Here is a 71,821-nt window from a genome sequence, read left to right as displayed (position 1 = left end):
CTGGAGCAGCACGCGTCTGAAGCTGGCTTCCCACGAGCTGCTGAGGACGGAAGGAGCTCAGCCGGGTCTGCACCAGCCAGCAGAAGCGGCAGTGGAACCATGTGCCGCTAGGGACAGGATGAGCTCAGCCGGAGCGGCAGGGGCTCAGTTGCATTTTCCCCCTGCCTGCACCAGCGAGTCCTGAGTGGCACACGGCTCCGCTGCCGCTTCTGCTGGCCGGTGCCCACCTGGCCGGGCTCCTCCCGGCCCCAGTAGCATGTGGGAATCTGGCTTCAGCCGTGTGCTGCTCCGGGTGGGACAGACCTGTCCAGGTCGGCACCAGCCAGCAGAGGCGGCGGGGGAGCTGTGTGCCGCTCGGGAGTGACTGACACAGGTAGGGGGAAAGTGCAGCTGAGCCCCTGCTGCTCTGGCTGGGCTCATCCTGTCCTGAGAGGCACATGGCTACTCCTCTTCCCACACACCGCGTCAGCAACGTCAAGCTGACGTGGTGGGTGTGGGAACCTTGTCCTTTCCCCAGCCCTTCAGCAACCATTAGGAAGTTACTGAGGGGCTGGGGGAGGGACAAGGGGTGGGAACGAAAGTAAACAGTGTTTACTTTTAGATTCATAGATTCATAGATGTTAGGGTCGGAAGGGACCTCAATAGATCATCGAGTCCAACCCCCTGCATAGGTAGGAAAGAGTGCTGGGTCTAGATGACCCCATCTAGATGCATATCCAACCTCCTCTTGAAGACCCCCATGGTAGGGGAGAGCACCACCTCCCTTGGGAGCCCGTTCCAGACCGTGGCCACTCGAACTGTGAAGAAGTTCTTCCTAATGTCCAATCTAAATCTGCTCTCTGCTAGCTTGTGGCCATTATTTCTTGGAACCCCCGGGGGCGCCTTGGTGAATAAAAACTCACCAATTCCCTTCTGTGCCCCCGTGATGAACTTATAGGCAGCCACGAGGTTGCCTCTCAGCCTTCTCTTGCGGAGGCTGAAAAGTTCCAGTTTCTCTAGTCTCTCCTCGTAGGGCTTGGTCTGTAGGCCCTTAACCATATGAGTGGCCCTTCTCTGGACCCTCTCCAGGTTATCCGCATCCTTCTTGAAGTGTGGCGCCCAGAATTGCATGCAGTACTCCAACTGCGGTCTGACCAGCGCCCGATAGAGGGGAAGTATCACCTCCTTGGACCTATTTGTCATGCATCTGCTGATGCACGATAAAGTGCCATTGGCTTTTTTGATGGCTTCATCACACTGCCAACTCATGTTCATCTTGGAGTCCACTAGGACTCCAAGATCCCTTTCTACTTCCGTGCCACCCAGCAGGTCATTTCCTAGGCTGTAGGTGTGCTGGACATTTTTCCTCCCTAGGTGCAGAACTTTGCATTTCTCCTTGTTGAACTGCATTCTGTTGTTTTCTGCCCACTTGTCCAACCTGTCCAGGTCTGCCTACAGCTGTTCCCTGCCCTCCGGCGTGTCCACATCTCCCCATAGCTTTGTGTCATCTGCAAACTTGGACAGAGTACATTTCACTCCCTCATCCAAGTCACTGATGAAGTCATTAAAGAGTATCGGTCCAAGGACCGAGCCCTGCGGGACCCCACTGTCCACACCCTTCCAGGTCGAAACCGACCCATCTACCATGACTCTCTGGGTGCAACCCTCCAGCCAATTCGCCACCCACCGGACTGTGTAGTCATCCAAGTCACAGCCTCTTAACTTGTTCACCAGTATGGGGTGGGATACCGTATCAAAGGCCTTCCTGAAGTCTAAGTATACGACATCCACCCCTCCTCCTGTGTCCAGGCGTTTTGTAACCTGGTCATAAAAAGAAAATAGATTGGTCAGGCACGATCTGCCTGCCACGAACCCGTGCTGATTTCCCCTCAGCATAATCTGTCCTGCCGGGCTCTCACAAATGTGAGCCTTGATAATTTTTTCAAAGACTTTGCCAAGGATGGAGGTGAGACTGACTGGCCTATAGTTGCCCGGGTCCTCCTTCCTCCCCTTTTTGAAAATGGGGACCACTTTGGCCCTTTTCCAGTCTTCTGGGACTTGGCCCATGCACCACGAGCGTTCAAATATTCCCGCCAGTGGCTCTGCAATGATGTCGGCCAGTGCCTTCAGCACCCTCAGATGGAGCTCATGCGGGCCTGCCGACTTAAAGGCATCCAGTTCTTCCAAGTGACTCTGCACCATCTCAGGCTCTACGCATGGAAGTCTGGTGCCTTGCTGCTGCCTCTCTACAACCCCAGTGAGAGACTTGTCGTGCCCCTCGCTTAGGAACACTGAGGCAAAGAACTTGTTGAGGAGTTCAGCCTTGTCCCCCCTGTCTGTCACCAATTGTTTCTGCCCATTTAGCAGGGGTCCTATTCCTCCCTGGGCCTTCCTTTTACTCCCTATATATCTAAAAAACAATTTCTTGTTGTCTTTTCTTGGGTTGCCATCCTCAGCTCCATGGTAGCTTTGGCCTGTCTAACTGCCTCCCTGCAGGCACGAGCAGAGGAGGTATATTCGTCTTTGGTAATCTCTCCCTGTTTCCACTTTTTATGCGCTCCCCTTTTGGCCCTTAGGCTGCCCTAGATTTCTGTGGTCAGCCAGGGAAGCCTCCTGGCCCCTTTCCCTCTTTTGCCTCGCTCGGGGATCGTCTTGCTTTGTGCCCGAAGGATCATTTCCTTAAGGCACAGCCACCCTTCTTGGGCTTCCATTTCTTCAAATCTCCTACTCTGCAGTGCGTCCTTGACTAATCGCCTGAGTTCATTGAAATCAGCTTTCCTAAAGTCTAGCACTTTCACCCTACCAGTTACCTTACCCACTCGACATCTTATGGTGTATTCTATTATTAGGTGGATTATTCGGATTTGGAGATTCGGCCACCGAATCAGGCTGCATCTCCTCCAAATTGAATTGGGTACCAAAGCTTCGCACAGCTCTATTAGACATATCCCCAAGGCTTATCTATGGCCTCCTGACTGGGTTTGATGCAGCTGGATCAGGAGTAGGCATGTGTGCTTTCCTTCACGGCATGCTCAAGGCGGCCAGGGATGCAGCAAATCCATCCACTCCATTCCCCTATTCCAGTTTCAGGCAAACTACATCTGTTTTTCTGTAAAGTTATGTTTCTGTCTGTCAAGTGTTAGCAGAATTAGGAGTTTGGGGGACACTTTTCCTTTGGCGGAAAAATTAATGACACCAAAATAAATTGTTTTTTAGATTAAAAAAAAATTATTTACATAATGCACACATGGCCTGTTCCCTTCAGAGAAAGAGTCACAGTTTCACAGAGGCCATTCTCACCAACATCTCAGCTGAAGAACCAGTGCTCTTTCACCAAGAAAGAGCCTTCCTGGGACATTGCTTCTTCTTGTACTTCCTTCTTATCTAACTCTGCAAACCCTAAAATCGCTGCTCCTTCATTCATGTGCATTTACACTGCAGACTTTTGAAAATTCTTGCTTGGGTACAAGAGACAGCATAACTGCATTAACAAAAAGCTCTTAAAGGATATATTCCTGTTCAAAGAAGTAGAATGGCATAATAATAATGAGTCCATATATAAAACCTTCATACCATAGTATCCAATGTCTTGTACAAAACAAATAATATTATGAAGAGAATTTGGAAAAAATATTTAATTGCTGAAAATTAAAATATCAAGAAAATGACATGTATATAAATAAAGGGGAACAGTAATGTGTAAGTAGGAGACACACTTATGTGGAAGCAGAGATTCTCTCCCTTCTGAGAACTTTCACCAGGGCACCTTTCACCTGTTTGTTCCTCAGGCTGTATATCACGGGGTTCAGCAAGGGATTAAGGAAGCTGTAGAAAAGGGAAAGAAGTTTCTCTCTAATGGCTAAGTTGCTGCTAGTGGGTCCCATGTACATGATGATGGCCGTTCCATAGAAGAGCCCCACCACAGTCAGGTGAGAGCTACAGGTAGAGAAGGTTTTGCGCCGTCCCTCAGCAGAGTGGATGCACAGGATGGCAACTAGGATATATAGATATGAAATAAGAACTAAGATGAAGGGAAACAGGAGGAAGAACACAGAGATAGCAGATGTGACAATTTTGTTGACAGTGATATCAGCACAGGCCAGCTTTAACATTGCAGAGTTCACAGAAAAAGTGGTCCACTTCACTGGGCCCACAGAAGGGCAATTGCATGGTAAGAATCACTTGTAATGCACCACACAGAAACCCAGAGACCCATGAACATGCCACCAGCACGAGGCACACTCTCCAGTTCATAATGAGATCGTAGCGCAAGGGGTGGCATATTGCCACATAGCAATCATAGGACATCACTGCCAGTAATACACATTCTGTGAGGGCTGAAGCTAAGTAGAGATATATCTGTACCCCACACGCAGCAAATGAGATGGTTTTCCTCTGGAAAAGGAGGTTCTTCAGCATATGGGGGACATTATTGCAAGCATAGCAGATGTCCAGTATGGAGAGGTTACACAAGAAGAAATACATAGGAGTGTGGAGAATGGAATCCAGCTAGATTAACATAAGAATAAGTACATTTCCAATCAGAGAGAAAGTGTAAACTATGGAAAACAATCCAAAGAGGAAGAATTGCACCTTTGGGCTGATGGAGAATCCCAGGATGATGAATTCTGTGACAAAGGTATGGTTTTCCATTTTGAGCAGAAATGTACTAAGCACAAACCAACATCACTGTAATCTGGAAGAATGGAAATTAAATGCATGAAAAACAAACAAAGAACAATCTATATTTTTCCTGTAAACACTGACTCATTTATTTTTCTATGCCAGTCCTATCCTTTCTCCAGTTGCCTTCCTTAAGACTAGGCCATGTCTCCAATATGGGAAATGGTATCAGGTAGAATTAAATGAATTCGTGTACATGAAATCTTAAACTGGCTGTTGTGAACACCTGTAAAACTTTTACTCACAAAATTATCCATGATATATTCCATTCTTGATTTGGGCATAAAACATTAGTTTCTTTTTATTGCATGCATTTTCAAAAGAAATACAGTGTATGTTCAAGAAAATGGTGCAGGTCTGTACTAAATCCCTGTAAAAGTTAAGTACCCAGAAACAGCATGTCAGGTGCATGCCCTCAGTAAGGAGTTAACTTAGCCGGATTATAACAGCCTATATGCTGGATGGTCTGTGTTGCACTACTAATACCAGCAAAATAATTGAGCATGTGAAATTCTTCACAGCTATTAAACAGGTAGCAAACTAAAGTTCTTAAGAGTTGAGTAACATCAGGTAGAACCTTAACTATGCAAACCTAATTGTGTCTCTGCTTGTACATGCATTATGTGGAAGTTTTGATTATATCACAACCTAGTGGAAAATAAACTTCCAGTCAGTGTCTTGAAGCCCATTAATAGAGAGCTAAAACTGTTGGTGATTATCCATGTTAGTCTGAAGTCGGGCAGAAAGCAGGGCAGAGTGGCATCTATTAATATAGAGTCCAGGTGGCTTGCCATTCTTACAGGCTTTGCAAGCTTGTCCAGCAGAGACTCATACCTGGATGAGAGTAGGGATGCAGTCCAGCAGAACATGTAGCATCCCCAGGGAAGGGTAGTTTTCTTGTAGAGTCCAGGAGTTTTGACCTGGTTGTGTTTTCAACTAACAAATGCGTTTTCAGCATCAGCTTCCCATATCAACCTTCCCTGCCTGGGCCTACATGGACCAAACTGTCTGCAAGAACAGACTGAATGTCCTCCTCATGCTTCTGGGGCTTCATCCTCTGAGGTGCAGACTTCCCTGGGAATGGAAGGGACTCAGCCATGGAAGTAGCCAGCATCTTGCAGGATCAGGCAGTTACTGGTAATTCACACATGTGAGCTGTAATTTTCAGCCAGTAGAATAACTAAGGGGGAGCAAGAGGAACACAAGCTCTGAACATCAACTGAGGAGGTGGAGAGAAAGGGAAGGCACAAAAATAGGAGCAGCTGCTGCTGCTGCACTCTTAGCCATGATGTCTGCCACCAGCAATCTGGCTGCAGTCACTGCTCCATGGACTCTACCATCCAGAGTGCACAACTTTCCAGTTACACCTTTGCTTTTAGTGCTGATAATTCAGAAACAAATGAGTCACTCTTGTACATACTTGTACCCTATACTAGTTCTCCATAAGGGTTAGCAAATTAATCATGTGTAGTTTACTTTGTGAAATGTGCAGAGGTGTCAATAGGCATCTTTTCAAAGGTTGTGCACCCATATAAAGCCGCTCAATCTCTGGAATAATTGGGTTCACCTTGCTAGAGCTATGAAAACACATCACTTCTGATGTAGTGAAATGTGGTGATTTCTGATAGGTTTTTAAAATGAAACAGTAGCTAACTGTGTAAATGGAGAACAGAATCACTGCTGCCCACAGAGAACAGTGAAACACAGACGCTGCCATACCCTCTCCTGCCATTAGCCCATTGACATATGTCTGGTCAGTCCTAAATGCCTAGCGGGTCATTTAAAACATCTCAGTGGTGGAGTCACCTGGCCATAGGAAAGCTCTGTTAGTAAATCCTTTCCCAAAGCTTGTGCCCCCTTTATGATTCCCCTTTAAATCAGTCACAGGTTGTCAGGTCCAAGACTGGCTTCATCACTGCCTGGCGTGCCATTGGCAAGAGAAGCTTTTGTCCCTAAGCACACTTGCCTGATGGACCATCCAGCAGATGATCTATTAAACAGCATCTGATGAATCAAAGGTGCTGCAATTTGTGTTTCTATCTATTCCATCTTCAAACTTGCTCATTCTGCTCCTACATCTCTTCTTCGGAGTTCTTATTTCACTGACATATTCTGTTGCATTTGGACCGTGACAAACAGGTTTTTGAAAGGCCCTTACCTTCTGGGTCTCTCTTAATGGGATGCTGCTGGCTGCAGAGGGGTTCAGGCTCTTGTTTCTGGCTTTCATTTGAAGTCACATAGCCACAGTAACAGTTCAGTCACCATAAGAACACATTACAGACTGCTTAAAAGACAGGATTCATTACCTGCAGCATCCTGACGCACACCATTGAGGGATCTGACCTGGCCAGGACCTTGTGTTTAACTTGGGAAATTTTCTCAGCTGATGGATTTATAAAATCTCCTCAATAATTGTCATGAGACAAATGAATTCAAAGGCAGAAAAATCCCAGGTCTGGGGAAGACCTGAAACCTCAACTACTTTTCAAAACAAAGATATTTCTGTCACGTCTCTGAAGAGACACATAAGAAAGCAATGGAAATGAGACAATATCTGTTGTGTGGTTTTAATTCCTGATGAGTCTCATAAAGAATCATCACAAACACAAACATTACTATATCTCCAAGGAGCTTTGGAAAAGTTGTGTTAACGTCATATTGCAATGGGAAATATTAGTGTGTTTATATCTTCTCTACTCCTCTCTCCTGTTCTACCTACCTTACAGGTGTACTAGTAAAATGACAAGAGAAGAAACTGGAAAGTGACAGGCCCGAGTGTCAGCCCTTTATTGTTTCCATGCACCAAACCCCAAACTACACAATTCTACCCATGTCCCCTGGCTACCCTCAACAGCAACAGTACCATTGATGAAAGAAAGCACATAAGCCAGAATCCTGTCATCCTAGGAAGGTGTCTGTGTTTCTCTGGAGAGTGATTCTAGCTTACCTCTGCCCCACCTTGGAGGTAATGGGAGGGCAGTGCCCCCTTTCTGACCACTTCTGAAGCTAGCTGCCTAGGACTTGGGTGGTCTGCTTGGAGTCTGGGACCATTTTTAGCATCTCTAGTATAGAGAAGTCATAGAATCCTATAGAATTAGGGTTGAAAGGGACCTTAGAAATCATCTGGTCCAACCCCCTGCTCAAAGCAGGACCAACCCAACTGGATAATTCCAGCCAGGGCTTTGACAGATTGGGCCTTACTAACCTCCAAGGATGGAGATTTCACCGTCTCTCTAGTTAATTTATTCCAGTGCTTCACCACCCTCCTACTGAGAAAGTTTTTCCTAATATCTAACCTAACTTCCCTTCCTGCAACATGACACCATTGCTCCTGTTCTTTCATCTGTCACCCCTGAGAGCAGTTTAGCTCCTTCGTGTTTAGAACCACCCTTCAGGTAGCTGAAGGTGGCTATTAAATCCTCTCTCAGTCTTCTCTTCTGCAGAGTAACGTAGCCCAGTTCCCTCAGCCTGTCTTCAGAAGTCATGTGCCCCAGCTCCCTCACCATTTTTGTTGCCTCCACTGGAATCACTCCAATTTGTCCACATCCTTCCTGTAGTGGGGGGCCCTGAACTGGACACAGGACTCCAGATTTGGCATCACCAGTGCCTAATAGAGGGAAAGAACCACTTCCCTTGATCTGCTGGCAATTCTTCTACTAGTGTAACCCAGTATACCATTAGCCTTCTTCACAACAAGGGCACACTTTTGGCTTGTGGTCACCTTATTGTGCACTATAACCCCCAGGTCCTTTTCCGGGAGAGCTGATGCTTAGCCAGTCATTCCCCAGCCTTTATTGGTGCATGGGGTTGTTCCAACCTAAATGCAGCACTTCACACTTGTCCTTATTAAACCTCATGAGATTTCTTATGGTCCAACCCTCCAATTTGTTGTAGTCTTTCTGAATCCTAACTCTACCCTTCAGCATACCTACTACTCCCTGCATTTTGGTGCCATCTGCAAACTGTCTAAGGATGAAGTCCCTCTCATCTTCCAGGTTGTTGATGAAGATATAAAACAAAACCAGTCCCAAGATCAACCCCTGGGACACTCCACTTGACACCAATTGGACACTGAGTCATTAACTACTACCCTCTGATCCAGCCAGTTTCTTATCCACCTTACAGTCCATTCATCCAACCTGTACTTCTTCAGCTTCATTGCAAAAAACTATTGTGGGAGACCATATCAAAAGCCTTGCTAATGTCAAGGTACATCATGTCCACTGCTCTTCCTACATGCACAGAGTCAGTCATCTCATCATAGAAGGCAATCAGGTTCATCAGGCATGATGAATCCATGCTGACTGTTCCTAATCACCTTCTCCTTCAAGTGTTTAGACATGGATTCCTTCAGGACCTGCTCTGTGATATTTTCAGGAACTGAGGATAACTAGTCCATAGTTCCCTGGATCCTCCTTTTTCACTCTCTTAAAGATGTACACTATATTTGGCCTTTTCCAATCACCCAGGACCTCTCCCAATTGCCACAAATTTCCAAAGATAAAGACCAGTAACTCTGTAAGCACATTAGCCAACTCTCTCAGCACACTCGGGTACATTGTGTCCAGCTCCATGGATTTGTACATGACCAGCTTTTCTAAGTAGTTCCTAATCTGTTCGTTTGCCATTGTGGGCTGCTCACCTCCTCCCCAAACTGGGCTGCCAGGTGCAGTAGTCTGGGAGCTGACCTTGACTGTAAAGACTGAGGTGAAAAAGATATTGAGTACTTCAGCCACATCATCTTTCACTAGGTTTCCTCCCCCATTCAGTAAGTGACCCACACTTTCCCTGATCTTCCTCTTGTTGCCTGACAAGTCCTGACAAAGAGTTATTTCTGGGACTCCCCGAACACAGGGCTCTCCCACCAGTAGTTTCCTCTGAGTTGGGAGCTGCATCTGGAAGCAGCAGACATACACTGATACCTGCACATGGGACCCCACAGAAGAATACCCCAGCATCTCCCTGCCCCATTTATGTGGACCTCCCCACCACCCATGGTACCACAACAGGCAGATCATCTTCTCAGCCTCCAAACCAGGGCACCTTACACTATCACAGCTGTCCCTGGATCTTGAGATAAACCACATTATTACAACAGACTCGTGATTGCTGGCACAGCAGGAAGGTCACAGCTCAGGCACTGCCAGGAGAGGGAGGACTGCAGGGCACCAGGCAGGGTGTGAGGGGAAATTGCTGCCCCATATAAACCACTAGATTCCAGCACTGCCTCTCACTTCCACACAAGTATCCTGTGCCCAAGGATGCCTGCCACCCTTCCTTCTGGAAGAGCTCCCCATTATTCTCATCTCAGAGCACAGCAAGCATACTTTCTTCCCCAAGGCCAATGGCAGGCCCTGGGTCTATGCCTTGGAGCAGGGTTTGGAAACCCACAAACCAGGACTCACATCTGATCTGAAAATGATTGGATCCAGTTAACAGTAGCTCAGGGAATAGGCAGAAGATGTAGCTAGAGCAGCAGAGGAGGCATCCTACCATCATCCATACTCAGTCTGTTCTCTCCACAACTTCTGCTCTCTGCTCAACCTTCCCTGTTCTGTTCCTCAGTACCCCCAGGTACTGCCTACAAATCTCGGATCTTGCTCTCAGTGAAGCAGATCTTTCCCCAGTGCACTGCCCTCCATCCTTTTATGCAAGGACTTTTAAAAGCAAGGGCAAATGTCTCAGCTGAGAAAACACACTGGGGATATACACCTTAAAAAGCACCTAACCTCTGGTGTGGTAGTCAGAGCACCAAGCTGAGAGTCACAGGCACAAAACCCCTTTAGGCATCTAAAACCCAGTTGTGCAGCTTCCTAGGTGAGTGCCTTAAACATTCAGTAACTGTGGTAAAAAATGGGAACTTTGTTATCCCCACTTCCTTCCTGGCTTTTTCCTGGACTTGCATTCAGGTATGCATATATAGAATCATAGAATCATATATATGGAGCTGCCCAGCCTGTCTCACACTCATTGTCTATGCGTGCATGTTTATGCATCTACAGTGCAAGCATAACATAACTGCAACCTGTGCCTAAGTGGTAAAAATAACAGTTACATGCATAGAAAACTGCCATTTTTAATGCACAAATGGAAAAAGAATTCCAAACCATGTTTGGGTTTTTATCCCAAGGTCATATGTCCTTTCTTGCCAGGCCATTTGCTTTTTTTGATTTGGTCTTCCTACTGAGACTAATTGCAAAATGTCTGTGTGCTGTGTAAGCCTGTGTGTATGCCTGCATGCATCAGTGTAGGAGGTGCCCCTCATCTCTACTCAGCTACTTTCTGTGATATGTATGCAAAGCATAATAGGGTGGCAGTTACCAAGAAGTCACTGCTGAAATGCTAGTGGTGTTTAACTGCTATGGGTTGTATAGCCAGGAAGAAAGTGGAAGGGCCTTGTTCCCTGTTGTACTTTGAGCAGCATAAATGTCAATCAGCTTAATGCCAGCTTGGAGTTTGGAGCAGTCACACCTTTACTCTAGAAATCTGCTCTCTGATTTTCCCCTACCTGCACAGCTGTGACTTGCCACTATAGGTCTGGTGAGCAGGGAGGTCCCTTCCATCCCCGCTTCTGTATAATGGCTGTGCCTCACCCCTTTCCTCTCCTGCTAGACAAAGAGCTCCAGCCCCATGGTTCCAGCAGCACCTTGCTCCCTACTGGGACTCAAGGGGCAGCCTGCTGCTGGGGAAGCCACTGCTCCAGGGTAGAGTGGGGTGGGGTGGCTGCGGGTGGATCCAGGCTGCAGGCTCAGGTGAGACCAGGACTAGGAGCTATAGGCGGAAAGTTGCAAGGCTTTCTTGCTTCCACCAACTAACATGAATCTAGACCCCCCACCTCTCTCTCACACTGTCTCTCTCTTACACACACACACAAACACAACCCATTTCCAGGGGTGAGAAGTGGGGCAGGGAGCATTTTCCTCTTTTTAGTATATCACAGTTTCAAGGACACATATTAGGGCTGTGCAAAATTTCACTGGCTGTTTTGTTTCAATGCTGTTTTGACTCGTTTCAAGCTTGAAATAGCGAAATCAAAACTAAAAGAATGGCTTCAAAACAGTCTTGAAACAAAACGAGGGCAGTCAAAATGTTTTGAAAGTTTCTAAATGTTGAGAGTTTTGAAGCTGAAGCTGGGCTTGCTTGCAGGGAAAGGGAAAGTAAGGAGAGGAAGGGGGAAGAGGGGGAAGGACTGCTCTCATATTGACTGCGTAGCTGGCCAGTGACTGTGATCCTTCCCTGAGGTCCCTTCCAATCCCAATGCTCTGGAGGAGGGATGGAAAAAACAGTATAAAAAGCAGAATTGTTTGAATTGGGCTGCTTTCTGCTTTGGGGTTAGTTACTGAGCTGTGTCTTCCAGCAGCTCAGCACTGCCAGACAACAAAGACTATCATTTCCTACTTGCTAGCCTGTTCCTAGCAAGTGGAATTCATCAATACACTTTGTATTCTATACCCTTTTATTTTATTATTATATTAATTCATTCCTTTCAACTTATTCCTCCCCCAAAATCTTCTTTTTGTTTTGGTTAGTCTATTTTGATTCTTTTCCCCCAGGAAAAAAAATAAAAATCTGTGCTTTCTCTCACAGTGTGCATTCCATTCACTGTGCAGGGAAGCACAGCATATATTGTGTACTATACTATAGAATTTATCCAGGAACACATACTACATAGTTTCATAGTAGCTAGGGTCAGGAGGGACCTGAACAGATCATCTAGCCTGACCCCCTGCCACACGCAGGAATCAATGCTGGGTTCACAAGACCCCAGACAGGTAATCATCCAACCTCCTCTTGAATTTGCCCAAAGTAGGGGTGAGGACCACTTACCTGGGAAGTTGGTTCCAGATTTTGGCCATCCTAACTGTAAAATATTGCCTTCTGATCTCTAATCTAAACCTATTCTCCATCAGCTTATTACCATTGTTCCTTGTCACCCCAGGTGGTGCTGGGGAGAAAAGGGCTCTGCCTATTTGCTGTGGATCTCCCCTGATGAGCTTGTAGGCAGCCACCAGGTCCCTCCTCAACCTCCTCTTGCTGAGGCTGAACAGGTTCAGGTCCTTCAGTCTGTCCTCATAGGGCCTGTCCTGCTGCCCTCTCACCAAGTGGGTGGCCCTCCTCTGAACCCTCTCCAGGCTGGCCACATCCCTTTTGAAGTGCGGCGCCCACTACTGGACACAGTACTGCAATTGTGGCCTGACCAAAGTTGCAAAGAGGGGGAGTATCACTTCTCTGGACTGGCTTGAGATGCACCTTTTGGATTCATGACAAGGTATGGCTGGCCTTGCTGGCTGCAGTCTGGCATTGGTGGCTCATGTTCATCTTGGAGTCAATAATGACCCCAAGATCCCTTTCTGCCTCTGTGCTTACATACATTTATATACTTTATTTATTACATAAATACACATACATATACAATTATCTACACATATTACATAAATCAGATTACATTACAGAAGAACACACAGATTTTCCAGCAAGGAGAGGGCAGCAAGGCCACTTGCCTGTGCCTGAGTTTGCATCCTCTCCAACTGCACCAGCCATAACCCTCCTACACTACCACCATGACAACAAACAGCAGCACCAGCGTGACAATCTCCTCCACCCTCATTTCACTTCCCATGCTGAGCTGTCCAGTGACAGAGGAAGAGCTGGATATGGATCTGGATCTGAGTGCCATAGAAAGGGAAATTCTGGAGAAGGAAAGGGAATCATCTGAGTTTGTGCTCCACACCTCTCACGTTTCTCCTAGAGCCAGGTCTCCTTCCCTGGAAGGCACTTGGGAGGAGGTTGAGGTAGAGGGTGTGGAGGCAAGTGGCTCAGCTGAGTCCACTCTTCCTGTTGCCGTGCCTCTGCCTGCTGAGGAGGGGGAAAAGAAAGCATCTGCACATGCACCTGCATCCCAGAAGCAATCAGGTAGTGTAGTCTGGGATCATTTTCAGCTAGCAGGTGATCCAACATCTGCTATCTGCCTGCACTGCCAAGCCCAAACCAGCCAGGGCAAGGGAGCACAACACATGAGGACCATGGGGATGCTGATGCATCTCTGCAGGCACTACCCCATTGCCCTTGCTCCTCTTTAGCCTGGAACTCATGAGAATGTGCCCAAAGGGAAGTCCCCCTCTCGCTCCAAAGCCCCCGTCCCCCCAAAGCAGAGGCAGGCCACCCTGGAACAGTGGGGGGAAGGCGGATAGAAAGCAGGGTGCATTGCAAGGGTGAGCAAGATCACCCAGACCATTAGGGAGATGCTTGCTGTGGATGAACACCCCTTCTTCTTAGTTGAAGGAGAATCGTGAGCCAGGATTCAGGTAGCTCATGGTTCTCATGGCCCCATCATATCAAGTGCCCACATGCACCACCTTCAGCAGGACGGTGTTGCCCTCCCTGTATGAGGCATGCAGGGAGCACTAGAGGGAGGAGCTACACAAGACAGGTCCACAGGTGGCCTTACACTTCACCTCAGACATCTGGAGCAGCCAGGGTGGAGATCATACCTATCTCTCCCTCACAGGGCACTGGTGCGACCAGTCAGGCAGTCAGTGGGCTCTCCTTCAAGCTGAGGTGATGGATTAGTCCCACACAGCAACAGAGATCATGGGGGCCATGAACCATTTGGTGCAGGGGTGGCTCATTGGGCAAGGCGAGCTCACCCGCGAGTTCACGGTCACGGACAATGGGGCCAATATAGTCAAGGCAGTCCGTGATGCCAACTTTGTTGGCATCCACTGTGTGGCGCACAAGTTCCACTTCATTGTCAGGGATGCCTAGGAGGGGGACAGGGCTGCTGGTGAGGGTGCCACTACCACCAGCAAGCTCATTTCCAAATGCAGGAAGGTGGCAGGCAACTTCCACTGGAACATCACGGGGGGCAAGATGCTGTGGGACAAACAGGCAGAGCTAAACATCCCACAGCACAAAATTATGCAGGATGTGGAGACTCACAAGAACTCCACATACCTGATGCTTGAGAGGCTGGTGGAGCAACAGAATGCTTGTGGAGCATCCATGAGGTGGCCTTGCTTGGGGAGATTGGGATCTGCGCCCCCCTTAACAGAGCTGAGTAGGATACCATCTCCCAGATCTTGGTGGTCCTCAAGCCCTTCCTCAAGGCCATCGAGACCCTCAGTGCTGGTGATGCCCTCCTTAGCCAAATGATCCCCATAGTGAGGGAACTTCAGAACTAAATGGAGAAGTTCCAGGGGACCAGTGTTCCTGGCTGGGGCAAGTCACTGTCACCAGACATGCAGGCACTAGTGGGGCAGCTGAAGAAGGGCATCAGGAAATGCTTTGATCCCTTGTGGTCCAGTATGGTCCACATGCTGGCCATCATGTGGGACCGAAGGGTGAAGGGAAGTGTATGCGGCAGCCAAATCCTGGATCAATGGATGGGGGTGCTGGTGAAGAAAGTCAGGGAGGCAGAACAGTGGAGGCCAGGGGACATGGAAGAGGGGGATCCACTGTCCCATGCCAGCATGCCATCCACCAGCCTGTCTCCTCCTCCACCACAGGCACTGCCAATGCAGGCCAAGGGCATGGCTTCCATGGTAGGGTCCAGAGGCACCAGATCCCACCATCAGGCCCCACCAGATCCCACCATAGGCCTTGGTGGCTGCCTATCTCACCAAGGATGTGGAGCTGCTGCTGTGCAACCCCTTGGCCTATTGGGCAATAGAGCTGTGCGAAATGGTACTGTTCCATTTTGACTTCAGTTTTGAGGGTTTCATGGAACAGTGTTTTGATTCGAATTTCATTTCAATTTGAAATAGCTGTTCCGTTTTGCATCATCGAAACAGCGAGGCTGTTTCAACACTGTTTCAATGTTTTGCCCATTAGCTATAATGGGGAAGCTTGAAACAGCCTCTCTCATCTGGCAGGCAGATCAGGGCTGTGGGACCCGATCTGCCTGCCAGATGAGGGAGGGAAGCCGGTGCTGCCGTCTGGGACTGGGGAAGGGAACTGAGCCTGACTACTCAGTTCCCCTCCCCAGCGCTAGATCCGGCTGGGGATGGGAAGTCAGCCGAGCACAGTCAGGCTGGGGAAACGAACTCAGCCCTGCTGGACTGACTTCACATCCCCAGCCTGACGATTGTGCTGGAGAAAGGAACTCAGCCTAGCTTAGCTGAGTTTCCAACCCCTGCACTAGATCAGGCTGGGGAGGGGAAGCTGGGCTGAGTTCCCCTCCCCAGTCCTACAATGGGGCTGGGGAGGGGACCTGAGTGATTGGACTCAGTTCCTTTCCCCAGCCCGATAGCAGTGCTTGGGAGGGGAACTGAGTCTGGGCTCAGTTCCCTTCCCCTGCGCTGTGATCAGTTTCACCCAGCCTGGTGGCTGGAGACGGGGAGAGCCAGGGCTGTGCTCCCGGTTCTCCCCTGTCTCCCACCATCCTGGTCTCCCACCACCGTCCCCTGTCTCCCAGCCCTCATTCTCCCCTGTCTCCCACCACCTTGCTGCTGGCTTCAAAACTCAAAAAGTTTAGAAAATTTCAAAACATTTCAACTAGCCTTGTTTTGTTTCGAGGCTATAAAGAAGCCATTTGTTTCAATTCAATTTCACTGTCTTGAGCTTGAAATGAGTTGAAACAGTGTTGTAATGAAACAGCCGGCAAAATTACACACAGCCCTATTGGGCAATCCACAGCCAGATGTGTCAGGATCTGGCCACAGTTGCTTGGGAACACCTGTCCTGTCCACCGACCAGTGTTTCAAGAGAGAGGGTGTTCAGCATTGCTGGGGAAGTAGTGACACCCCACTGCACCTCCTTGGATCCTTGTTTGGTGGAGCAACTGGAGTTCCTCAAGGTGAACCTCCCACTGCTGGGGTTCCCCAAGCTCCACCTGTAGACAGACTGAGTGCCACCCTCCTCACCCCGTCTGCACCTATTTCCTTTTTTCATTTTCTTAAAACCATTTAATTCGCCGCTCTCAGAGCTGGAGGTGGCACTCACTGCATCAACAGCCAGCAGGGAAAAACTTGTCCCTGCTGACCTCCTATGCCAGGCTGAACTTGGAGGTATGAGCTGGGGGCTATGGGGAAGGAGGAGGCCCCAGGTCCTGGGCATGACCACTAAAACTGCACTCTGCCAGGGTTGGGAGGCCTAGTGGGACTGCTGGCAGCGTGGCAACCCCAGGAAATGCCAGGACTGAGGATCTCTCTGATGAAAGGTGGGTAGGAGGCATCATAACCTCCAGCCACCACACACACACAAACAGTCCTGGCTGGGGAAAGCCCAGACCCATCCTGTCGTTGACAGGCCTGAGGCTTTCTGGTTGCAGTGGAGTTGTGAGGCTCCAGGTGAGCTCTGCTTAGCTGCCTGGGATGCCAGCTTTCCGGTTGAAAAACCCTTCATCAGGCTGAGGAAGCACCTGCAATTGATGTGTGTTTGTGATGTTCCTAGATGGAAGGAATAGTAAAGAAGCCAGAGGCTGGCATGCAATGCAGGCAAGAAAGCCAGTCAGTGAAAATGCTTGGTGCTTTGATCTACTTAGGGGGGGTGTTTTTTAATGCACCTGCTTGGGTACCAGAAGCTATCTAGCTGAGTCTGTAGAAGTTCTGCAAAAGACCATTAACCATGTGAAGAGGGGGAATGATTTAATAATAGGAATAAAAATTGTAATAACTAAAATTAAGATTATAACTTGGAATTGTAAAAGTTAAACTCATTTCATTTACAAAAGTAACCATTAACAAGACAAAAGGGTCATTGGAATTATATAATGAATATGTTATTTCCTCCAATTGAAATGTAAATGGACAATAAGGTCAAAGTAAGAGTATAAAGGGGAACCATAAAATGTAAGAATAGGAGAGAGACTTATGTGGAAGGAAAGGATCTCTCCCTCCTGAGAACTTTCACAAGGGCTCCTTTCACCTGTTCGTTCCTCAGGCTGTATATAAGGGCATTCAGCATGGGATTGATAAAGCTGTAAAAGAGGGAAAGGATTTTCTCTCGAAGGGCTGAGCGGCTAGTGATGGGTCCCAAGTACATGCTGATGGCTGTTCCATAGTAAAGCCCCACCACGGTCACGTAGGAGCTGCAAGTAGAGAAGGTTTTGTGCCGTGCTGCAGCAGAGTGGATGTGCAGGATGGTGGCCAGGATGTGCAGATAGGAAACAATAACTAATAAGAAGGGGAACAGCAGGATTAACACGCAGGCAGTAAATATCACAGTCTGGTTGATAGTGATATCAGCACAGGCTAGCTTTAACACAGCCAGGAGTTCACAGAAAAAGTGGTCTACTTCATTAAGGCCACAGAAAGGCAACCGCAGGGTCAGACCCACTTGTATTGCACCAAACAGGAACCCACAGGTCCATGAACACGCCACCATGGTGGTACACACTCTCCAGTTCATGATGACATTGTATCGCAAGGGGTGGCATATTGCCACATAGCGGTCGTAAGACATCACTGCCAGCAACACACACTCAGTTAGGGCTAAGGCCATGTAGAGGTATATTTGTGTTCCACAGCCAACAAATGAGATGGTCTTCCTCTGGAGAAGGAGGTTCCCCAAAATGTGGGGGGCATTACTGGAGGCATAGCAGATGTCTAATATGGAGAGATGGCAAAGGAAGAAATACATGGGGGTGTGGAGCTGGGAGTTGTGACAGATTACCACAAATACAAGTGCATTTCCAATCAGCGAGACTGTGTAGATAACAGAGAAGATCCCAAACATGAAAAATTGCATGCTTGGCCCAGTGGAAAATCCCAGGATAATGAATTCTGTGGCAAATGTTTGATTTTCCATTTTGAGCAGGAATGTTCTGGGCACAAACCAACATCACTAGAATGATGACTGATGATATGTGCTGCATTTATATTATCAACAGAATTTTGCAGAGGATAAAATGAAATAAAATGTCAGAAACAGGTGGCAAAGTCAAGCTCTTAAAAGATAGGAAACACTAGATAGAAGATTTCCTGTGGAGGTTGAATTGCCTCTCCTTGTGCACCTGTATGAGAAAGTTTTTGATTATTACACCACATAATGCCAAATAAACCTCTGCTCAATATCTCCAAATCTATCAGTACAGACCTTATGGGCCTGTGGGCCTTACAGTTTTTATCAGCTTTTGCAACCAGGCCTTATTGCTGGATCACAGTAGAGCTATGCACAGTATATCACATCCAGAATCAGCTATATGGAGTTCTGATCTATTTTAATATTGAGTTAAGAAAAGCACTTTTGGTATTGGGGGACTTGACATTTCGTAGAAAATGGTCAGTGTCTTGCAGATTCTAGCAATTATTATTCTTACACCTATTGTACCTTTCACATGAAACACCTGGAAAGCATGAAACCCAATTTCCCTCATATTGGTGTCCTTTATCACTTCTGTATGAAGATTATGAAAGATATCATATGTGAAGCTTAGCTTGACACATCCTAGCTGGATCCTAGTTACACCTCTTCAATACAACTATAATAGTATGCACCAGCTGAAGCTCTGGGGTCATAACTTTCACCTATCCTGAGATGGGAAAATTAGTACTTCTGACTTAATACCATTTGGGAATCTTGGATACACACAGAGCTCCAAAGTGAAAGAATGTGAGAAATATTGGGCTCGGACCAGTTATGAAACACTGGAGTGACAGGAGCACCAACAAGAGACAAAACAGTATCCCATCCTCTCCAGTGTCGTGTCCCTGAGCTGCCTGACAGGTCAGTTCTGGAAGCCTGCTAATGAAAAATTATGCAATAACCATCCCATAGGAAAGTCTTGTTAGTTAAAATTTGGCTGGTGCCTGCAAAAGGGCTTTAGTGACAGAGTGGTTAATAAGGCTCTCTGTGAGCTCTGAAGTGTGCATTTGCATGTCACTCCAGAAATGCACTGGAGGAGGCAGTTTCCCCACCTCATTTTGACCCATCTTTAAATGAATAGACCTGTTCAGTAAAAGATGCTGCTAGCTACAATGTTCTCTCAGGTTTAATAGACAACAGAAATGATTGTGCATCAACCAATGCCTGATGGATTGCCTGATGTATTGTTCAGAAAGTGGCCTGATGGATTGTCTAGCAAGTGACCTGTTACAGAGATTTCCTGCTTCTGATGTAGTAAGATTCGTTCTATCTGCTTAAATATTAGACTTGCTCATCACTTACATAGTCCTTTCTGAAAGGATACCAGTTTTGCCAAGATTCTCTGTTATGTTTTAACAGTGGACCTTGCAGGTTTTAGAAGTTCCTTCTTTATTTTTGTCTGGAGGACCTGACTGCTTTCTGTTTACTTTTGGGAAGTTGAGTACTGCAGAGATTCACTTTTTTTTTTTAAGTTCAAATGGCCCCGGTAACTGAACATTATACAGGGTAACTGGATGATTACTGCTGAGTCACCATAAGAATACATTATAGATAGCTTGAAAGATGGGTTTCTTTACCTGCAGCATCCTGAAATGCATCACTGAGGGATCTGACCTGGACAGATCAGGGAAATCATGTCAGCTGAAAAACATAAGCCATCTCTTAAGTAATAACACACTCTGGCTGCCATCAGACAAGAGATAAAATGAAAAGCCATGTAGGGTCTGTGAAACAACTAAAGCATTACCTGCATTCAAAACAAAGGGTTTTCCATAATGTCTCTGAAGGGAGAGCAACAAAGGGAGATGAGTAAGTATTTAGCATAATATTCTAATTCCTAAGGGTCTTACAAGGAGTCTTCTCATGGAGCAACAGTGACTTAACTCCAGGGAGTTTGTCAAAAGTTAACCTTTTAACATCATTTTGTAGTAGAAAATATTATGGTTTTCATAAAAAAACTTCTCTACTTCTCTCCTTTACTGCTACCTGGTCTACAAGTATACTAGTTGGTTGACTACTGATTAAAAGAGGCAAGATACAAGTCAGCACCCAGGCATTTCATTTCTTACACCCCAAAGCACAAGAATCTACACATACCCTAGTGTCCACCTGACCACCCACAACAGTGTGGTACAGATTCTCACCCATACCACTAAGGGAGAAATAGACAGACCAGCAGTGGGCCCTTTGGGATTCGCTGAGTTGCCTGGTTTTCCCTTCACCCCGTGCTCCATAATTCTGCATGGTTAACACTAGCAAACATTTACTGATTGTTTTATTTAAATTCCTTTGTTTTACTGAGACCTCAGGAAGCAGACTGAATCATTTATCTCATGGTCCCGGAAGGTGTCGAGAAGTTTGGACCCATGTTCTTGTGCAAACTGGCATTTTTGGAAAGGAAGTTTTTTTTCTCTTGTTTCTTCAGTCTTTTGGAATGTTGATTGCCACTATTATATTTCATGTTCACCTTATTTTATGGACCAATCTGCTTTTTCTTTATAACAAGTTAACAGATATACACCTGTTATAGCTAAATCTTCAATATCTGGTTCTATCAATTCCTACTCCTGATATGCTTAAGGTAACACTGTAATAAACTACATTTGGGGCATTTGTGTCAAGGCCTTTTGTCTTTTCCCGCCATGCCTTATGCTCTGTTTAATTTGATCTCACTACTTATTTTGCTGGGCATGTTCATTGTTTCTTTTACGTTGCTATTGAGGCTAGTTGTAAAGTCTTCAGAGGGTCTTTTTGCAGCCACTCAAAAGCAAGCTTTAGGGCCCTCTGCTTTAATCACAACTCTGCAGGGAGGCCTATATCCCCTGAAAATAACCCAGGCTGGAAACACTATACAAAGTTACAAGATCAATTTGGAGATCATGTTCTTCCTTTGCAGGGAAAGATTAAATTGGACAGTGGTTCTTGCCCTGCCCAGCCCAATATGTCACAAAAATATGACATTTAATTATACAAGGAGAGCTTGTCATGAGCTGGCAATGCAAGAACCGCCCTTCCTTACTGTTTCATCTCTGAGGATTGCAAAGTACAGGTTCCAGGGATTCTGGAAAAATGGTGTTTTGAAGCATGTGAGAGCCTGAAGAGAGTTTGCCTGGCTGCTAATTCTCATGATATATGAGAGACAAAAGTTCCACTCCTTGATCCAAAGCAGCATCCTCAGCATGTATATCTCATGTCTCTGGTGAATGGCTTGATCAGCTAGAGGGCTTCTCACTGCATGACAGTGGTTTTCACCAAAATTTATCACAGGCAAACCTTCCTGACCGAAGATGTTGATGTTGATGTTGTTTTGTTTTGTTTATTTTCCCTCCTGAACCCAATGATTTTTTATTTTGATGGAGTAGTCTCTAATTGAATCCTGTTTCCTCACTACCTCTATTGTGTCATCTTGAAAATACACAGTAGGGACACAATCTTTCTGGCACAAAGGACAAGACAGGGGGTGTAAACCTCACAGTGGGCATGTCTACATGTGCAAATGCTGCAGGATGGGTTTATGTAGAGTAAATTACTTCGGGCAGATGTCTACACATGCAAGAATGAGGGAGCAGATCTGCTGCTCCTACCAGCAATCTGCTCCTGCCCCCCTGGCCCTGCACCATGCCCCTGCAGCAGCCAGGGGGAGCTCTAGTCTTCCCTTGGGTGCTAGCCCAGGGGCTGGCAGGGATGCAGGAGACAGCTGTCTCCCTGGCCGGGGCTGGGAGATTGCTCCCTGGGGGAGCTGATTGCTGCTGGGATGGGCTCTGCCACCAGAGCCCGGGTGTGGACAGTGTCCCCCTGCCGCAGCAGCAGAGAGCTCCTGGCCCCAGCTCCCCAACTGGGGGCAGGGGTTTTGAAAAAAGCTTCAGGGGAGGGGCAGGTCCCAGCTCCCTGCCCCAATCCACCAGTGGGGCAGCCACCTAGGTCACTGCTAGGTGCCCCACTGGCAGATTGGGGCAGGGGGCTAGGACCTGCCCCTCCCCGGCAGCTTTTTCCAAGCCCTGCAGTTTGATTGCCTGATTGGGGTACAGTTGTGGGATAGGGGATGGGGAGCCTGTTCCTTGCCTAGCTCTGCAATTGTGAAGCTGGGCAGGGAATAGGCTCTTCAGCCTGCTCCTAGCCCCTGCTCTGTGATCGCAACTGTGGAGGTGTGATCGCAATTGTGGAAATCCATAGATTCATAGATTCATAGATGTTAGGGTCAGAAGGGACCTCAATAGATCATCGAGTCCGACCCCCTGCATGGGCAGGAAAGAGTGCTGGGTTTAGATGACCCCAGCAAGATGCCTATCTAACCTCCTCTTGAAGACCGCCAGGGTAGGGGACAGTACCACCTCCCTTGGGAGCCCGTTCCAGACCTTGGCCACTCTAACTGTGAAGAAGTTCTTCCTAATGTCCAGTCTAAATCTACTCTCTGCTAGCTTGTGGCCATTATTTCTTGTAACCCCCAGGGGCGCCTTGGTGAATAAAACCTTACCAATTCCCTTCTGTGCCCCCGTGATGAACTTATAGGCAGCCACAAGGTTGTCTCTCAACCTTCTCTTGCGGAGGCTGAAGAGGTCCAGGTGCCCTAGTCTCTCCTCATAGGGCTTGGCCTGCAAGCCCTTAACCATACAAGTGGCCCTTCTCTGGACCCTCTCCAGGTTATCCACATCCCTCTTGAAGTGCGGCGCCCAAAATTGCATGCAGTATTCCAACTGCAGTGTGACCAGAGCCCGATAGAGGGGAAGTATCACCTCCTTGGTTCTGTTCATCATGCATCTGCTGACGCATGATAAAGTGCCATTAGCTTTTCTGATGACTTCGTCACACTGAAGACTCATGTTCATCTTGGAGTCCACTAGGACTCCAAGATCCCTTTCTGTTTCCGTGCCACCAAGCAGGTCATTTCCTAGGCAGTAGGTGTGTTGGACATTTTTCCTCCCTAGGTGCAGCACTTTGCATTTCTCCTTGTTGAATTGCATTCTGTTGTTTTCTGCCCATTTGTCCAACCTGTCCAGGTCTGCTTGTAGTTGTTCCTTGCCCTCTGGTGTGTCCACTTCTCCCCACAGTTTTGTGTCATCCGCAAACTTGGACAGAGTACACTTCACTCCCTCGTCCAAGTCGCTGATGAAGATATTGAAGAGTATCGGTCCAAGGACCGAGCCCTGCGGGACCCCACTGCCCACACCCATCCAGGTCGATATCGACCCATCCACTACAACTCCCTGGGTATGACCCTCTAGCCAATTCGCCACCCACCGGACTGTGTAGTCATCCAAGTCACAGCCTCTTAACTTGTTCACCAGTATGGGGTGGGATACTGTATCGAAGGCCTTCCTGAAGTCTAAGTAAATGATGTCAACCCCTACTCCTGCGTCCAGGTGTTTTGTAACCTGGTCATAAAATCATGTTTTGTAACCTGGTCATAAATCGCAGTTATGCAGCTAGGAACAATTTCCCCAGCCCCTGCTCCATGGTTGTGGAGCAGGGGCTGTGAGCTCCCGGCTGCAGGAGCACAGAGACATTTTCCCTGACCAGGCTCTAGTGCCCTGACAGCAGGCAGCTCCAGGGGGCAGGAAGCAATCTCCCACACCCTGCTGCCTGGCTGACTAGGAGCAATTTTGTTTCCAGTTGGCCATCTACATATGCCATACAGAGCAGTAAGAAACCATAATTAAATATGCTACTTGTATATACAGGTAGCAAATAAAACAGCAATTTACACTGCATAGTTGGCTGCTCATGTAGGTTTAATTTGCTCTAATCATGAATAGATTTGCTACCTGTATATACAAGCAGCAACTTTACTCATGATTAAAGCAAATTACGCCTACATGAGCAGCTGACTGTGCAGTTGTTACTGCACAGTGATTTAGTACTTGCTTAACTGAGTACTAAATGACTGCACAGTAACTGGTGTTAATGTGCAGTCCCATTGCTACATGGGTTTTTTTCAGATGCTACTGCACAGTAGCAACAAGCTACTGCACAGTAGCTCATTACTACTGCACAGTAGCGTTGGTGTCACAGTTCATGCCTGGTGACACCATGGCACCATAGCAACGTAGGGCACAGTAGCTTGTTGCTACAGCACCACAGTGTCTCATGTAGATGTGACCATTAAGCATCTGCACATGTAGATGCTGACACTCACTGTGCAGTAATTTGCTCTAATCTCATGTAAAGCATCTCATGTAGATGCTCCCAGTGAGTCTGAGAAACATCAAGGCACTGTGGACCAGGAAATGTATAGCCTACTGATATTCCCAGTTATGGGACTGGGAACTAACCACTTTTCCCATGTACAGTCTTTTATTTTCCACAGTGCTTGCTGCTCCTTATTCATGGAACATCCTTTATGAATTGAGGAGCAATAAGCAGCCCTAAGCCAGACTCTAGCCTGATCCCACTATACCTTGCAACCAACCTTTGGGGTTTCCAAACATAGACAGCAGATTAGCAGTTCACTGGCCCATCTCCGCAAAGGCATGAACTAAAGTTCACCCAGGTTCCCGATCCAGACAGATACAAGGAACATTGTGGTTGTCCATCAGATGCCCCACTTATCCTCTAACACTTGTGTAACGTGGGTACACCCAAGGGTGTGCCCATCCTCAACCAGATGGGATATATAGGCAGGCTAGGGTGCTGTGAGAGGAAAGCTGCTACTTAGCCTCAGCTCCCTCTATCCTTCATAGAGCCAGGCCAGGCCAATGTTACTTAACTATTTAAAATGTATTATTCATTTATATATATATACATAAATACACCTGTGATAGAATATTTACAATAGGTAAAACAAATGACAACCATCATGAAATATGGGGGACCCTCTTCTATGGAGTATCTCACCCAACAAAAGTGGAGGGACCCTATAAACCCAATGGGTAAATCTTCTAGTCACCTCCTGTTGCCAATGCAGAGGTGGACCCTGGATGAAGGTGAGCACAGGTAAGTGAACTCAGGAGTGGGTAACCAGGAGTAACCACAGAGTATGGCAGTGGATGAGTGGGACAGAGCCCACACAAAGGTTGGAGGGGGCCCTCTAAAGGGGACTGCACATCAGGGGACACACATCCAAGTAAGGCATTACACAATACACAGGTAAACATGTAAGCTGCAAATACAGACAAATAACCTTTATATAAATCCCAATAATGAACATATGTTAGTAATAACAACAATTAACATATTGAAGTCAGCATCAATTAACAACCATTTATGAGGCATGTGTAACACATCATACAGCTATTAGCATCAGTAGGTAAGGCATCTATCAACCCAGGTAGGAAACACATTTCACAATTCCATAAGAGGCCTGGGAGTTCACTCCTGTATAGGGACCCTGGCTCAGCCCCCTTCCCCACCCTCAAACAGGAGAGCTTGGAGGGCCAAGCTCCTCTCCTGCCCGAGAAGCTTTCCCTCCCCTGTGGGGACCCGCTTTCCCACATCACTCATGCTCCCTCTCTGGATTGGCTGAGGCACATCTCTGGGGTCGCCGATTCCTTGGGGGCCCTGTTTTCTATGCCTCTGGCTCTCCGCATTAGCCTGGTACTGCGCTCTAGGCAACCAGGCTGAGCCACTCCACATTTTTCGCCTCCCTGGCCTCATGCTGGGGTCTCACCCATGGCCCTGTGCCCTGCTCTGGGCACCGAGGGCTCTGTCATCCAGCCAAGCCACACTACCCAAGCTCAGCTGATTCTGGCCTTGTGCCGGGGCTTTCTCTCTCTCCCAGGCCCCCTCGCTCAGGGCTCCTGGGCTTTTTTAGCAAAGGTGAGCCAGCTACTGGCTCCAGCTACCCTGCCCCTGCTGGGGTTACAGGCCCAAATTGCCTGCTGTGACCCTCAGGACTGAGGCTCTGTGCACTGCTCTCGTGTATCGTGGATGGACCCAAGGAGCCTCCTGCAGCTCCCAGAGTCGAAGCTCTGTGCACCGCTTCTGTGCACCGTGGATACTCCCACTGTGGGGTCCCCAGGCAGTGGCTTTAGGGGCTCTTCCAGGTGCTGGCTCACCTGCCAGGTAGCTCTCCCTGGCTCTTCTAAACCCCACTCTTTTTGAGTCCCTCGCCATGTCTGCTGCGTGCTGGGCATGCAGCTCTTTTTATTCTCTTCAGAAGCTCTTCCCCAAAGTCTTCCAGACCTGCCAAGCGCAGTGTTCAATCAAGTCCAGGAGCTCTTCACTCTTCCCCCGCCACCTCCCTTGTGTGGGTGGGGCCACTCTTCCCCAACATATATTCCACCAATCAGAACTGAGTTTCTCCGAGCCCGGTCCTGGGCAGAACGCCAAGCCCACCACGTTTGTACTGAGTCACAAAATTAAAGAGCTGCATTTCACTGGTAGGTGACGTGACCCTAATGTAGTCTTACTTACTGTAATGGATTGGGCTGTGGGTGGTCCTGGTGGATCACATGTACTGTGAGAGCACAAGTCAGGATCCAGTGGCCAGACATCACAAGCAAAGATTTCAGATCCTAGGGGCTTAGGCAGAGATGCAGACAGGAGCTAGGCAAGAGTGCAGAGGGAAGTAGGAGACTAGGAGATAGGAAATGGGTTCATGCAGGAGCTAGGCAAGAGGTTCCAAGTAGATAAGGGGCACAGCAAGGTGGTCTGTTGCTCACACAAATTTCTTATTTGCTCTGAGCTTATAAGGGTCTGAGCAGATGGGACCCTCTTCCTGCAGCCCTTGGGGATGGTTCATCCCAGTCTCTGGTCACTTCCAGCTGGGGCATGGGGCAGAAACCTTTCCAGCTGGGCCTAGGCTCATTACAGCAACCTTACAGATTTGGGAGATTTGCAGAGTGCAGTATAGAGTTACCTGACCTACCTCTATGAAACAGCTTGTTTGGGTACTACTACCTATCCAAATGCTGGCAATGGTTTATTGGTAACATTACCTGCTGGGATGAAGGAAATTTAATCAATGTCAGTCATAGAAATAATCATAATCATCATCTCATCTCCATTAACCACCCTCCTGTAGGAATACTCATCATGGTGTGCAAAAAATAATCAAAATTATAATATGCAATTAGAAAAATATAATACATTTTATGGCATTTAAAATTCAAACTTCAATGTCTGAAGAGACCAAAGCATAAGGATAAAGGGGAATTGAGAAACATAGTGGCGAGGGGGAATAATGTTCAATGAGAGAAATTCTCCATTCCATGTATCCTCTAGAGGGCCCCCTTTACCTGCTTGCTCCTCTTAATGTATATTTGGGGGGAGAAGGGTAGCAGTGGATTGATAAAGCTGTAAAAGAGGGATATTTTTTTCCTTGAATGGTTGACTGGCCAGTCCAGTGTGCAGTGCACACAAGAATGCAACAGCTATAGAAGAGACCCACAGCAATGAGGTGTGAATTGCAAGCGGAAAAGGTTTTGTGCTGTCCCTCAGCAGAGCAGGTATGCAGGATGGCAACCAGGATACAGGGATCAGATGCTGAGTACCAATCTGAGGGCTAATTCATAAGGCAAAGTCCAAGAGCAGAGCCAAATTGGTGTCAGGAGCCAGGAAAACCAGAGTGTATGACCCAGTGGGCTTGCCACAGCAGAACTGTTGACTGGCCTGCAGACCTGGGCCCCAGCTGGTGCTAAATGGATAGGTGGTGCTACCAGGATGCTTTCTGCTCCTAACCTGGGCCAGAGTTCATTAGCTGGGGCTTGCTGCAGGTGTGACTGCTGAGGTACTTGGCCCAGGTTGGCATGTCTGCTCAGAGTCCGTGACAGGACTTGGCATGGACCGACCTTTCTGATCAGAGTACCTGACAACAGGGAGGATGAGCCAACCCAGACCTGGCAGTTCCCAGACAGGGACTGGAACTCTCTCTGGAGTGCAGAGTTGACACAAGTGTCATGGGACAAGGACAGTCTGCAAGGCTGAAACTCTTCATGGGGGTGAGGGGCTGACAGTTTAGCAAGAACCCACAGGTCTTACTCTCCCCAGTCCTAATGGTAGAAGAGATTGTCCTGAGCTCTCAGGAGCTCTTAGCTGGTAGCTGAAGTAGGTCATTAGGAATAAGAGGAAATGGGGGAGTGGTATATTGATGGGGAGTTGGGCAAGTTACCTCAGGGTCGGTGTCCTCTGCAGATATTAGGGTTACCTCCCCCAGACTCTTTAGGAGGAGTCTCCAGAAGAGCAGTCAGTGACCATTATGATATGGCCCAGTCATAGGATTGGGATTTTCAAGCATGATGGGCTAGCTGGTGGTGGCTTGGCCCAGAAGTTAAAAAATAAAAAGTTAAAAAATGATTGGTGGGGGCAGATTTCCTTTTCCCCACCAAAAAGGAGAAGGCTTGCCCCCCCTCACCCAGGGGCCAGGTAGGGAAACTGGACCTGAGACTAGACTCACATCTCATGTCACCTGATTGGTCCCACCAGCCACCTGGAGGGGGATAAAAGGGGCAATGCACCTGGCCCCGGGGGGAGAGATCGCTGAGGGATGAAGAATAGGAGCCCTGAATAGCTGGTGAGAGATGACCAGCAGGGTTGGAGTGATTGCCCCAGAGGAGCCCTGAAGCCAGCAGAGGGTCTGAGCTGCTGGTGGGGCTTGGTTCGGTAGCACCAGTGTGTGCGGGGGATACCCTGCTTGGATCAAACACAGCACACAGGGGCAGCATGCGGGGAGGATCTAAGCCCCAGTGGCAGGCAGTGGCTCAGGCATCTGACCCCCAGCAGCATGACGCTGGGCCACTCAGCATGCAGACAGCATGTGGAGGATCCCAGAAGGGTTAGAGCCTAGAGCTGCAAGTAGCCACCCAGGCATTGAGAGCTCAGGGGTAGAGTTATTATCTGCAATGGGGGAGACCTGGATTTGATCCCTAGCTAAGGCACCAGAGGGGTGAATTGCTGGGGAGAGGGAATCCACACTGGATAGAAGGGTTCCTTCACCTCTTCCCATCCCCCTCTAGGGTGCCTGTGCCTCACATTTTGTGAACCTGCACCTTATATCTTGTGAAACCCTGTGCCTCAAGCTAGTTGTTGATTTGCATCTGCTAGATGAATATGTGTACCTTACCTTTACTGAATCCCCTCTTGTTCTCCTGCACCCATTTCCATCTCCACCTCTTTGTCATATCTTAACCTAGTTCTTTTCCTATTAAACCTGTATATGGTTAAATTTCAACTGGTCTCAGCTCTACTCTGTGGGGGGATAGGAGGGAAGCACCTACCCCTCCCACAGTGAACTAGCACTTGCTAAATCCCTTCAGTTGGAGAGGGGGAACCTTGTCTGAGGACCATCTGGGTTACACAAGAATACTGCTCTCCTGGAACTGGGCGGGAGGGAGGCTGATTGGGCCAGGGGTGTTGGGAAAGACAGGGTGATTGCAGGCCTGTCCCTGCTTGTTGACTATGAGAAAAGAACCATACAAGAGCAGACAAACCTCCAGGCCTTAGCCCCTGTTGGCCTTTCGCCCTGGAGTCCGTGCTCTGTGCCCATCCACAGATGCCATGAAGGAGGCCTATGCCAGGCATGTACTCTACCCACTGTGTCAACACAGAAGTATTTCGTATGTGCCCAATCCCAGGATGCCTCTCACCTCTGGAGCTAGGCAAGGCATTCCAAGTAGATATGGGGCACATAAAGGTGATCTGTTGCTCACACAAATTTCTTATCTGCTCTGAGCTTATAAGGCTCTGAGCAGATGAGATAATCTTGCTGTAGCCCTTAAGGATAGCTCATCCCAGTCTCTGGTCATTTCCACCTTGATCATGGTGCAGGAGCCTTTCCAGCTGGGCCTAGGCTCAGTACATCAAACGTTCAGATCTGGGAGATTAGCAGGTGCAGTATAGAGTTATCTGACCTACCTCTATGAAACAGCTTGTTTGGGTACTACTACCTATTCAAATGTTGGCAACACTTTGTCGGCAACATTACCTGCTGGGATGAAGGACAATTTAATCAATGTCATAGTCATAGAAACAATCATCATCATCTCATCTCCATTAACCACCCTCTTGTAGGTATACTCATCATGACGTGCAAAGAATAAACAAAATTATAACATGCAGTTAGAAAAATATAATACATTTTTGGCATTTAAAATTCAGACTTCAATGCCTGAAGAGATCGAAGCACAAGGATAAAGGGGAATTGAGAAACATAGTAGTGAGGAGGAATAATGTTCAATGAGAGAAATTCTCTTTTCCATGTATCTTCTAGAGGGCCCTCTTTACCTGTTTGTTCCTCATACTGTATATTGGGGGGGGGGGGGGGAGGGGGGAAGGGGAGTAGCAGTGGATTGATAAAGCTGTAAAAGAGGGATCTTTTTTTTTTTCTTGAATGATTGACTGGCCAGTCCAATGTCCAATGCACACAACAATGCCACAGCTATAAAAAAGACCCACTGCAATGAGGTGGGAATTGCAATTGGAAAACGTTGTGTGCTGTCCCTCAGCAGAGCAGGTGTGCAGTACGACAACCAGGATGTTGAGACAGAAAATGGAAAGAAGAAGGGGCATAGGAAGAAGAATTTGCAGGCAGCAAAGGTCCCTGAAGCCTGCCTCACCTGTCTTCTCACCCCTAGAGATGGACATCTGCTGCCTCTTGTTCCCGTTTCCCCAGGCTGAAGGTAACTCCTGAGTGGGCCCTGAGGAATTATCTGAAGCAATTGTTCCTGTTTCTAGGGTTGCATCAGTGGAGACACAGGGTGGATGGCCATTCTCATTGCCAGAAGCCAAGGCAGCAGGAAAGCTAAATAGCCCCCTCTGACTCTGGTTACTGAGTGGGTTTGCTGGCTTATTTCTGCTTGCTTACTGTCTGTATTGCTGACTTTATCCTTGTTCCTGTTTTCTGCCTTTTGGTTCCTGACTCCAGCCTGGACCCTTTTGCTCCAGACTTACTGGCTCCAGATGCCTACTTGCTCCTAACTTCAGTCCAGACGCCTATTTATTGACAGCCAGCTCCTGCTTTGTGGCTGCAGTTTGACAACCACTGACATCCTTCTCCTTATACTTACGGCTGCCTGCTCTTGACTCCCTCACCAGTGACTCCAATCTGAATCCCTGCTGCCTGCTCCTGACCCCCCTGGCATATGACTTTGTTGGGACCCTTGCTTCTTGACCTTATCTGCTCCTGTTCCTCTACATTATGATGCTTTAAAGGTCAAGTCCCTAATGCCCACATCCCAGTCATACCCCTAATAGTCACCTCATGGGCTGTCTCATATTAGTTGCTCCAGGTGACTGCTCTAGATCATGGACGTGTCCTGTGGTCATGCTGTTATGCTTCCAATTTCATGCAGTGAGCAAAAACAATCATTACTTTCTCTGACCAATGTCTTATGTCGAGCCATTCAAGCATGTGGTATATCATTAGGGTGACCATATGTCCTGGGCAAACAAGGACAGTCCCAACTTCTGTAATCCCGTCCCAGCTGGCAGCAGCAATGCATGCCCAACTGCCTGCCTGGTGCACCATGCCACTTGCATCCCTGCCAGACTGTGCTCTGGGACTATTCACCAACTGGCCAGGACCAGATTATGGAAGCTGGGACTGTCCTGGTTTGCTTGGGACATATGGTCAACCTATATACATCACGTATCTCTGGGAGTACCGTTACAATGTATGTGAGATCCCCTATCAGACCCTATCATAGAACCAGCAAGGGCTACAAAACAGTCACTTGCATCATGATTAGACAACTGAGGGAAAGCAGGGGCTTGGGGCTAGGTCAGAGGGTGGGAGCCATATTACCAAAACCAGGGGCAAATCCAGGGGGAGAGTCTGCAACCCAGGCTAGAGTCAGGATACAGGAATCAGATGCTAAGTATCAATCTGGGGGATAATTTAAGCACTGAACTGCAGGTGGTAACTCAGGTATCCGGCCCCCGGCAACATGACGTTAGGCCACTCGTCATGCAGACAGCATGCAGAGGATCCCAGAGGGGTGAGAGCCTGGAGCCACAAGTAGCCACCCAGGCATTGACCGTTCCAGGGTAGAGTTCTTATCTGCCATGAGGGAGACCTGGGTTTGAAGGCATCAGAGGGGTGAATTGCTGGGGAGAGGGAATTCACACTGGGTAAAAGAGTTCCTTCACTTCTTCCCATCCCCCCTCTGGGGTGCCTCTGCCCTAAATTTTGTGAACCTGCACCTTATAGCTTGTGAAACCCTGTGCCTCAAGCTAGTTGTTGATTTGCATCTGCTAGATGTATATGTGTACCTTACTTTACTGAATCCCCTCTTGTTCTCCTGCACCCATTTCCATCTCCACCTCTTTGTCATAGCTTAACCTGGTTCTTTTCCTATTAAACCCGTATATGGTTAAGTTCCAACTGGTCTCAGCTCTACTCTGTGGGGGATAGGAGGAAAGCACCTTCCCCTCCCACAGTATACTAGCACTTGCTAAATCCCTTCAGTTAGCGAGGGGGTACCTTGTCAGAGTACCATCCGGGTTACACAAGAATATTGGAACTGGGGGGGGGGGGGGAGGCTGATTGGGCCAGGGGTGTTGGGAAAGGACAGGGTGATTGGAGGCTTGTCCATGCTTGTTGACTATGAGAAAAGAACCATGCAAGAGCAAGCAAGCCCCCAGACCTTGGTCCCCATTAGCCTTTCGCCCTGGAGTCCGTGCTCTGTGCCCATCCACATATGCCATGAAGGAAGCCTATGCCAGGCATGTACTCTACCCACTGTGTCAACACAGAAGTATTTCTTACGTGTCCAATCTCGGGATGCCTCTCACCTCTGGAAAGTGACAATGGAGACCACCAGGTGAAGGTGAGCACCAGTTAACCAGTGAGTGCCTCCAGACCCTGTGCCTTCTCTGCTACTGAAGCCACACTTTGGGCTAGCATCTCAGCTCCCTCTACTTTTTCTGGATGAACTCCATGCCCTATCCCTGGCTCCTACAGTATTTATACATTTCTGCAGCTCCTCTCAGAGGCGGGCACATTCTGCTGGGGTAATGGGGAGTGCCCTCTGCCCTGTCTGGTGACTCTGTATAAAATCAGTGACTGCCCCACAGCTCCTGGGCACTGAAGTTTTGGCACTGGCCAGCACTCTCTTTGTGCTTGTATCGAGTGAGAGCTCCCTTGCTCTGTGACTGCCATAGAAGCGCAGAGTACCAGCACTTGGCTGTCTGCATCCAGTGCTTCTTCTACACTAGGCCTCTTCCTGCATAAGGAAAGAAAGAGGAGGTCTTGCGAACCAGGGTATGAGGAGTCTGTCCTAAGGGTTAGGGCCCAGATTAGAGACCACAATGAGGAAGTAAAAGGGCTAGATTCAGGAGGCCAAAAGCCAAGCAACTGGAGGCAAGACAAGGGTCAAGAGTCAAATAAACACCTGAGATCAAGAGCCAGGAATCCAGAGCCTGAGGCAGGAGCCAAGCAAAATGACAGGAGAAGGGGGCAAGGTAAACGCAGGGACCAAAGCAGGAGCTGAGGGCAACACAGCATGTTAGCCAGGCAATGAGGAAAACGGAGCTACAGCTGGGAGATGAAGTGAAGCAGCAGACATCATTCGGCAGGACCTGCAAGTGGTGCAACAATGAGTCCCCATGATCCCCCTGAGGGGCTGGGCTGGCTGACATCCTGCCGCCCAGCTTGCTACAGGCCCATCAAGCACGACTGATTCCAACCAGGCAAGTCTGGACCTTAGTGCAAGTCCTTAACTTCACCAGGAGAGTTATTCTCAGGGGTTGCCTAGCATCCTGCATCTGCCCAGGTGCCCCCATAACCTAGTGACTAGGGCACTTGCTCAGTTCTTGCATCTCTCCTACTTCCCAGCCCAGTGCTCTAACCACTAAGCCACAGGCCTCTCTCAAGCTCTTCTCTTCAAGCAGAGCTACTGCCCCTTGCATTTCATAAACATTGGCTACAATAGGTAGAGAGCAGGGAGGATGTTTTTGCCCCGTTAGGTGTGAAGGTCCAGGCTAGAATCCAGGACCCCTTTCCCAAAGGTGATACTCAGTCATATTGTGAGATCCCATACTGTACTCTGACCTTGTCTAGATTGTATCATTGTATTCCAAATCAACATGTACTTCTCCATGCTACCCCTGCATATAAATTTAAATAGCAATGCATTGAGTTTGATCATGTGAGGGTGTCTTCTGAGCCATTTGTATGAAACTTGCCTTAGGCTTTTGTCTAATGTACCTAGAATAAATGCAGGTTCTCTCATTTTCTTCTGGTATCTGTAAGTGAGTGTTGTCCACCATCAGATGGTTCTTCACCCAACATGACCTCTTTGGCATCCTTGTGTCCCTGAAGAAACACCTTTTCACCACACTTGACCAGTCTTTCATCCATTATTCCAGTAAGGAGCTTCCAGTCCATGGGCAAGCAAGCTAAGTATCTTGCACCTTGAATCTGCTCTTTCATTCCACATGGTTTTTTTAATGGGCAGGGTGTTCCCTTCCACCATTCAGTTAGTTACATGTTGTTAGACATACCATGAGCAGATGATATGTATTTTTAGCACCTTAACCAGTAATTTTGGATTCCATCCTAACCTGGTTCTTTAAAATTGGAGAATTTTCTCAGCCTCCTCAGTACTTCCCCTACTTCGATCTGGACTTCACTTTGATTAATCGTGCCATTTCATCTTCATCAGTCACAGTAGCGGGAGCAGCAGCAGCCAAAATTACCCACTATTTTACAAATACATTCTTGCCCTGAAGAATCTACAGGATAAGATTTTCAAAAGTGATTGTTAATTTTGGGTCTGTCATTTATGTCTCTAGAACTTGAGAGACCTTAAAGAGCCCTCATTTTAAGAGGGTGAAGATGTCTTACTTTCTGAAAAAACAGCTGCTTTAAGATGCGTTAAAATGGACACACTCAGAATTGATGTTCTCAGAATCACTAAACTCTTGGGATACATTCTACAATAAATCCTTGGTACGATAAATTCAATGGTACTGTTTTATATTGTATTTGTATTCCATGGTAAATTATATATTAATACGTTTTCAGTCCTAATCAGAAAAAAAATGGTAAGTTTTATTTAGATGAACAGTTCGAAATAATAGGTTTATTTAAAAATGACAAAATATTTACTGTTAACATTTTTTATGTTAACATTTTCACTACCCTTAAAGTATTTCATCTCAGTTTGTAGAGCTGTCCTGGAATGACTCACTTCAACCTAGTACTAACATGTATTTCCCAGAAAGAAGTGTTGCGTCCTGGGAGCTGTAAGTCTCCCATGCTGTTGCCCCCATGCTCTCCTATGGGCAAGGTTCCCTTGATGCATTACACTCCATAGAACAGGCCATCCGAAGTGCATCCCCTATGGGACAATGCAGCACAATGGAAGAACAGTTAAGCAGTACATGGATTCAAAGTGAAATGTTTCAGAACAGTTCAAAAACAAAATTATTGAAATTCATCTTTTCCAGACCAGCTCTCGTACTCATCCTGAACAGCTTTAATACCAAGGGTTCTCTTAACCCGTAAGCAATTTATATTGCTCAGTGGGCACGTCCACACGAGGCACTTTACTGCACAGTAGAACTAATAACTGTCAGTAATTGTCTGCATCTACACTTGCAAAAGCTTACTGTGCAGTAAGTGGCTCTAATTGCAAGTAAATTTGCTACCTCCAAATTCAAGTAGCAAATTTACTCAAGATTAGTAGCTGTGCAGTAGTATACATGTAGATGCCTGACTGGCAGCAAATGTGCTCCCAGTCAGCTGGGCAACAGGGGGCGGGAGATTGTTCTCTGCCTCCTGCGAAGTTTCCTAGTGCCAGGACAGTCTCCCCTCTCCAGAGCCCGGGCAGGAATAATGTCCCTCTACCCCAACAGCTGGGAGCTCCCAGCCCTCATTTTCCAATCGTAGGTTTGAGACTGGGGCTGAAAGATCTTTATCTCCCAGTGCCAGCTCCATGGTCATGAGACAAGCATTGTCAGAGAAGGATGTCCCACCTCAGGTCCTACAGCCATGGGGCTTGGGCTGGGAAACAAGGATCTCTCAGCTTGAGCCCTGTGATTGTGGAGTGGGGGCTGGGAGCTCCCAGGTTCAGGAGCAAAGTCCCAGCCCACACCAGGAGACAGCTCTCTTGGCCCCTGGGCTAGGACCCAGGGGGAGCCTAGTGCTTCCCTGGCTGCTGCAGGGTCCGGTTGGAGGGCTGCAGGAAGCAGGAGCAGTTTGCTACTAGGAGCAGCAAATCTGCTCTCGTGTCCCTGCACGTGTAAACATCTGCCCTGGAGCATTTACTGTCAAGTAACTTACTTGAGAGTAAACTGCTCCCATATCTTTGGCATGTGTAGACATGCCCAGTAATGATCTCTGATGCAACTGGTCCTTAGGCTCAGACCCACCAACTCTTTCATTTCCTTGAAAACCCTTTTGGCCTATTCAAACTGCATAGAGAAGTGTTGGCCAACCTGAAGCACAACTGCTACAAATGGCATGGGTATGCTCTGTGGGTGGCAAATGGCAGATCTGGGAGGGGGAAAACAGCACAGCAACACAAGGGCAGGGAGTAGAGCAGCAGATCAAACAAGAAAAAGCCCATGGCAGGGAGCAGAAAGCAGAATAGCATATCAAAAAGGTTGTACAGGGCACAGACAAGAAAGTAGAACAGCAGATCAGGTGTATTCTGGAACATTACTCAGTGTGTTTGAAACAACCTCTCCATTAATCTTTGCCTATCTCTGCTGTCTTGTGTTCCTCAGGTTTCTTTAAATAATGCTATTCAAGCTATGGACATGTTGATCATAGGATCATAGAATCATAGGAAAGTATGGTTGGAAGGGATCTTATGAGGTCATCTACTTGAGCCTCCTGCACAAAGAAGAAACATCTCTGACTAAACTGCCCTGCCCAAGTGTCTATCTAAACTGTTCTTGAAATTTCCAGGAATGAGATTCCACAACTTCTCTACGTATCCTATTCCAATGCTTGACCACTCGCATAGGCAGAAAATTCTGCCTAATCTCCAACCTAAATTATCTGTGCTGCAGTTTGAGACCATTGTTCCTAATTCTGTCCTCTACAGCCGCATAGAAAAGGCTATCTCCCTCCTCTTTATAACTGCTGTCAGGTATTTGAAGACTGACTCAATCTTTTCTTCTCCAGACTAGATAATCGTGGTTCTTTTAGCCTTTTCTCAAAAATCATTGCACAACAGGTATGCTCCCTTCACCACATGTAAGGAGGCCCTGATGGAGGCACTGGAAAAGGAGAAACATAGTCAGCAAACTGTCACCCACAAGAGGAGGCACAGGGTGGTCGTGGTGGGGGACTCCCTCCTACGGGGCACCAAAGGACCCATTTGCCATCCAGTTCCCCTAGCTTGAAAGATCTGCTGCCTCCCTGGGGCCCGCATCCAGGATGTTGCGGAGAGGATCCCTAGGCTCGTCTGGCCCTCCAACCACTACCCCATGCTCCTCATCCACGTGGCATGAATGACACTGTCAGAAGTAATCCAGACTGAGTCATGAGTGACTACAGGGCTCTGAAGTCTGAGCTCAAGGGATAGGAGGTGCAGGTAGTCTTTTCCTCTGTGCTCCTGGTCACAGGTCATGAACCTAGGAGGGTAGGATGTGTCATTAAATGAACCGATGACTCCGGCGGTGTTGCTACCAAGAGAACTTTGGTTTCTTTGACTACAGTGCACATTTCAGGGAGAGAGGACTCCTGGGAAGGGACGGTATCTTCCTCATATGGAGGGGTAAGTCCCTGTTCTCAACCAGAATGGCCAATTTTCTAGATAGGGCTTTAAACTAAGATCACTGGGGGACAGGGAAACATTGACTAGAGCATGGCTGGGGACCGGCACACAAGAAAGTTCCAACGTTGGAAACACTAGGAGTGCCACCAGACCCTGTGCCTCCTCTGCTGCTGAAACCACACTTTGGGCTAGCATCTCAGCTCCCTCTGCTTTTTCTGGATGAACTCCATGCCCTATCCCTGGCCATCATTTGACAGGACCTGCAAGTGGTGCAACAATGAGTCCCCATGATCCCCCTAAATGGTTGGGCTGGCTGACATCCTGCCGCCCAGCTTCCTACAGCCTGTAGCCGCCCAGCTTGCTACAGGCCCATCAAGCACGACTGATTCCAACCAGGCAAGTCTGGACCTTAGTGCAAGTCCTTAACTTCACCAGGAGAGTTATTCTCAGGGGTTGCCTCGCATCCTACATCTGCCCAGATGCCCCAATAGCCAAGTGACTAGGGCACTTGCTCAGCTCTTGCATCTCTCCTACTTCCCAGCCCAGTGCTCTAACCACTAGGCAACAGGACTCTCTCAAGCTCTTCTCTTCAAGCAGAGCTACTGCCCCTTGCATTTCATAAACATTGGCTACAATAGGTAGAGAGCAGGGAGGATGTCTTTGCCCCGTTAGGTGTGAAGGTCCAGGCTAGAATCCAGGATCCCTTTTCCAAAGGTGATACTCAATCATCTTGTGAGATCCTATGCTGTACTCTGACCTTGTCTAGATTGTATCATTGTATTCCAAAACAACACGTACTTCTCCATGCTACCCCTGCATATAAATTCAAATAGCAATGCATTGAGTTTGATCATGTGAGGGTGTCTTCTGAGCCATTTGTATGAAACTTGCCTTAGGCTTTTGTCTAATCTACCTAGAATAAATGCAGGTTCTCTCATTTTCTTCTGGTATCTGTAAGTGAGTGTTGGGGCGGGAGATTGTTCTCTGCCTCCTGGGAAGTTTCCTAGTGCCAGGACAGACTCCCCTCTTCAGAGCCCGGGCAGGCTCAATGTCCCCTTTCCCCAGCAGCCGGGAGCTCCCAGCCCTCATTTTCCAATTGTAGGTTTGGGACTGGGGCTGAAAGGTCCTTATCTCACAGTGCTGGCCCCAAACCTCTGTGGTCATGGGGCAGGCATTGTGAGAGAAGGATGTCCCACCCCAGGACCTATGGTCATGGGGCTTGGGCTGGGAAACAAGGATCTCCTAGCCTGGGCCCTGTGATTGCAGAGCAGGGGCTGGGAGCTCCCAGTTTCAGGAGCAAAGACCCAGCCCCCACCAGGAGACAGCTCTCTCCTGGCCCCTGGGCTAGGACTCTGAGGGAGCCTAGAGCTCCTCCTGGCTGCTGCAGGGGCTGGTAGCAGGGCTGCAGGAAGCAGAATCAGTTTGCTACTAGGAGCAGCAAATCTGCTCTCGTGTCCATGCACATGTAAACATGTGCCCGGGAGCATTTACTCTTGAGTAACTTACTTGAGAGTAAACTGCTCCCATATCTTTGGCATGTGTAGACATGCCCAGTAATGATCTCTGATGCAACTGGTCCTTAGGCTCAGAATCACCAACTCTTTCATTTCCTTGCAAACCCTTTTGGCCTATTCAGACCGCATAGAGCAGTGTTGGCCAACGTGCAGCGCAACTGCTACAAATGGCATGGATATGCTCTGTGTGTGGCACATGGCAAATCTGGGAGGGGGCAAACAGCACAGCAACACAGGGGCAGGGAGTACAGTAGCAGATCAAACATGAAGCCCATGGCAGGGAGCAGAAAGCAGGACAGCAGATCCAAAATGTTACATAGGGCAGGGACAAGAAAGTTGAACAGCAGGTCAGGTGTATTCTGGCATATTACTCAGTGTGTTTGAAACAATCTCTCCATTAACCTTTGCCAATCTCTGTTCTCTTGTGTTCCTCAGGTTTCTCAAAATAATGCTATTCAAACTATGGACATATTGATCATAGGATCACAGAATCATAGAAAAGTGTGGTTGGAAGGGATCTTATGAGGTCATCTACTTGAGCCTCCTGCACAAAGAAGAAAAATCCCAGACTAAAATGCCCCAGCCAAGTGTCCAGGTCAATTGAAAACTCTGCTTATCTCCAACCTAAATTGTCTATGCTGCAGTTTGAGACCATTATTCCTAATTCTGTCCTCTACAGCCACATAGAAAAGGCTATCTCCCTCCTCTTTATAACTGCTGTTAGGTATTTGAAGACTGACTCAATCTTTTCTTCTCCAGACTAAATAATCCCAGTTCTTTTAGCCTTTCCTCAAAAATCATTGCACAACAGGCATGCTCCCCTCACCACACATAAGGAGGCTCTGATGGAGGCACTGGAGAAGGAGAAGAGTAGTCAGCAAACTGCCACCCACAAGAGGATGGACAGGGTGGTCGTGGTGGGGGACTCCCTCCTGCGGGGCACCAAAGGACCCATCTGCCATCCAGTTCCCCTAGCTTATTAGATCTGATACCTCCCTGGGGCCCACATCTAGGATGTTGTGGAGAGGATCCCTAGGCTCGTCTGGCCCTCCACCCACTACCCCATGCTCCTCATCCACGTGGCATGAATGACATGGTCAGAAGTAATCCGGACTGGGTCATGAGTGATTACTGGGCTCTGAGCTCAAGGGATCGGGGGTGCAGGCAGTCTTTTCCTCTGTGATCCCGGTTACAGGCCACAAACCTAGGAGGGAAAGATGCATCGAAAAAGTGAACCAATGACTCCAGTGGTGGTGCTACTGAGAGGGCTTTGGCTTCTTCGAACACAGCGCACATTTCAGGGAGAGAGGGCTCCTGGAAAGTGACAGCATCCACCTCACATGGAGGGGTAAGTCCCTGTTCTCAGCCAGGATGGCCAATTTTCTAGATAGGGTTTTAAACTAAGATCGCCAGGGGATGGGGAAACACTGACTGGAGCATGGCTGGGGACTGACACACAAGAAAGCTCCAAAGTTGGGAACACTAGGAGAGCCACTCTTGCAAGAGTTGAGGGAATGGTTCTCCCTCAACATGACAAAATTAAGGGTCTCAATTGGAGGATTCAAGTGCCTGTACACTAATGCCAGGAGCATGGGGAACAAGCAGGAGGAGCTAGCCCTCCTGCTGTCCAGTGGGCATTATGATCTAGTAGGGATTACAGAGACCTGGTGGGACTCCTCACACGATTGGAACATAACCATAGACAGCTACACCCTGCACAGAAGGAACCAAGTAGGGAAGAAAGGTAGTGATATAGCTCTCTATGTGAGGGAGCAGTACACCTCCTTGGAGGCTGACATCGGCTCCAAAGAACAGCAACTCGAAACCCTCTGGGTCAAACTATGGGAGGGGGCATGGTGAGAGAGACCTAAATGTAGGTGTATACTACAGATCACCAAACTAGGGGGAAGATCTCGATATGGAGTTCTCTCAAGAACTGGCAGAGGACACGTGCACATGGGACATGGTCATCATGGGTGACTTCAATTACCCAGACATCTCTTGGGAGGTATACTTGGCTAAGTTGGATTGTCGTATTGCTTCCTGACCTGTATCAAAGAGCTCTACCTGACTCAGGAAATGCCTGGGCCAACCACAGGTAACACTCTTCTAGACTTGGTCTTGGCCAAAGCAGATGATCTGCTGAGCTACTTGGATATAGAGGGTAGCCTGGGTGACAGCAACCATGAAACGCTCACATTCACTGTCTGTCACAAGGCAGGCAAATCATGTAGCATGATTGAAGTTTTGGACTTCAAAAAAGCAAATTTCAACAGGCTCAGGGCAATAGTAGGGGAAGCGCTGCGGCACCAGGGACTGAAGGTGAAAGGAGTGCATGAAGAGTGGCCATTCCTCAAGGACATGATCCTCGAAGCACAAAATAAGTCCATTCTCATACAGAGGAAATTAGCAGAAGGGCTGGGAAGCCCTCTTGGCTTAATAGGGATATCATGTTCCTCTTGAAAAAACAGAAAAAGACATACAAACAATGGAAGCTTGGGACAGTCCTCAAGGAGGACTATACAACAATGACCCACACTTGTAGGAAGCAGATTAGAAAGGCGAAGGTGGTGACTGAATTTAACTAGCAACAGAAATCAAGAACAATAAGAAGTCCTTCTTTAGGTATGTAAGGAACAGGAAGAAAACAAATGTAATCATGGGACCATTGCTTAACAACTCAGGACAGCTGGTTACTGACACTCAGGAGAAAACTGAATGCCTGAATGACTACTTTGCTTTGGTATTTCACCAGGAAAATCATACTAGAGAAGGTTCACAATGGGCATGGTGGGAATGACCACCTTTGTACTGTTGATGTTGAGCTGATTCATGATCAGTTAGAAAAGTTAGACATTTATAGGTCAGTAGGACTGGATGAACTTCATCCAACAGTGCTGAAGGAGCTGGCCAAAGTCATCACAGGACCTCTGGCAAAACTCTTCCAAAAGAGTTCCAAGGTGCTCAGGGGAGGTCCCTGAAGACTGAAAGAGGGCCAGTGTTGTATTCATCTTCAATAAAAGGAGGAGAGAGGACCCAGGCAACTATAGGCCAATTAGCCTAATTTCTATGCAAGGGAAAATCCTGGAAAAATTAATCGAGGAGTCTGTGTGTGATACGCTTGCAGAAGGTAGGATTCTGAACAACACGCAGCATGGCTTTGTCATGGGCAGGTATTGTCTTACCAATCCCTCCTTGTATGACCAGGTAACTTGCCACCTAGGTAAGAGAGAGGAGGTCAACATTGTATACCTAGACTTCCAAAAGGCCTTTGTTCTGGTATCCCATGATGTTCTCATGGGAAAATTGGAGGATTATGGATTTAACTCCTCAACAGTTCAGTAGGGAGTTGGAAGCTGGCTGTAGGGTAGGATCCAGAGAGTTCTAATAAATGGATATGTGTCATCCTAGTGAGAAGTGGCCTCTGGTGTCCTTCAGGGGACTGTGTTTGGTCCAGTGCTTTTCAACATCTTTATCAATGATTTCGATGTGGGGGTGAAGAGCTCACTGGCCAAGTTCGTGGATGACAACAAGTTATGGGGAAGCATGGTCACACTTGAAAACAGGCTGTGGATATAGGTGGACCTAGACAGGTTGGCAAGTTGGGTGGATCAGAACCAGGTGAAGTTCAACACTGAAAAATGTGAAGTGTTCCACCTGGGGACAAACAATCCCCAACATGCTTACAGGCTCGGTGGTGCCAAACTGATTAGCACCGTGACTGAAAGGGATTTATAATAGACCACAGTATCAACATGAGCTGTAGGTGTGATGCTGTAGCCAGTAGGGCAAGCAATACTCTGACATGCATCATCTGATGCATCTCAAGCAAAGCCAAGAAAGTGATCCTTCTGCTTTACTCACCATTGGTGAGACTGCAGGTGGAGTACTGCATCCAGTTCTGGGTGCCACACTTCAACAAGGATGTGGAAAAGCTTGAGAGAGTCCAGAGAAGAGCCACCCATATGGTCAGTGACTTGCAAGGCAAGCCATACGAAGAAAGGCTGAGGGGCTTGGGTGTCTTCAGTCTAAAAAAGAGAGTGGCTGAGAGGGGACATGGCTGAGATGGGACATGTAACTTACCGCTACATTAGGGGAGTACAGCAAGGGCTCAGCAAACAACTGTGCACCAGGGCACCCTTGGGGAAAACCAGGAGTAATGGCCACAAACTCCTGAAAGACAGTTTTAGACTTAACACTAGGGAGAACTTCTTCACAGATTGGGTGTCCAGACTGTGACCTCCTTCCAGTGGCGGTGCAATCACCTACCCTAGAAATCTCCAAGAGGAGACTGGACAGTTACCTCGCTGGGGTCACCTGACCCCAGTTGTCTTTCTGCCTGGTGCAGGGGGGCTGGACCTAATGATTTTGCGAGGTCCCTTCCAGCCCCATACAATCTATGAAAAATCATGTTGCTGAGGCCTCCAATCATTTTATCTCTTTCTGTTAGAATCTTTCCAAATTATCCACATTTAATGTGAAGTGTGGGGCCCAAAACCAGACACAATACCCCAGCTGAGGCCTCACCAGTTCTGAATACAGCAGAAAAATAATTTCCCTTGATTTGCAAATGACACTCCTATAAAAAAAAGAACAAAAACAATATGGTATTTTTTTTTTATTTTGCAACAAGGGCACTTTTGTCTTTTGTTCAGATTATATTTAACTGTACAGGTTTCCCTCGCTTTATGCCAGGTGTCAGCAAACCCCGGTATGCATGCCGAGCATGGCACACAAGGCCATCTTGCTTGGCACACCACTGCCAGCCCAGGCTCTAAGCAGCTGTTGCCAGCCACAGAGCCCAGGTTGCTCCTAGCAGGTGCCTGGGAGGCTGCAAGCCCTGCTGCAAGCAGACTGGGCTCCGTGGGTCGGCTGCAGCTGGGAAGCTGCAAACAGCTGCTCCAGGCTCTGGCATGTCGGCCCTCTGGCACCTCCCAAGGTAGACATTGTGGTTTTTCAGCACTCCGGCCAAAAAATGTTGCCTACCTTTGCTTTATGCTGTACATGTGTTACTGGAAAACAGCGCATAACTTGAATTTGCATAAAGGGAACCCACTTTACAGTGTAACAAATAGGGATACGTTCCAAGACCTCAACTGTCCTGACACCCAGACCCATTTCTACCACTTTTACAAAATAATTTTGGTACTCACCAACATCAGACAGTACACACAAGCACAGGGGCGAGGTGAATATTACAATAATGGGGATGTCAACTACAGAAAAATGTATCACAGACAATGAGCAAGGAGCACAGATCCACTCAGGAGGCTATATTTTGATGTGCGTCACTCCCCACAATGCACTACACCAGGCTTGTCCAACATACAGCCCATGGGCTGCTATGCGGCCCACCAAGCCATTTTATCTGTCCTGCGGCAGCAGCAGCACCGCCACTGCAGAGCGCGGAGCCGCTGTAGATTGCGGAGCTGCCACTGCAGAGGGCAGAGCTGCAGCGGTGGTGGTGCGGGGTGGCGGCAGTGGCGTGGAATGCAGGGCGGTGACACACAGTGCAGAGTCGCCACAGTTGTGGGACTATGGCGAGGCTGTCAGAACCTGCCTGTGGGTCCCAGCCGGCAGCAAGAGAAGGGGAGCTTCTTACCCCCTTGGGGCCTGGGGCCCCGCATGGGAGGCACTGCCAGCCCACGCCTGCTTCCTCACCCACCCGCTTCAAGCCAGCCCCGCTGCCCTGCCCTGCCCAGCCCCACAGCAAGGCGGCGCCTGCTCCCCCAGCCAATCTCCCCCCCAGGCACCACGGCTCTCTGGGCCTGGCCACCCACACACAAGGCCCCAAGGGGCTACTTCTCATGTGCTGCTGAGGACAGGAGGAGCCCGGCCGGGTCTGCACCGGCCAGCAGAAGCGACAGCAGAGCCGTGTGCTGCTCGGGACGGAACGAGCCTGCGCTGGTCAGTCCTGAGCGGCACACAGCTCCGCCGCCACTTCTGCTGGCCAGCCTCCTCCTGTCCTCAGCAGCACATGGGAAGCCAGCTTCAGCTGCATTTTGCTTTTCCTGGCTGGTGCTGACCCGGTTCTGCCCAGGTGGGTCCTGCAGCACCATGTCAACCTGGCCATGGCACCAGCAGGCTGGGCGGGCCCCAGGTTAACCCGAGCCAGGCCCTGAGGCTTGTCCAGCACCAGGTCAATCCGGTTGTAGTCAAGCGGCTCCTGCAGCACCATGTCAACCCAAGCATGCATGCCATGTCAACCAGCACCATGTCAACCCCTGCAAATTCATTGGTGTCAAAGGTCACGTGACATCACTTCCTGATATGATACCACCTCCTGTGACATCTTTGAATATGGCTCACCGGCCCACTGGGTGATAAAAAGTTCGTGATCTGGCCCCACATTCAAAAAGGTTGGACACCCCTGCACTACACAAAGCATCTGACTACGGGCTTCCACCACACCGATCGCATAAGAGTGAATTTACCTCATGTATAACAAAATTTTGGTATAAAAAGGTAAATTGCATAAGAGTGAATTTGTATGTACAGAACTCACATAAAGTGAGGGAAACCTGTAGTTTATTTGGATTGTATCATATTGTTCTTTACTGCATTATTGTAGTGTTACTGTATCAGCCTGTGCCCTCTTTGGGCCGCAGGCCTTTTTTGCCTTCTTTCTTCAGTTCATAGTTTGAACCCAAGTGTGTTTGTGTTTGGGGGGGGGGGAGGAAGATACATGGCTCATTATAAATTTAATCAAGAAGATACTTCTGATGTGAGAGCTGAACTGAAAGAGAAGATCAAGGTTATACAAAGCAAGCCAAAAGAGGTATCCAAAGCTGAGTTTAGCAGTCGTCACTATTTGGAACTGAGCAGGAAGGAATGGATTAAAGTGCTGGCTCGTACATTTGCCTCGCAACTCATCGTTTTCTGTGTTGTGCTGCAATGCTCCATTCTAGGGGGTTGAGGTTTTTTTGTTATTTCAGTTGTGCTAAAATACAGAGAAAATGAACCAAAACCTGCAAACTTAACTTGTTCTTGCTCTGTCATTAGGACATAATTTCACAGGGGACACACATAATTCAACTATACTCAGGATTCAATATTGAAAGATTTGTTTTTTTTCTGCACCTTTCCGTTTTCATTCCAAATGCAGTCTCACAGACAAGAAGAAAAAAGAAATACTTTTGGATCAGGGACTCCCATTTTTGAAGCATGTTGTGGTATTCCAGTTAAAGTTTTCCTTAGGTTGAAATTTTATTCCCTTGCACTAATAATCACCTGTGAAGTTCAATGCATTTAAACATTCACCCCTGATAATAATGTTACTAATTAGTCCTAGGGTTTGATCTGCCTCAAAGACCATGTCCCCAAGGTCTATCAAACACTGGATCCACCCTTATAAAGTGGGTTTGTTGTGAATCTTTGGCAAACAGAAGAACTGTGCTGCATCCTGCCTCCTTTCTTTTTCCTCATTGTTGAGAATGTAACTATGATTATTTTGAGAATGTACCTATGATTTTTTCCTTTTCAGCTCATTTGATCTTTGCTTCTTATTCAGATAACGGAGAACCTTTTTGACTGACTTGGATAGGAAGCTGAAGCAAGAGTTGGGCATGCTGGAGTTGAATCTCTTCTTTTAGCATTACACAAGAGGCACGTTTGCCTGCAGCCTAAAGGAACAGATCCCAGAAGCATTTGAAAGTCTCTGACTCAAGATTCATTGAACAATGTATCTGTTTATTAGCATAACTGGGTAACTTAGGAGCAAAGATCCCAGTGATTTCAAAGGGGGTTTGTTTGCACCAGAGCCAAATGATTTCTCAGCGTTTCTCACATGAAAACTAAAGAGTTCCTGTTCTTGTTCTGTGCTGTGCGGTGGTATCTTATTGCTGAAGTTGATTGGGCAGCCCAGTGGCAAAACTTTCTATTTGCTCCAAATATGTTACTTGAACTGTTTATAACATTTTTTTAAAATTTAAAATGCATTCATTTTTAATATGATATTTTTACAGAATGAATTCAAGGCCCATTTTATCTGACACCCTAAACCTCTGAATTTTGAAGATGTTGAAGAAATACCTCTTGTCTTCAAACAATTTCTGGGCTTGATATTACAATACCAAGAGGAAAACATTTGTCTGAAAAGAAAAGGATCTAATTCTTTCCCTATCTGTAAATCATTCAGTTCTGAGACATGTCATGTACTCAAAGAGCCCTCTTTTTCAAGGTAATAATGTCAGTTTTCTGGGAGACTGAATAATGAAAAATTCAGGGGGAAAAAGCCAAAGTATTTTTTTTTCATTTTGTTCTTGTTCCTGTTCCATGGTAATTCAAATGTGACTTTAAGGTAAGATACTTAAACTCTATTTCCTCTCCATCAATTTTTCAAAAACATTTATTTACAAAGAAATGTTGTGGTGTTAAATTCAACAATGTTTGCAACAGTACAGGAGATCTTAAAATGGCTTGATTATTGCTGAAATGCTGATTACTGTTGCTATTGTCATTCCACTATTATAAATGTAGTTACATTGCAAAAGTACCTTTATGCAACTTGAGACTTTCTATTGGAAAGATATGTTTCTCTCACAAAATGTTGTCTACGGTATTCGAGGATGATCTGTGTTATCACCACTAATACTGTTATTTCTCCTGTATCTTTGTCAATAATTTCTTTATAGATCAACCATCCTGCATACATGAACACAGAGAATCAAACCATGGTGACAGAATTCATCCTGATTGGATTTTCCAATTTTCCTAGTTTGCAGATTCCATTGTTCACGATGTTTTTTCTCATGTACCTGATCACACTGGCTGGAAATATAATATTGATGATAATCATAAGTGTTGATCATACTCTTCACATTCCCATGTATTTCTTCCTCTCAATTCTCTCTTTTTCAGGGACCTGCTACACGTTTGTTGTTATTCCCAATATGCTGGTAAACTTGCTAACCGAAAAGAAGACAATTTCTTTTACTGGGTGTGCTACCCAGATGTTTTTCTTTATCAGTTTTGGAGGCACAAACTGTATGCTTCTAGCAGCAATGGCATATGATCGCTATGTCGCCATATGCAAACCTTTACATTACCACATCCTCATGAACCAAAAAGTCAGAGTTCAGTTAGTGGCATTTTCAGTAGTAACTGGATTTGTTTTATCCCTAATAGATACATATTTTATATTCAGATTGCCTGTCTGTGGCATAAATAAAATAAACCACTTCTTTTGTGACATGGCACCAGTCATTAAAATCTCATGCACAGACAACAATGTAATTGAAATTGTCATTTTCATATTTTGTGTTGTGGTTGTATTTGGGTCATTTTTACTGATTCTTCTTTCTTATCTGTTCATCCTCATTACCATCCTGCAAATTCCTACTGCTGAGGGTAAGCAGAAAGCCTTCTCCACCTGCACGTCTCATCTCATTGTGGTCATTGTGCATTTTGGATGTGCTTCTATTATCTATTTGAGACCCAAATCCACTTACTCACTAGATAAAGACACCTTGATTTCTGTCACTTACACAGTGGTGACTCCTTTGTTGAACCCCATGGTGTATAGTCTAAGAAATAAGGATGTACAAATAGCACTGAGGAAAGCTCTGGGCAGAACATAGTTTACATGTATACTGTGACAGCGGTCCTACTAGAGATCAGATATCAAAGACAATCTTACCTAAATAATTTTAATTTTGTACAAGCACCAACTGGATGGACAATCTTACCCAAAGTAAAAGAACCATGTGCAAGGAGGAGAGACCGCTCCCATGGCAAGGGTCATTATATTAAATCAACCAGTGTTTTTAGCAACATATAATAGAAGAGTAGAGGAAGACTCTACAGTAAGACACTATGCCACATGCCTAGGAGATATGCAGAGTGGTTCTGCTTAAAATTTGTCCAGGAACCTATCTAAGTCTGAGAAAATCTAAGTGCAACTTACCCTGCAAAGGATCTGAAGGAGTTATAAATTAAAGTGGAGGAGCCTCATCCTACTTCCAGTTAAGTCAACAGGATTTTGTCCACTGACTACAAATAGTCATGTTAGGGGGTGATTACCATTGTATTTTGGGTGACGGTCACTTACATCTCTTCAGGCTGTTTTGTATGTTGGTTTTCTGGCTACATCTTCTTCTAAACCCTTTGTATATAAATCACACCTCCTTAGACACGCCGGGAATAAAGTTCTCTCAATCCTGAGTCACAAAACAGTAATCTGACTCAATGAGCATAAATTGATGCAAGTATAATAAAAGTAGACTTTGACTTTTAAACTCTGACATCCTCATAAAACACTCAAAGCTTGAATTCACCAAAATTTCTTATTATTACAAATACAATTGTGAGGGGTCAAGTAAGTGGACCTCTCCATAGTCTGTGCATTCATGACCAGCATGTGTGAAGCATCAGTTCATCTAGGCAAACTCAAACTCCAGTTTTAAATATGACACTAAACAGGATTTGGCATTGACTGGCCAGTTGACTATGGCCATCAGCAAACCTGACTCCTCCATATGATAATTCAATAAGGCAATATATCCCGATTAAGACATGTTCTAGTGCAGCCATAATGAGAGTGATGAAAAAGGGAAAAGGCTATTTCCTCTTCATTTTTAGGTACTTTTGACTTTTTTATAGAACTTGCCACTGGCAGTGGAATTTGTCCTGTTTTGGCTCAGCTTGAAGTGATATATGTATACTATATATATTATAACATATATATATATATATATATATATATATATATATATATATTCCATAATAAAAAGGCAATTACTGAAAGGTAGACACAATCTTGTTTTCCTAATAAAAATATTAGTTAAGACTTTTTTTCAAAATTTTATGTTGGAAAAAAAAAAACCAATGTCTAATTTAAGATATCATAATGATACATATATGGCTATATGTTATGTTTTGGAAAAATTATACCTATTATCTTACAGTTGAAGAGGATGACTACTAATCCTCCCATTCTTATGATTAATTAGGGAGAAATTATATTACAAGTAGAGGGATTGTACAAACACTAATTGCTACATGTATTCCATACTACTTTACTGAGGTCTACTGAGCAAACATAGGAGCAACTTTTGGCAGAATTACTTCTAGAGATCAGTGTAAGGTGTAGGGTATTTGGATATTAACAGTTGTTGTGTTTTTGTGCGTCTCTGTTACACATCTGATGGCTTCCATCAGAGCCAAAGGTGATCTCACAATATATCGAGTCACTGGAAAACTTTTTCTGTCTTCTGCATCATCTGTATCATTATTTGTTTTTGACTAGAAGCATTTATTTTTTCCAATGCTGTGTTTCTTACAATTTAATAAAGTCCTGTGATAAAACAGTTTTGCTGTTGTTCTATTCTATTCAAATTCATATCATTATTTAGAGATTATTATAGTTACAGAGCCCCAAAATGGGAACCCTGCCTCAATATGTAAGTTTTCAATATTCTGACTAGCTCAGAGGTACAGTATGTCTCTTGGCCACTACAATTTGTGCCCATTAGCTCAGCATCTAGCCTCCCTCTGTTCAGGGTGCAGTTTACTTGCAGCACAACATGGACACATGGACTATTTACTCCTGCAGCCATAAAAGGTGGAATAATTCCATATTTATTGTGATAGCACAGGTTCTTTGCATGAATGAAAATAGAAAGACTGTATCCTCATACTTTTGCTGTTCTGTACATACACAGAGATGGTACCATGGTTGCAGAGCAGAACGGAGAGTGGATGGTTTCCCCATGCTTTTGGGCTTTTGGTCATTACCACATGAGACTAGGAAGGAATTGATTTCCCTTTGGCTGCAACAGGCATCAGGGTTTGTTTGTTTGTTTATTTATTTATTATTTCCTCAGGAGCATTATGTGTTGGCTGCAGCTAACACAGGGGACCTTGACTGGGGTGTGCTGATGCTCGTGCTGGGACTAAAGGGTTAACGGGTCTTGCCCCTCTGCTTAGTGTCAGACCATTTGTCACATTTGGGATCAGAAAGGTATTTTACCCCATAGCCAAATTTTTACAGACTCTACTGCAGGGGGTATGGTCCTCTTCCTTCTATCTTTCAAGTGTCTTTTCACAACGCCTGTAGTAGATGGACATTGTCCCCTCGGAGGGGTCTCTTGTAAAAGAGATCCTGCAGCAACAGCCCTAGGCTAGGGGGCATGGCCTCTTAGCCATGACCCTGGGAAGAGATTAGTTCCTTCCACTTTCTGAGCAGATCAGCCCCTACAGAACTCCTGAACAGGCCCATGGACACGGGGCCATATCCTCCTATACCACCTACCAGGTGCTTAAGTGTGATCCTACTGCGTTCTCCTCAAGTCCATGAAAAACAGCTAATGTGAGAAGTGGGTGGGTCCTTCTCCTTTTGCTACTTTCTTTGTGACTTAGTCTTAAGTGTAAAATGACCGTGTCTTGTAAAAATAGCCAGACTAATCCTGTTTCAGGAGGCAAGCAGGGTGGAATAGGTTTGCACTTACATGCTTAAGTCTACTTTGGTGTCTAATATGTAGAATAGGATCTGACCCATTGTGATTGGGCTACCGCTCAGTTAGACCCTGGGCATATCCTCAGGTTTCTAGATTACACTGAAGTTTGTGTCATTGCTTCTTCACTGCTCTTGTTACCCAGGGTAACTAGATTAGACCAACTTGTATATGCTTATCTGACATACAGTCACCCCTACACCCCTGCAATGGTATCCCCTGTCTTTGGCATAACAGGAAGATGGCAGAGCATGAAAGGCTTATTGCATGTTCCTGAGCTTTCCATTTTCCTGATGAAGGAGTCCTGAATTACTCCATTAATTTTTCATATGCTTTCAGGGTCCTCATGATGTAAAATTGGACAATTTTAACATAATAAAAATAATCTCAGCCAGCCCCTCAATCATCTCCAATGTACAGACATTTAAATACTTTCCAAACCAGAAACCTTTTATCAATCCCCACTGTGGCTTATTGGCCATAACTATATGGCACCAGGGACTTTGCACTTAGATCACCAGAGCAACTTCTTGGAGCCTCTTAGGTCTTGTTATCTTGTAAGCACTGGCTCCCTAATGATATCTCATGTGGCTCATCTCCACAGACTTCTGCATCCCTGCTCTGTGCCATGTGGGAGTCACAGATCCTAGCTGCTCTGGGATGGAAAGAATGATGAAATATCCACCTTTGTTTTTTCCAGGCCACCCAATTATGACTACTGTGACATATACATAGCACTTTCCTTTTTTGCTGTGGTTCACAGTTGTGGTAGATCTCAGTTGGACTTTCCATGGGGCAAACCCAAAGAAGGCCTAAGCACTATCTCCATAGATTGTGCTTGTCCATCTGAGTCAAAGCTACTCCAGTGTGGTGTTAATTAATTTCCACTTGCTATGATCTGAGGTGTACTCTTCTAAATGGAGTGCTGTGGGTAACACAGTGATATTATTACAGTAATGTTGTACTGTAGGCATGATGATCCAGGAAATAGTATGCAAGAAGGAGGGATTTCTTGGACCAATTGCATAGTTGGGATAGAGTTAGGCAAGTGTTTGAATGTGAGATATTCTTCATATCTCCTCTCCCCCTTGTTTTAAGATTTCAGTAGGCACATCCCCACATGCATGAGATTGCATTTGGAGCACGCCTATGGCTCTGTTCCAATCATGTGCGGAGTCCCACCAGGTCTCCATAATACCTACTAGATCGTAATGCCCACTGGAGAGTAGGAGGGCTAGCTCTCCTGCTTGTTCCTCATGCACCTGGCATTAGTGTACAGGCACCTGAGTCTTCCAGTTGAGACCCTCAATTTTATGTCATGCTGAGGGAGAACCATTCCCTCAACTCTTGCAACACTGGCACTCCTAGTGTTGCCAACATTGGAACTTTCTTGTGTGCCGGTCCCCAGCCATGCTCTAGTCAATGTTTCCCTGTCCCCCAGTGATCTTAGTTTAAAGCCCTATCTAGAAAATTGGCCATTCTGGTTGAGAACAGGGACTTACCCCTCCATATGAGGAAGATACCGTCCCTTCCCAGGAGTCCTCTCTCCCTGAAATGTGCACTGTAGTCAAAGAAACCAAAGTTCTCTTGGTAGCAACACCGCCGGAGTCATCGGTTCATTTAATGACACATCCTACCCTCCTAGGTTCATGACCTGTGACCAGGAGCACAGAGGAAAAGACTACCTGCACCTCCTATCCCTTGAGCTCAGACTTCAGAGCCCTGTAGTCACTCATGACTCAGTCTGGATTACTTCTGACAGTGTCATTCATGCCACGTGGATGAGGAGCATGGGGTAGTGGTTGGAGGGCCAGACGAGCCTAGGGATCCTCTCCGCAACATCCTGGATGCGGGCCCCAGGGAGGCAGCAGATCTTTCAAGCTAGGGGAACTGGATGGCAAATGGGTCCTTTGGTGCCCCGTAGGAGGGAGTCCCCCACCACGACCACCCTGTGCCTCCTCTTGTGGGTGACAGTTTGCTGACTATGTTTCTCCTTTTCCAGTGCCTCCATCAGGGCCTCCTTACATGTGGTGAAGGGAGCATACCTGTTGTGCAATGATTTTTGAGAAAAGGCTAAAAGAACCACGATTATCTAGTCTGGAGAAGAAAAGATTGAGTCAGTCTTCAAATACCTGACAGCAGTTATAAAGAGGAGGGAGATAGCCTTTTCTATGCGGCTGTAGAGGACAGAATTAGGAACAATGGTCTCAAACTGCAGCACAGATAATTTAGGTTGGAGATTAGGCAGAATTTTCTGCCTATGCGAGTGGTCAAGCATTGGAATAGGATACGTAGAGAAGTTGTGGAATCTCATTCCTGGAAATTTCAAGAACAGTTTAGATAGACACTTGGGCAGGGCAGTTTAGTCAGAGATGTTTCTTCTTTGTGCAGGAGGCTCAAGTAGATGACCTCATAAGATCCCTTCCAACCATACTTTCCTATGATTCTATGATCCTATGATCAACATGTCCATAGCTTGAATAGCATTATTTAAAGAAACCTGAGGAACACAAGACAGCAGAGATAGGCAAAGATTAATGGAGAGGTTGTTTCAAACACACTGAGTAATGTTCCAGAATACACCTGATCTGCTGTTCTACTTTCTTGTCTGTGCCCTGTACAACCTTTTTGATATGCTATTCTGCTTTCTGCTCCCTGCCATGGGCTTTTTCTTGTTTGATCTGCTGCTCTACTCCCTGCCCTTGTGTTGCTGTGCTGTTTTCCCCCTCCCAGATCTGCCATTTGCCACCCACAGAGCATACCCATGCCATTTGTAGCAGTTGTGCTTCAGGTTGGCCAACACTTCTCTATGCAGTTTGAATAGGCCAAAAGGGTTTTCAAGGAAATGAAAGAGTTGGTGGGTCTGAGCCTAAGGACCAGTTGCATCAGAGATCATTACTGGGCATGTCTACACATGCCAAAGATATGGGAGCAGTTTACTCTCAAGTAAGTTACTTGACAGTAAATGCTCCAGGGCAGATGTTTACACGTGCAGGGACACGAGAGCAGATTTGCTGCTCCTAGTAGCAAACTGCTCCTGCTTCCTGCAGCCCTCCAACCGGACCCTGCAGCAGCCAGGGAAGCACTAGGCTCCCCCTGGGTCCTAGCCCAGGGGCCAAGAGAGCTGTCTCCTGGTGTGGGCTGGGACTTTGCTCCTGAACCTGGGAGCTCCCAGCCCCCACTCCACAATCACAGGGCTCAAGCTGAGAGATCCTTGTTTCCCAGCCCAAGCCCCATGGCTGTAGGACCTGAGGTGGGACATCCTTCTCTGACAATGCTTGTCTCATGACCATGGAGCTGGCACTGGGAGATAAAGATCTTTCAGCCCCAGTCTCAAACCTACGATTGGAAAATGAGGGCTGGGAGCTCCCAGCTGTTGGGGTAGAGGGACATTATTCCTGCCCGGGCTCTGGAGAGGGGAGACTGTCCTGGCACTAGGAAACTTCGCAGGAGGCAGAGAACAATCTCCCGCCCCCTGTTGCCCAGCTGACTGGGAGCACATTTGCTGCCAGTCAGGCATCTACATGTATACTACTGCACAGCTACTAATCTTGAGTAAATTTGCTACTTGAATTTGGAGGTAGCAAATTTACTTGCAATTAGAGCCACTTACTGCACAGTAAGCTTTTGCAAGTGTAGATGCAGACAATTACTGACAGTTATTAGTTCTACTGTGCAGTAAAGTGCCTCGTGTGGACGTGCCCACTGAGCAATATAAATTGCTTACGGGTTAAGAGAACCCTTGGTATTAAAGCTGTTCAGGATGAGTACGAGAGCTGGTCTGGAAAAGATGAATTTCAATAATTTTGTTTTTGAACTGTTCTGAAACATTTCACTTTGAATCCATGTACTGCTTAACTGTTCTTCCATTGTGCTGCATTGTCCCATAGGGGATGCACTTCGGATGGCCTGTTCTATGGAGTGTAATGCATCAAGGGAACCTTGCCCATAGGAGAGCATGGGGGCAACAGCATGGGAGACTTACAGCTCCCAGGACGCAACACTTCTTTCTGGGAAATACATGTTAGTACTAGGTTGAAGTGAGTCATTCCAGGACAGCTCTACAAACTGAGATGAAATACTTTAAGGGTAGTGAAAATGTTAACATAAAAAATGTTAACAGTAAATATTTTGTCATTTTTAAATAAACCTATTATTTCGAACTGTTCATCTAAATAAAACTTACCATTTTTTTTCTGATTAGGACTGAAAACGTATTAATATATAATTTACCATGGAATACAAATACAATATAAAACAGTACCATTGAATTTATCGTACCAAGGATTTATTGTAGAATGTATCCCAAGAGTTTAGTGATTCTGAGAACATCAATTCTGAGTGTGTCCATTTTAACGCATCTTAAAGCAGCTGTTTTTTCAGAAAGTAAGACATCTTCACCCTCTTAAAATGAGGGCTCTTTAAGGTCTCTCAAGTTCTAGAGACATAAATGACAGACCCAAAATTAACAATCACTTTTGAAAATCTTATCCTGTAGATTCTTCAGGGCAAGAATGTATTTGTAAAATAGTGGGTAATTTTGGCTGCTGCTGCTCCCGCTACTGTGACTGATGAAGATGAAATGGCACGATTAATCAAAGTGAAGTCCAGATCGAAGTAGGGGAAGTACTGAGGAGGCTGAGAAAATTCTCCAATTTTAAAGAACCAGGTTAGGATGGAATCCAAAATTACTGGTTAAGGTGCTAAAAATACATATCATCTGCTCATGGTATGTCTAACAACATGTAACTAACTGAATGGTGGAAGGGAACACCCTGCCCATTAAAAAAACCATGTGGAATGAAAGAGCAGATTCAAGGTGCAAGATACTTAGCTTGCTTGCCCATGGACTGGAAGCTCCTTACTGGAATAATGGATGAAAGACTGGTCAAGTGTGGTGAAAAGGTGTTTCTTCAGGGACACAAGGATGCCAAAGAGGTCATGTTGGGTGAAGAACCATCTGATGGTGGACAACACTCACTTACAGATACCAGAAGAAAATGAGAGAACCTGCATTTATTCTAGGTACATTAGACAAAAGCCTAAGGCAAGTTTCATACAAATGGCTCAGAAGACACCCTCACATGATCAAACTCAATGCATTGCTATTTGAATTTATATGCAGGGGTAGCATGGAGAAGTACATGTTGATTTGGAATACAATGATACAATCTAGACAAGGTCAGAGTACAGTATGGGATCTCACAATATGACTGAGTATCACCTTTGGGAAAGGGGTCCTGGATTCTAGCCTGGACCTTCACACCTAACGGGGCAAAAACATCCTCCCTGCTCTCTACCTATTGTAGCCAATGTTTATGAAATGCAAGGGGCAGTAGCTCTGCTTGAAGAGAAGAGCTTGAGAGAGGCCTGTGGCTTAGTGGTTAGAGCACTGGGCTGGGAAGTAGGAGAGATGCAAGAACTGAGCAAGTGCCCTAGTCACTAGGTTATGGGGGCACCTGGGCAGATGCAGGATGCTAGGCAACCCCTGAGAATAACTCTCCTGGTGAAGTTAAGGACTTGCACTAAGGTCCAGACTTGCCTGGTTGGAATCAGTCGTGCTTGATGGGCCTGTAGCAAGCTGGGCGGCAGGATGTCAGCCAGCCCAGCCCCTCAGGGGGATCATGGGGACTCATTGTTGCACCACTTGCAGGTCCTGCCGAATGATGTCTGCTGCTTCACTTCATCTCCCAGCTGTAGCTCCGTTTTCCTCATTGCCTGGCTAACATGCTGTGTTGCCCTCAGCTCCTGCTTTGGTCCCTGCGTTTACCTTGCCCCCTTCTCCTGTCATTTTGCTTGGCTCCTGCCTCAGGCTCTGGATTCCTGGCTCTTGATCTCAGGTGTTTATTTGACTCTTGACCCTTGTCTTGCCTCCAGTTGCTTGGCTTTTGGCCTCCTGAATCTAGCCCTTTTACTTCCTCATTGTGGTCTCTAATCTGGGCCCTAACCCTTAGGACAGACTCCTCATACCCTGGTTCGCAAGACCTCCTCTTTCTTTCCTTATGCAGGAAGAGGCCTAGTGTAGAAGAAGCACTGGATGCAGACAGCCAAGTGCTGGTACTCTGCGCTTCTATGGCAGTCACAGAGCAAGGGAGCTCTCACTCGATACAAGCACAAAGAGAGTGCTGGCCAGTGCCAAAACTTCAGTGCCCAGGAGCTGTGGGGCAGTCACTGATTTTATACAGAGTCACCAGACAGGGCAGAGGGCACTCCCCATTACCCCAGCAGAATGTGCCCGCCTCTGAGAGGAGCTGCAGAAATGTATAAATACTGTAGGAGCCAGGGATAGGGCATGGAGTTCATCCAGAAAAAGTAGAGGGAGCTGAGATGCTAGCCCAAAGTGTGGCTTCAGTAGCAGAGAAGGCACAGGGTCTGGAGGCACTCACTGGTTAACTGGTGCTCACCTTCACCTGGTGGTCTCCATTGTCACTTTCCAGAGGTGAGAGGCATCCCGAGATTGGACACGTAAGAAATACTTCTGTGTTGACACAGTGGGTAGAGTACATGCCTGGCATAGGCTTCCTTCATGGCATATGTGGATGGGCACAGAGCACGGACTCCAGGGCGAAAGGCTAATGGGGACCAAGGTCTGGGGGCTTGCTTGCTCTTGCATGGTTCTTTTCTCATAGTCAACAAGCATGGACAAGCCTCCAATCACCCTGTCCTTTCCCAACACCCCTGGCCCAATCAGCCTCCCCCCCCCCCCCCAGTTCCAATATTCTTGTGTAACCCGGATGGTACTCTGACAAGGTACCCCCTCGCTAACTGAAGGGATTTAGCAAGTGCTAGTATACTGTGGGAGGGGAAGGTGCTTTCCTCCTATCCCCCACAGAGTAGAGCTGAGACCAGTTGGAACTTAACCATATACGGGTTTAATAGGAAAAGAACCAGGTTAAGCTATGACAAAGAGGTGGAGATGGAAATGGGTGCAGGAGAACAAGAGGGGATTCAGTAAAGTAAGGTACACATATACATCTAGCAGATGCAAATCAACAACTAGCTTGAGGCACAGGGTTTCACAAGCTATAAGGTGCAGGTTCACAAAATTTAGGGCAGAGGCACCCCAGAGGGGGGATGGGAAGAAGTGAAGGAACTCTTTTACCCAGTGTGAATTCCCTCTCCCCAGCAATTCACCCCTCTGATGCCTTCAAACCCAGGTCTCCCTCATGGCAGATAAGAACTCTACCCTGGAACGGTCAATGCCTGGGTGGCTACTTGTGGCTCCAGGCTCTCACCCCTCTGGGATCCTCTGCATGCTGTCTGCATGACGAGTGGCCTAACGTCATGTTGCCGGGGGCCGGATACCTGAGTTACCACCTGCAGTTCAGTGCTTAAATTATCCCCCAGATTGATACTTAGCATCTGATTCCTGTATCCTGACTCTAGCCTGGGTTGCAGACTCTCCCCCTGGATTTGCCCCTGGTTTTGGTAATATGGCTCCCACCCTCTGACCTAGCCCCAAGCCCCTGCTTTCCCTCAGTTGTCTAATCATGATGCAAGTGACTGTTTTGTAGCCCTTGCTGGTTCTATGATAGGGTCTGATAGGGGATCTCACATACATTGTAACGGTACTCCCAGAGATACGTGATGTATATAGGTTGACCATATGTCCCAAGCAAACCAGGACAGTCCCAGCTTCCATAATCTGGTCCTGGCCAGTTGGTGAATAGTCCCAGAGCACAGTCTGGCAGGGATGCAAGTGGCATGGTGCACCAGGCAGGCAGTTGGGCATGCATTGCTGCTGCCAGCTGGGACGGGATTACAGAAGTTGGGACTGTCCTTGTTTGCCCAGGACATATGGTCACCCTAATGATATACCACATGCTTGAATGGCTCGACATAAGACATTGGTCAGAGAAAGTAATGATTGTTTTTGCTCACTGCATGAAATTGGAAGCATAACAGCATGACCACAGGACACGTCCATGATCTAGAGCAGTCACCTGGAGCAACTAATATGAGACAGCCCATGAGGTGACTATTAGGGGTATGACTGGGATGTGGGCATTAGGGACTTGACCTTTAAAGCATCATAATGTAGAGGAACAGGAGCAGATAAGGTCAAGAAGCAAGGGTCCCAACAAAGTCATATGCCAGGGGGGTCAGGAGCAGGCAGCAGGGATTCAGATTGGAGTCACTGGTGAGGGAGTCAAGAGCAGGCAGCCGTAAGTATAAGGAGAAGGATGTCAGTGGTTGTCAAACTGCAGCCACAAAGCAGGAGCTGGCTGTCAATAAATAGGCGTCTGGACTGAAGTTAGGAGCAAGTAGGCATCTGGAGCCAGTAAGTCTGGAGCAAAAGGGTCCAGGCTGGAGTCAGGAACCAAAAGGCAGAAAACAGGAACAAGGATAAAGTCAGCAATACAGACAGTAAGCAAGCAGAAATAAGCCAGCAAACCCACTCAGTAACCAGAGTCAGAGGGGGCTATTTAGCTTTCCTGCTGCCTTGGCTTCTGGCAATGAGAATGGCCATCCACCCTGTGTCTCCACTGATGCAACCCTAGAAACAGGAACAATTGCTTCAGATAATTCCTCAGGGCCCACTCAGGAGTTACCTTCAGCCTGGGGAAACGGGAACAAGAGGCAGCAGATGTCCATCTCTAGGGGTGAGAAGACAGGTGAGGCAGGCTTCAGGGACCTTTGCTGCCTGCAAATTCTTCTTCCTATGCCCCTTCTTCTTTCCATTTTCTGTCTCAACATCCTGGTTGTCGTACTGCACACCTGCTCTGCTGAGGGACAGCACACAACGTTTTCCAATTGCAATTCCCACCTCATTGCAGTGGGTCTTTTTTATAGCTGTGGCATTGTTGTGTGCATTGGACATTGGACTGGCCAGTCAATCATTCAAGAAAAAAAAAAAGATCCCTCTTTTACAGCTTTATCAATCCACTGCTACTCCCCTTCCCCCCTCCCCCCCCCCCCCCCAATATACAGTATGAGGAACAAACAGGTAAAGAGGGCCCTCTAGAAGATACATGGAAAAGAGAATTTCTCTCATTGAACATTATTCCTCCTCACTACTATGTTTCTCAATTCCCCTTTATCCTTGTGCTTCGATCTCTTCAGGCATTGAAGTCTGAATTTTAAATGCCAAAAATGTATTATATTTTTCTAACTGCATGTTATAATTTTGTTTATTCTTTGCACGTCATGATGAGTATACCTACAAGAGGGTGGTTAATGGAGATGAGATGATGATGATTGTTTCTATGACTATGACATTGATTAAATTGTCCTTCATCCCAGCAGGTAATGTTGCCGACAAAGTGTTGCCAACATTTGAATAGGTAGTAGTACCCAAACAAGCTGTTTCATAGAGGTAGGTCAGATAACTCTATACTGCACCTGCTAATCTCCCAGATCTGAACGTTTGATGTACTGAGCCTAGGCCCAGCTGGAAAGGCTCCTGCACCATGATCAAGGTGGAAATGACCAGAGACTGGGATGAGCTATCCTTAAGGGCTACAGCAAGATTATCTCATCTGCTCAGAGCCTTATAAGCTCAGAGCAGATAAGAAATTTGTGTGAGCAACAGATCACCTTTATGTGCCCCATATCTACTTGGAATGCCTTGCCTAGCTCCAGAGGTGAGAGGCATCCTGGGATTGGGCACATACGAAATACTTCTGTGTTGACACAGTGGGTAGAGTACATGCCTGGCATAGGCCTCCTTCATGGCATCTGTGGATGGGCACAGAGCACGGACTCCAGGGCGAAAGGCCAACAGGGGCTAAGGCCTGGAGGTTTGTCTGCTCTTGTATGGTTCTTTTCTCATAGTCAACAAGCAGGGACAGGCCTGCAATCACCCTGTCTTTCCCAACACCCCTGGCCCAATCAGCCTCCCTCCCGCCCAGTTCCAGGAGAGCAGTATTCTTGTGTAACCCAGATGGTCCTCAGACAAGGTTCCCCCTCTCCAACTGAAGGGATTTAGCAAGTGCTAGTTCACTGTGGGAGGGGTAGGTGCTTCCCTCCTATCCCCCCACAGAGTAGAGCTGAGACCAGTTGAAATTTAACCATATACAGGTTTAATAGGAAAAGAACTAGGTTAAGATATGACAAAGAGGTGGAGATGGAAATGGGTGCAGGAGAACAAGAGGGGATTCAGTAAAGGTAAGGTACACATATTCATCTAGCAGATGCAAATCAACAACTAGCTTGAGGCACAGGGTTTCACAAGATATAAGGTGCAGGTTCACAAAATGTGAGGCACAGGCACCCTAGAGGGGGATGGGAAGAGGTGAAGGAACCCTTCTATCCAGTGTGGATTCCCTCTCCCCAGCAATTCACCCCTCTGGTGCCTTAGCTAGGGATCAAATCCAGGTCTCCCCCATTGCAGATAATAACTCTACCCCTGAGCTCTCAATGCCTGGGTGGCTACTTGCAGCTCTAGGCTCTAACCCTTCTGGGATCCTCCACATGCTGTCTGCATGCTGAGTGGCCCAGCGTCATGCTGCTGGGGGTCAGATGCCTGAGCCACTGCCTGCCACTGGGGCTTAGATCCTCCCCGCATGCTGCCCCTGTGTGCTGTGTTTGATCCAAGCAGGGTATCCCCCGCACACACTGGTGCTACCGAACCAAGCCCCACCAGCAGCTCAGACCCTCTGCTGGCTTCAGGGCTCCTCTGGGGCAATCACTCCAACCCTGCTGGTCATCTCTCACCAGCTATTCAGGGCTCCTATTCTTCATCCCTCAGCGATCTCTCCCCCCGGGGCCAGGTGCATTGCCCCTTTTATCCCCCTCCAGGTGGCTGGTGGGACCAATCAGGTGACATGAGATGTGAGTCTAGTCTCAGGTCCAGTTTCCCTACCTGGCCCCTGGGTGAGGGGGGGCAAGCCTTCTCCTTTTTGGTGGGGAAAAGGAAATCTGCCCCCACCAATCATTTTTTAACTTTTTATTTTTTAACTTCTGGGCCAAGCCACCACCAGCTAGCCCATCATGCTTGAAAATCCCAATCCTATGACTGGGCCATATCATAATGGTCACTGACTGCTCTTCTGGAGACTCCTCCTAAAGAGTCTGGGGGAGGTAACCCTAATATCTGCAGAGGACACCGACCCTGAGGTAACTTGCCCAACTCCCCATCAATATACCACTCCCCCATTTCCTCTTATTCCTAATGACCTACTTCAGCTACCAGCTAAGAGCTCCTGAGAGCTCAGGACAATCTCTTCTACCATTAGGACTGGGGAGAGTAAGACCTGTGGGTTCTTGCTAAACTGTCAGCCCCTCACCCCCATGAAGAGTTTCAGCCTTGCAGACTGTCCTTGTCCCATGACACTTGTGTCAACTCTGCACTCCAGAGAGAGTTCCAGTCCCTGTCTGGGAACTGCCAGGTCTGGGTTGGCTCATCCTCCCTGTTGTCAGGTACTCTGATCAGAAAGGTCGGTCCATGCCAAGTCCTGTCACGGACTCTGAGCAGACATGCCAACCTGGGCCAAGTACCTCAGCAGTCACACCTGCAGCAAGCCCCAGCTAATGAACTCTGGCCCAGGTTAGGAGCAGAAAGCATCCTGGTAGCACCACCTATCCATTTAGCACCAGCTGGGGCCCAGGTCTGCAGGCCAGTCAACAGTTCTGCTGTGGCAAGCCCACTGGGTCATACACTCTGGTTTTCCTGGCTCCTGACACCAATTTGGCTCTGCTCTTGGACTTTGCCTTATGAATTAGCCCTCAGATTGGTACTCAGCATCTGATCCCTGTATCCTGGTTGCCATCCTGCATACCTGCTCTGCTGAGGGACAGCACAAAACCTTTTCCGCTTGCAATTCACACCTCATTGCTGTGGGTCTCTTCTATAGCTGTTGCATTCTTGTGTGCACTGCACACTGGACTGGCCAGTCAACCATTCAAGGAAAAAAATATCCCTCTTTTACAGCTTTATCAATCCACTGCTACCCTTCTCCCCCCAAATATACATTAAGAGGAGCAAGCAGGTAAAGGGGGCCCTCTAGAGGATACATGGAATGGAGAATTTCTCTCATTGAACATTATTCCCCCTCGCCACTATGTTTCTCAATTCCCCTTTATCCTTATGCTTTGGTCTCTTCAGACATTGAAGTTTGAATTTTAAATGCCATAAAATGTATTATATTTTTCTAATTGCATATTATAATTTTGATTATTTTTTGCACACCATGATGAGTATTCCTACAGGAGGGTGGTTAATGGAGATGAGATGATGATTATGATTATTTCTATGACTGACATTGATTAAATTTCCTTCATCCCAGCAGGTAATGTTACCAATAAACCATTGCCAGCATTTGGATAGGTAGTAGTACCCAAACAAGCTGTTTCATAGAGGTAGGTCAGGTAACTCTATACTGCACTCTGCAAATCTCCCAAATCTGTAAGGTTGCTGTAATGAGCCTAGGCCCAGCTGGAAAGGTTTCTGCCCCATGCCCCAGCTGGAAGTGACCAGAGACTGGGATGAACCATCCCCAAGGGCTGCAGGAAGAGGGTCCCATCTGCTCAGACCCTTATAAGCTCAGAGCAAATAAGAAATTTGTGTGAGCAACAGACCACCTTGCTGTGCCCCTTATCTACTTGGAACCTCTTGCCTAGCTCCTGCATGAACCCATTTCCTATCTCCTAGTCTCCTACTTCCCTCTGCACTCTTGCCTAGCTCCTGTCTGCATCTCTGCCTAAGCCCCTAGGATCTGAAATCTTTGCTTGTGATGTCTGGCCACTGGATCCTGACTTGTGCTCTCACAGTACATGTGATCCACCAGGACCACCCACAGCCCAATCCATTACAGTAAGTAAGACTACATTAGGGTCACGTCACCTACCAGTGAAATGCAGCTCTTTAATTTTGTGACTCAGTACAAACGTGGTGGGCTTGGCGTTCTGCCCAGGACCGGGCTCGGAGAAACTCAGTTCTGATTGGTGGAATATATGTTGGGGAAGAGTGGCCCCACCCACACAAGGGAGGTGGCGGGGGAAGAGTGAAGAGCTCCTGGACTTGATTGAACACTGCGCTTGGCAGGTCTGGAAGACTTTGGGGAAGAGCTTCTGAAGAGAATAAAAAGAGCTGCATGCCCAGCACGCAGCAGACATGGCGAGGGACTCAAAAAGAGTGGGGTTTAGAAGAGCCAGGGAGAGCTACCTGGCAGGTGAGCCAGCACCTGGAAGAGCCCCTAAAGCCACTGCCTGGGGACCCCACAGTGGGAGTATCCACGGTGCACAGAAGCGGTGCACAGAGCTTCGACTCTGGGAGCTGCAGGAGGCTCCTTGGGTCCATCCACGATACACGAGAGCAGTGCACAGAGCCTCAGTCCTGAGGGTCACAGCAGGCAATTTGGGCCTGTAACCCCAGCAGGGGCAGGGTAGCTGGAGCCAGTAGCTGGCTCACCTTTGCTAAAAAAGCCCAGGAGCCCTGAGCGAGGGGGCCTGGGAGAGAGAGAAAGCCCCGGCACAAGGCCAGAATCAGCTGAGCTTGGGTAGTGTGGCTTGGCTGGATGACAGAGCCCTCGGTGCCCAGAGCAGGGCACAGGGCCATGGGTGAGACCCCAGCATGAGGCCAGGGAGGCGAAAAATGTGGAGTGGCTCAGCCTGGTTGCCTAGAGCGCAGTACCAGGCTAATGCGGAGAGCCAGAGGCATAGAAAACAGGGCCCCCAAGGAATCGGCGACCCCAGAGATGTGCCTCAGCCAATCCAGAGAGGGAGCATGAGTGATGTGGGAAAGCGGGTCCCCACAGGGGAGGGAAAGCTTCTCGGGCAGGAGAGGAGCTTGGCCCTCCAAGCTCTCCTGTTTGAGGGTGGGGAAGGGGGCTGAGCCAGGGTCCCTATACAGGAGTGAACTCCCAGGCCTCTTATGGAATTGTGAAATGTGTTTCCTACCTGGGTTGATAGATGCCTTACCTACTGATGCTAATAGCTGTATGATGTGTTACACATGCCTCATAAATGGTTGTTAATTGATGCTGACTTCAATATGTTAATTGTTGTTATTACTAACATATGTTCATTATTGGGATTTATATAAAGGTTATTTGTCTGTATTTGCAGCTTACATGTTTACCTGTGTATTGTGTAATGCCTTACTTGGATGTGTGTCCCCTGATGTGCAGTCCCCTTTAGAGGGCCCCCTCCAACCTTTGTGTGGGCTCTGTCCCACTCATCCACTGCCATACTCTGTGGTTACTCCTGGTTACCCACTCCTGAGTTCACTTACCTGTGCTCACCTTCATCCAGGGTCCACCTCTGCATTGGCAACAGGAGGTGACTAGAAGATTTACCCATTGGGTTTATAGGGTCCCTCCACTTTTGTTGGGTGAGATACTCCATAGAAGAGGGTCCCCCATATTTCATGATGGTTGTCATTTGTTTTACCTATTGTAAATATTCTATCACAGGTGTATTTATGTATATATATATAAATGAATAATACATTTTAAATAGTTAAGTAACATTGGCCTGGCCTGGCTCTATGAAGGATAGAGGGAGCTGAGGCTAAGTAGCAGCTTTCCTCTCACAGCACCCTAGCCTGCCTATATATCCCATCTGGTTGAGGATGGGCACACCCTTGGGTGTACCCACGTTACACAAGTGTTAGAGGATAAGTGGGGCATCTGATGGACAACCACAATGTTCCTTGTATCTGTCTGGATCGGGAACCTGGGTGAACTTTAGTTCATGCCTTTGCGGAGATGGGCCAGTGAACTGCTAATCTGCTGTCTATGTTTGGAAACCCCAAAGGTTGGTTGCAAGGTATAGTGGGATCAGGCTAGAGTCTGGCTTAGGGCTGCTTATTGCTCCTCAATTCATAAAGGATGTTCCATGAATAAGGAGCAGCAAGCACTGTGGAAAATAAAAGACTGTACATGGGAAAAGTGGTTAGTTCCCAGTCCCATAACTGGGAATATCAGTAGGCTATACATTTCCTGGTCCACAGTGCCTTGATGTTTCTCAGACTCACTGGGAGCATCTACATGAGATGCTTTACATGAGATTAGAGCAAATTACTGCACAGTGAGTGTCAGCATCTACATGTGCAGATGCTTAATGGTCACATCTACATGAGACACTGTGGTGCTGTAGCAACAAGCTACTGTGCCCTACGTTGCTATGGTGCCATGGTGTCACCAGGCATGAACTGTGACACCAACGCTACTGTGCAGTAGTAATGAGCTACTGTGCAGTAGCTTGTTGCTACTGTGCAGTAGCATCTGAAAAAAACCCATGTAGCAATGGGACTGCACATTAACACCAGTTACTGTGCAGTCATTTAGTACTCAGTTAAGCAAGTACTAAATCACTGTGCAGTAACAACTGCACAGTCAGCTGCTCATGTAGGCGTAATTTGCTTTAATCATGAGTAAAGTTGCTGCTTGTATATACAGGTAGCAAATCTATTCATGATTAGAGCAAATTAAACCTACATGAGCAGCCAACTATGCAGTGTAAATTGCTGTTTTATTTGCTACCTGTATATACAAGTAGCATATTTAATTATGGTTTCTTACTGCTCTGTATGGCATATGTAGATGGCCAACTGGAAACAAAATTGCTCCTAGTCAGCCAGGCAGCAGGGTGTGGGAGATTGCTTCCTGCCCCCTGGAGCTGCCTGCTGTCAGGGCACTAGAGCCTGGTCAGGGAAAATGTCTCTGTGCTCCTGCAGCCGGGAGCTCACAGCCCCTGCTCCACAACCATGGAGCAGGGGCTGGGGAAATTGTTCCTAGCTGCATAACTGCGATTTATGACCAGGTTACAAAACATGATTTTATGACCAGGTTACAAAACACCTGGACGCAGGAGTAGGGGTTGACATCATTTACTTAGACTTCAGGAAGGCCTTCGATACAGTATCCCACCCCATACTGGTGAACAAGTTAAGAGGCTGTGACTTGGATGACTACACAGTCCGGTGGGTGGCGAATTGGCTAGAGGGTCATACCCAGGGAGTTGTAGTGGATGGGTCGATATCGACCTGGATGGGTGTGGGCAGTGGGGTCCCGCAGGGCTCGGTCCTTGGACCGATACTCTTCAATATCTTCATCAGCGACTTGGACGAGGGAGTGAAGTGTACTCTGTCCAAGTTTGCGGATGACACAAAACTGTGGGGAGAAGTGGACACACCAGAGGGCAAGGAACAACTACAAGCAGACCTGGACAGGTTGGACAAATGGGCAGAAAACAACAGAATGCAATTCAACAAGGAGAAATGCAAAGTGCTGCACCTAGGGAGGAAAAATGTCCAACACACCTACTGCCTAGGAAATGACCTGCTTGGTGGCACGGAAACAGAAAGGGATCTTGGAGTCCTAGTGGACTCCAAGATGAACATGAGTCTTCAGTGTGACGAAGTCATCAGAAAAGCTAATGGCACTTTATCATGCGTCAGCAGATGCATGATGAACAGAACCAAGGAGGTGATACTTCCCCTCTATCGGGCTCTGGTCACACTGCAGTTGGAATACTGCATGCAATTTTGGGCGCCGCACTTCAAGAGGGATGTGGATAACCTGGAGAGGGTCCAGAGAAGGGCCACTTGTATGGTTAAGGGCTTGCAGGCCAAGCCCTATGAGGAGAGACTAGGGCACCTGGACCTCTTCAGCCTCCGCAAGAGAAGGTTGAGAGACAACCTTGTGGCTGCCTATAAGTTCATCACGGGGGCACAGAAGGGAATTGGTAAGGTTTTATTCACCAAGGCGCCCCTGGGGGTTACAAGAAATAATGGCCACAAGCTAGCAGAGAGTAGATTTAGACTGGACATTAGGAAGAACTTCTTCACAGTTAGAGTGGCCAAGGTCTGGAACGGGCTCCTAAGGGAGGTGGTACTGTCCCCTACCCTGGCGGTCTTCAAGAGGAGGTTAGATAGGCATCTTGCTGGGGTCATCTAAACCCAGCACTCTTTCCTGCCCATGCAGGGGGTCGGACTCGATGATCTATTGAGGTCCCTTCTGACCCTAACATCTATGAATCTATGAATCTATGGATTTCCACAATTGCGATCACACCTCCACAGTTGCGATCACAGAGCAGGGGCTAGGAGCAGGCTGAAGAGCCTATTCCCTGCCCAGCTTCACAATTGCAGAGCTAGGCAAGGAACAGGCTCCCCATCCCCTATCCCACAACTGTACCCCAATCAGGCAATCAAACTGCAGGGCTTGGAAAAAGCTGCCGGGGAGGGGCAGGTCCTAGCCCCCTGCCCCAATCTGCCAGTGGGGCACCTAGCAGTGACCTAGGTGGCTGCCCCACTGGTGGATTGGGGCAGGGAGCTGGGACCTGCCCCTCCCCTGAAGCTTTTTTCAAAACCCCTGCCCCCAGTTGGGGAGCTGGGGCCAGGAGCTCTCTGCTGCTGCGGCAGGGGGACACTGTCCACACCCGGGCTCTGGTGGCAGAGCCCATCCCAGCAGCAATCAGCTCCCCCAGGGAGCAATCTCCCAGCCCCGGCCAGGGAGACAGCTGTCTCCTGCATCCCTGCCAGCCCCTGGGCTAGCACCCAAGGGAAGACTAGAGCTCCCCCTGGCTGCTGCAGGGGCATGGTGCAGGGCCAGGGGGGCAGGAGCAGATTGCTGGTAGGAGCAGCAGATCTGCTCCCTCATTCTTGCATGTGTAGACATCTGCCCGAAGTAATTTACTCTACATAAACCCATCCTGCAGCATTTGCACATGTTGACATGCCCACTGTGAGGTTTACACCCCCTGTCTTGTCCTTTGTGCCAGAAAGATTGTGTCCCTACTGTGTATTTTCAAGATGACACAATAGAGGTAGTGAGGAAACAGGATTCAATTAGAGACTACTCCATCAAAATAAAAAATCATTGGGTTCAGGAGGGAAAATAAACAAAACAAAACAACATCAACATCAACATCTTCGGTCAGGAAGGTTTGCCTGTGATAAATTTTGGTGAAAACCACTGTCATGCAGTGAGAAGCCCTCTAGCTGATCAAGCCATTCACCAGAGACATGAGATATACATGCTGAGGATGCAGCTTTGGATCAAGGAGTGGAACTTTTGTCTCTCATATATCATGAGAATTAGCAGCCAGGCAAACTCTCTTCAGGCTCTCACATGCTTCAAAACACCATTTTTCCAGAATCCCTGGAACCTGTACTTTGCAATCCTCAGAGATGAAACAGTAAGGAAGGGCGGTTCTTGCATTGCCAGCTCATGACAAGCTCTCCTTGTATAATTAAATGTCATATTTTTGTGACATATTGGGCTGGGCAGGGCAAGAACCACTGTCCAATTTAATCTTTCCCTGCAAAGGAAGAACATGATCTCCAAATTGATCTTGTAACTTTGTATAGTGTTTCCAGCCTGGGTTATTTTCAGGGGATATAGGCCTCCCTGCAGAGTTGTGATTAAAGCAGAGGGCCCTAAAGCTTGCTTTTGAGTGGCTGCAAAAAGACCCTCTGAAGACTTTACAACTAGCCTCAATAGCAACGTAAAAGAAACAATGAACATGCCCAGCAAAATAAGTAGTGAGATCAAATTAAACAGAGCATAAGGCATGGCGGGAAAAGACAAAAGGCCTTGACACAAATGCCCCAAATGTAGTTTATTACAGTGTTACCTTAAGCATATCAGGAGTAGGAATTGATAGAACCAGATATTGAAGATTTAGCTATAACAGGTGTATATCTGTTAACTTGTTATAAAGAAAAAGCAGATTGGTCCATAAAATAAGGTGAACATGAAATATAATAGTGGCAATCAACATTCCAAAAGACTGAAGAAACAAGAGAAAAAAAACTTCCTTTCCAAAAATGCCAGTTTGCACAAGAACATGGGTCCAAACTTCTCGACACCTTCCGGGACCATGAGATAAATGATTCAGTCTGCTTCCTGAGGTCTCAGTAAAACAAAGGAATTTAAATAAAACAATCAGTAAATGTTTGCTAGTGTTAACCATGCAGAATTATGGAGCACGGGGTGAAGGGAAAACCAGGCAACTCAGCGAATCCCAAAGGGCCCACTGCTGGTCTGTCTATTTCTCCCTTAGTGGTATGGGTGAGAATCTGTACCACACTGTTGTGGGTGGTCAGGTGGACACTAGGGTATGTGTAGATTCTTGTGCTTTGGGGTGTAAGAAATGAAATGCCTGGGTGCTGACTTGTATCTTGCCTCTTTTAATCAGTAGTCAACCAACTAGTATACTTGTAGACCAGGTAGCAGTAAAGGAGAGAAGTAGAGAAGTTTTTTTATGAAAACCATAATATTTTCTACTACAAAATGATGTTAAAAGGTTAACTTTTGACAAACTCCCTGGAGTTAAGTCACTGTTGCTCCATGAGAAGACTCCTTGTAAGACCCTTAGGAATTAGAATATTATGCTAAATACTTACTCATCTCCCTTTGTTGCTCTCCCTTCAGAGACATTATGGAAAACCCTTTGTTTTGAATGCAGGTAATGCTTTAGTTGTTTCACAGACCCTACATGGCTTTTCATTTTATCTCTTGTCTGATGGCAGCCAGAGTGTGTTATTACTTAAGAGATGGCTTATGTTTTTCAGCTGACATGATTTCCCTGATCTGTCCAGGTCAGATCCCTCAGTGATGCATTTCAGGATGCTGCAGGTAAAGAAACCCATCTTTCAAGCTATCTATAATGTATTCTTATGGTGACTCAGCAGTAATCATCCAGTTACCCTGTATAATGTTCAGTTACCGGGGCCATTTGAACTTAAAAAAAAAAAGTGAATCTCTGCAGTACTCAACTTCCCAAAAGTAAACAGAAAGCAGTCAGGTCCTCCAGACAAAAATAAAGAAGGAACTTCTAAAACCTGCAAGGTCCACTGTTAAAACATAACAGAGAATCTTGGCAAAACTGGTATCCTTTC

The 71,821-nt window shown here is 47.1% G+C and overlaps 3 protein-coding genes across 4 annotated transcripts; 1 reads left to right on the top strand and 2 right to left on the bottom strand.

Annotated features, from left to right (window-relative positions):
• Positions 1 to 3,695: 3,695 nt before the first annotated feature.
• LOC106738624 (olfactory receptor 2A12-like) lies at positions 3,696 to 4,632 on the bottom strand. Its single transcript, XM_014595168.1, is given in 2 exon segments — positions 3,696 to 4,086; positions 4,088 to 4,632. Coding segments are annotated over 2 exon segments (936 nt in total).
• Positions 4,633 to 17,259: 12,627 nt separating this feature from the next.
• Positions 17,260 to 60,791, bottom strand: LOC102569748 (olfactory receptor 2A2-like). 2 transcript variants are annotated; one of them, XM_059726760.1, is made up of 3 exons: positions 60,585 to 60,791; positions 20,043 to 20,106; positions 17,260 to 18,613 (listed from the first exon to the last, which is right to left on the bottom strand). In XM_059726760.1, exon 3 carries the CDS (start codon positions 18,406 to 18,408, stop codon positions 17,470 to 17,472), a length of 939 nt encoding a protein of 312 aa, XP_059582743.1. In that variant the 5' UTR covers positions 18,409 to 18,613; positions 20,043 to 20,106; positions 60,585 to 60,791; the 3' UTR covers positions 17,260 to 17,469. The 2 variants fall into 2 exon arrangements, 1 of the variants encoding a protein (XP_059582743.1); XR_009461903.1 differs by lacking the exons at positions 17,260 to 18,613; positions 20,043 to 20,106 and adding an exon at positions 58,771 to 60,339.
• On the top strand, positions 46,548 to 50,868 carry LOC102565004 (olfactory receptor 10T2-like). The gene has a single exon (XM_059726761.1). It carries the CDS (start codon positions 48,232 to 48,234, stop codon positions 49,156 to 49,158), a length of 927 nt encoding a protein of 308 aa, XP_059582744.1. The 5' UTR covers positions 46,548 to 48,231; the 3' UTR covers positions 49,159 to 50,868.
• Positions 60,792 to 71,821: the final 11,030 nt, after the last annotated feature.

This window comes from Alligator mississippiensis, chromosome 4, assembly GCF_030867095.1.
Source record: "Alligator mississippiensis isolate rAllMis1 chromosome 4, rAllMis1, whole genome shotgun sequence".
Lineage (NCBI taxonomy): Eukaryota > Metazoa > Chordata > Crocodylia > Alligatoridae > Alligator > Alligator mississippiensis.
Note: the sequence above shows the minus strand (reverse complement) of the source record. Positions and strands in the feature narration are given on the sequence as shown.

Bases quoted from the DNA above. Each gene is read 5' to 3' on its own strand.
- LOC102569748 (XM_059726760.1), bottom strand. From the start codon at position 18,408: ATGGAAAATCAAACATTTGCCACAGAATTCATTATCCTGGGATTTTCC.
- LOC102565004 (XM_059726761.1), top strand. From the start codon at position 48,232: ATGAACACAGAGAATCAAACCATGGTGACAGAATTCATCCTGATTGGA.